General features: G+C 48.1%; 1 protein-coding gene across 3 annotated transcripts; it reads left to right on the plus strand.

Moving 5' to 3' along the window:
* Window positions 1-11,081: 11,081 nt before the first annotated feature.
* Window positions 11,082-38,693, plus strand: CDK1 (cyclin dependent kinase 1). Of its 3 annotated transcripts, none has more exons than XM_088450387.1 (8): window positions 11,082-11,154; window positions 15,956-16,016; window positions 16,887-17,043; window positions 17,180-17,303; window positions 17,431-17,601; window positions 32,954-33,117; window positions 37,836-37,977; window positions 38,335-38,693. In XM_088450387.1, the coding sequence occupies exons 2-8, from the start codon at window positions 15,980-15,982 to the stop codon at window positions 38,446-38,448; spliced, it is 909 nt and encodes a 302-aa protein (XP_088306513.1). In that variant the 5' UTR covers window positions 11,082-11,154; window positions 15,956-15,979; the 3' UTR covers window positions 38,449-38,693. The 3 variants fall into 3 exon arrangements, with proteins under 3 accessions (XP_088306513.1, XP_088306512.1, XP_088306514.1); XM_088450386.1 differs by lacking the exon at window positions 11,082-11,154 and adding an exon at window positions 11,155-11,240; XM_088450388.1 differs by lacking the exon at window positions 11,082-11,154 and adding an exon at window positions 11,685-11,708.
* Window positions 38,694-72,089: the final 33,396 nt, after the last annotated feature.

Consider the following 72,089-nt stretch of genomic DNA (forward strand, 5'->3'; position numbering starts at 1 on the left):
TCGAGACGCCCCAAGCCATAAATAGTGTTTCGTTTCCCGCACAAATTAAGGAGGGATCATAGGAACGCACAATCAATGATGCGGCCGCAAAATAAGGACGCATGTATAAATACGTCACGAGACAAAAACAAAATTCTGGTGTATTTCTTGTTTGAAGCTCAGACATGGCTACAGACCAGGGAAACAATGGACAACAGTCTGGCGGTAAGTATTTCATGCATTTTGACTCAATGATTAATTAGAAACATAATATTGTGCAAGTTGTGAAGTTGAGAATTCTCCAAATTTACACAAATAGTTGAGGAGGATGACATGGAAGAGGCTGCTGGGCCCAGTATTCCGGGCAAAGCTGCCAAAAAGAAAAGGCAGCCACAATTCACAAGAAAGGAGATGGAGGTTTTGATTCAGAAGTGTGTGGACATCCTGCCACAGGCAGACAGGAATATGAGTTCAAGCCAGAAGTGGAGAATGTGGGAAGAGGTAGCCGTCGAGGTCAATAGGGTGGGTGATTATGTCCGTCTAGCCTGGGATGTCAAACGGCGGTAAGTAAACACTTGACCACCCTAAAACCAAAAACAAAATCAAATAAAAAATAATGGTTCCTTTTTCACCCACAGATGGCAAGACTTCAAATATCGCCTGAAACAAAAAATGGCGGACAGGGCTAGGCATGCAAGGGGGACAGGTGGAGGTCCCACCCCTGGGTCATTGGAGTTGACTGATTTAGAAGAGCTGGCACAGGGGTGTGTGCAGGCTGTGGAGGTGTTTGGCATGTCCAACATGGATACGGACATGCCAGACTTTGCGGCTCCTCATGTTGTCCCAGGTAAATATTGTGATGTCACCAACTCTGAAATGTAATTGTGCCAATATGTAGATTCTAATGTGAGTCTTTTCTCATTTTTCCAACAGAGACACAGGCGGATGAGTCTGCTCCAGAGGGGAGCCTTGGCCGCAGAATTTCGGCAGGCTCTGCAGGGGATGAACCAGTACATCCGGCTGAGGACCCTGCAGAAGCCAGTCCAGGGCAATCCCCCTCGCAGGCAGTGTCCCTCCTCACAGAACTCAATTTTAAATCGGATTTCCATACGGAGATTCTGCAGAGGATGGACGCCAGTCTGGTACGGGTGGCTGAGGCCCTGGAGCAAAATGCTGCGGCCAACGTGACCATTGGTCAGGCCCTGGCGGAAAATACCAGGGCCAACATCCGCATCGTCACTGCCCTGGAGCAGCTCGTTCGCCAGCACATGGTGGAGCCGACCTCCCTTCCTGCCGGAACATCAGGATCCTCCACCTCTGGCACAACATCAGCCAATCCTCCAAATGTGCCTAGCCCTGTGCCTAGTCCAGAGGCCACAACATCTGCCTCTGGACAGGCCAGCCCGATGACATCCCGGACCCGGTCTGGCGCCCTCCCTCCCCCAGCCAAACGGCCGAAAAAACGGTGACAGCATTGGCTACTTTTCCCACACTCCTTCTGTGCTTGCCTCATATTCCTTTCTGGCCAAAACTTCCCTCTCCTTTCTTGTGAATTGTTTTTAATTTTTGCATTTCCGTTTACAAAAAATTTATTGTTTGCACAATTAATAAATATTGTGGAATGAACACTGCCAAAAATGTTTTGGTTAAATATGTGCATTTATTTTTTGGGGGATACCAATAAATTTACAAAAAATGTACGACTTTGTATTCTGACATTATTGTAAAAATGGGTTACATTTAATCCGGGCCCACAAGCCAACAACGTTCAACCTAAAAAATTACACATTGGAAAAAAAGGGCTCGTTAAGGAACGTTTAAAACATTACCTAAGGAGGAAAAATCACCTTGCAAACACAAAATGAGGCACCAAACCTAAACATGATGACATTATTGTTACAATAGTCCAAAAACAACACATTGCGGCCAAAATACACCCCCACAAATGTACGCTAATTGATTGTGTAATCCAGACATTAGCAGCTATGATTTCCACCTGCGTTCGGTTTTGTGCTATCCAAAAAAACTGCTTTCCAAACACATACCAAGCCGGGTTTCAATCAAACACTAATTGATTTTCTGACAAGCCGAGATTAATCGATGCTACATCGTGGAGTGCCGGGACGGAGGAGAAGGCCATCGCCACTGTGGTCGAGTTATCCAGCCCCTAAGCTGTGCGAGCATTTTGAAGGGAAAGAGGATCATCCAGTGACGTATGAGTTGGTACGAACACATTTGACGTTCGCATTTGTTAATGTATGTACGCCCAAAAAACGCCTCGCCACGCCTGCGTTTTTCCATCTCCTCCCCCGTCAACACCCAAAAACGCCCTGTTCTGTCAATCACATTTGACATGTCACTTCCTGTACGCTATTTGACGAACGAGACAAAATAAGCTCGCAATCTGCCGTACGCACATGCGCAGTGTTACACCGACGCATGCGCGGTTAGTCAACATCGGAACGCAACGAGCGTACTGCTGGTAACGAGCGGCTCTGAATCAGGGCCTTAGTCACAAATTAATACACGTACACACACATACATACATAGTTACACACATACATACAGACACACTTATTCACAGTCACACACCAATACACACATACATAGTTACACAATAATACACACACATTCAGTTTACACACTAATACACACCTACAGTCACAAATTAATACACATACACAGTCCATATATAATCACATACACACACATATACATAAATAGAGTCAGACACACATAGTCACAGACATACATACACACACTTATACAGACATACATACACACACTTATACAGACAGACATACACACACTTATACAGACAGACATACACAGTTACACACATAAACACATACATACAGATACACTTATATACACACAGATACATGCATACAGAGACGCATACATACACACTTATACACACAAATACATACACAGTCACAGAACCTCCCCCCCCTTCCTCTCTATCACCTTACAGCCAATCAGGGTACAGTATACTCACTTTACGGTCTCCTCCATCACCTCCTCTCTCCCTTCATGATGCTGTCCTGGTCTCTGACTGCCGTGTAGCCCCGCCCCCTGCCCCGACTCCGCCTCCCTGTTAGCCTCCTTCGTACTGCACTGCACTGTGACTGCAATTATCAATGGCCGGAGGATCCGCTGCGAGGGGGGGGCCCAGGGTGATGACGTGCACTCAGCACGGGGAACAGGAGGCGGAGCAAGAGGTAGGACATCCGATGGAGCAGAGGACCAGCCCCAGCCGACGGCCTTCCAAGCCTGCTATGTATATGCAGAGCACAGCTGCGGGCGGCCCTGGACCACTAAAATGTTACCGGCCCGGGGGGCACATGGCTCCCTGCCCCCCGGCCCAGTCCGCCTCTGACCATAGGAGTGGCCAAATCAACACTGTGGCACATTCTAAGAAATGAACAAAGCACTGGTCATCTTGCAACACAAAAAGGGCTGGACGTCCATGGAAGACAGCAATGGTGGATGATCGCAGGAGCCTTTACATGATAAGTGATCATGCGGAGTGAAAAAAATTGTGGGTCCCAGGGGCCCCTCACTTTGAGAAATTAAAGGTTCTAACCCACAGCTTATATGTCCATCACATATTAAGGGGGGGGTGAGGGCAGACAGCGGTTGCGACAGTGTTTGGGGGCAAGGAGGGGGCTAGGGGCAGGCAGAACTGGGAGTAGGAAGATTTTAAGAGTAGATAGCTACTAGGGCAGTACTGGGGGGCAAGGAGGGTGTTTGGGGCAGTGCTGGGGGCTAGGGAGGGAGGGCAGCACTGGGGGTAGGGAGGGGGCAAGTGTAGACAGCAGTTTGGTGCACACAATGTGCACTGTGACAGCATGCCCACCTCCCTTACAAAATGTGTCAGCATCGCTCCTTTACACACACAGAATGTGATAGCATCCTCACCCAATACACACATATCCTCTTACACATACACACTGTGAGAGATACACACACACACCCACAATGAGTTATAGCATTCCCTCCCCCTACATACAAAGTGTGACACCATATGCCCTTACACATACACAATGCGACAGATACATGTCCCCTTACACACACACACAATGAGTGACAGTATGCCCTCCCCCTACATACACACAATATTCTGGAAGGGTAGTGTCTAAATCCCCTTCACGGAGAGGACCCTGCCGTCATCAGCCAGTATCCAGCGTCATTCCCTGTCATCCAAGTGGGCATAGAGGGGGAATATAACCATGTGACGAACGTAGCGAGCCCACGAGGGGACATCTTTCTTGATTTATTGGGGACAACTTAATTGTTTAGCTGTCTTTCATAGGCATGAACTGCACTTCCACCCTCACTCACGTCACTTCCAGGTCCCCAGCAAGAAGGAGAAATAAGCTCTACCATTCTGGAAGTAGTATGACAGTATGCCTTCCCCCTACAACGTTTATCGCAGTGATATAAACTCTCTTATGGCCACAATTTACAGAACCAATAGGAGAACTCTTGTCAAGGCAGCCGAGCGATGATGGCAGGTGCATTAAGGGCGGCTGAGCTTGCCACTTTGCCAGATCAGTGTGAAGAAGACAGTAACACTTGCTTGCATGTATTTGTGAAAAAAAAAAAAAAAAAAAAAAAAATATATATATATATATATATATATATATATATTTATATACACACACACAGTGTATATATAATGTATACCTCAGATTTTTGTTTGTTAAAGCCCAAAAATGGGGCATGGCCTCACTACAGCCATATCTATATATACTGTAGATATGTCTATTATGTATACTCACCAAAAAGAATTTGACCCTTGGCTATCATATAGCCATATTTATCTAATTATATGGCTTAAACATGCTAATGGTGTATATCTATAAAATAAATATAGCTATATGATAGCCTAGGGTCAAGATATTTTTGGTGAGGATATATATCAATAAAATCCACAATAATAGCATGTTTAAGCCCAGCCCCAGGCCACCACCTCTTCACTTGATATGTCTGTATTTTACTGTGACAAACACTGTCAGTCTGACACTGACAGTGTTATATGATCTTACCAGCAGGCAGCCCTTGGACATGAGGGATGTGGCTAACCTTCCTGAATCGCTGCATTGTGACATCGATGGTAATCACTGGGAACCATCGATTGGAGCCATCGATTGACTCCCAATCAGTGTCACTGTCATTACATATGTTATTTCTCTATCCTGCCTGCTGCTCGCTACTGGGTTACAGCTCGGGTCACATGGTACAATGACGTAGCGAGTGAACACAGTCAGCTGACTTGAGGCAGCAAGCTAAGTTACCGCTCTGTGTCGCGTCCCGTATGCATAGTCCCAACCCCGTCTCCCTGCCACTCGGGGCCGCTGCGCCTGTACGCACCCCCTGTGCTGCGACTGCGATGTGCGGGGACTGATGGAAGGGGAAAGCGAGTCTCCCCGGCCCGCAGTGTACATGTGCGCCCAATGTCGGCTCCCGCTGGGGGAGTCATAAATCAGCATGGTCGCGGCCGTGGCGCCCTTAACTATGTGGCGCCCTACGCGGCCACGTACCATGCGTAATTATAGAACCGGCCCTGCGCACAGGACTACGCGCAGCCAATGCACCCTGCCAGACACCAGCGCCACCGCCAGACGCCCCTCCCCATAGCATCCTCACAGGTATTACCTGCCGGCCGGCATGCCGAGATACCCTAGTCATGACATATACGAGGTGGTCCTGGTTAAAGCCACCCAAGTTTACCCACGCTCCTCCAATCTCTCCTTCAGCCTCCCATGCCTGTTCCTATCCAAACCAATCCTCAGGCGTGACACAGAGGTATTTTGGAACTTGATAATGAGGGTTGCAACTGTGGACAGATGATTTTTAGCACACTATGGGCCTGATTTAGTGTTGTACGCTAATGCAGTGGATGTGCGAAAAAATGCAAATCTCGCAGACACTGGGAGATACACTGAGAAGCCCACCTGTGGCTATGCAAATCCAAGCATCTGAGTACAAAGATGCAGCATCGGTCATAGATCCTTTATCGGTCTTCTGCATAACCCTATGGCCACGCAGATTGGCCGCATGTACTGAGACGCCGAACACAATTCTTTTTGCTTATGGGATCGCAGATGCAGGATGTGACACAGCACCGACGTGACACACCTGCGTTCTTTGCCAGCACTCCATTACCTCCCACAGATGCTCCCTGACTGTCAATCACACTGCGAGTAAAACGTCACTACGAGTGACTACAGTAATGTACCTTGACACATGCGCAGTGCGACTTAGACGCATGTCCAGATTGCAGATTATCGCGAAAACATCGACACAGTTTACAACTTTCAATCAGGCCCTATGTGCTTTGGCTCTCGGTGGTCCCATTCTGTGAGCTGTTGTTGCTCCTAGGCAAATTCCCCTCACCAGGAGTGTCTTAAGAAAGGAGGGGGCCCGTGTGCACTCTCTGTGCGGGGCCCCCTCCTCTCTCCTCGGTGGCCGGCAGCCGACTGACGCGGCTGGCCAGCTACCGGAGCCTTAGTAGACTCCAGGCACTAGAGTGCCCGGAGTCTACTGCGCATGCGCAGAACGCCGGAAAATGGCCGTGGCGGCCATTTTTCAGGTATTTTGTGCTTGCACAGTAGAGTCTGGGCACACTCTAGTGCCCGGAGTCTACTGTGCATGCGCAGAACACTGGAAAAATGGCCGCGGCGGACATTTTCCGGTGTTCTGAATAGCGCAGACACCCGACGTGGGACCACGGACAGGTAAGTCTAAAATAATATGAGTGCAGTGTGTGCGGGGCCCCCCTGGACCCGGGGGGCCCGTGTGCCCAACACACACTGCACCCATTATAGATACGCCACTGCCCCTCACAATAACAGCACTTACAGGTGACTGGGGCAGCTCTAGCAGGGCAGAAATGTGAAAAACTGAGTTGTTGGAAAGGCGGCATCCTATGACAGTGCCCATTCTACTGCTCATGTGTGACTACGGAGATTGCATGGCTGTATGCCTCATTGTATGTGCCTGATGACAATGAGTGTGGCTACAATGGCCAATCACACTAATTAGAAAGGGTGTAACATACTATTGGCTATGTAGCGTATATGCAAACAGAAGATAATAATTTCTCTTTGTCATCTGTTCTGCATCTGACAGGTGGACACCTTAAAATGGAAGCTGGCATAGAGATCATCAACCTCTATGGAGAAATACTCGGCTATCTGAGCAATGCACATGATGGAGCAAGTACTGGTGAAACAACCATTTATGTGAAAATAACCTATAGGATAGAGGTGTATGGAGGTGATTTGTTGAATATGACAGAATGGTCTCTCAACTAATCATAGGTGAGAGAAATATGATTAAAATGTGAACCGTGCTTGTCTGTAAATTGAACAGTGGGCCTGCATATGACCCGCTCGCGAGCGCTGAGCGCTCGCAAGCGGGTCGATGGTGCCCAAGTGCACATGCGCACGACGGAGGTGGCTCTGTCGTGCGCATGCGCGAGACCCGAATAACGACGGCCAAGCCGTCGTTAAGGGTCTCGCACCAAAGGGGGCGTGCTGTCGATGGTGATTGACAGCACGCCCCCTTTGGTGGGCGTGCCGGGGACGTGGCTGCCCAGACAGAGGCGTTCCCATGGGAATGCCTACCGTCTGGGTCCAGCACCACTGACATCACTAGTGATGTCAGTGGGAGTGCTTTTGGCTCTGATAGAGCCAAAAGCACTCCTGGGCTTGCGGCAGCGAGACCCTACCGCAGGGTCTCGTCGCAAGCCCGATGGTTGCGATGGTCTTGACCATCGCGACCATCATTTTGGCCGCTCGCTATAGCTGTGGGTGGTCACCCACAGCTATGCGAGCAGCCAGGAGGCCGCTCCAAAAAGGAGCAGGGACGGCCCTGATTCAGAGCGGGCGCTCTGTCAGAGCGTCCGGCTCTGAATCAGGGCCAGTGTGAGCACTATAGGACTTTTCTCATTTTGCTTGGGTGTCCAGTTTGGTATATTGTTACGTTTTAGATGGGTGAAAGTAAAGAATGTTCTGTCCCCCCCCATCCCTATTCGGTTATCCACGCTGCTATGATGGCCATGTGCCCTGCATTGTGTCTCTCCATAGACTGATTTCGGTGTGAGCATCCGTCTCTCCTCCTTATAACAAAGGGGAGAGGGCCATGCTCACAAGAGCTTACAATCTATAGATGATGCAATCTATAGTGTATAGGACAGAGGTTCCCAATTGCGGTGCTGAAGGCAGCCTAAGGGCTATTTCACGGATTTATCCATCCGGCAAAAAAACTAAATTTTTTTACCCGTTGTTTCATTTAATTGGAAGTTACAAATGCATTAGGGCTTTCACACTGCACGAACACGGCATGGTCGCCGTGTTACAGCCGTGATAACTGCTGACTAGGACGGGGGCCGTGACGTGTCGTCTCCAGAACTTAGGGCCTGATTCAGAGCTGAACGCTCTGACCAGAGCGCTCGCTCTGAATCAGTGCCCTACTACCTGAAAATGGAGCGGCCTCCTCGCCGCTCGCATAGCTGTGGGTGACCACCCACAGCATATGCGAGCGGCCAAAAAGATGGTCGCGATGGTCTTTGACCATCGCGACCATCGGGCTTGCGACGAGACCCTGCGGTAGGGTCTCACTGCCGCAAGCCCAGGAGTGATTTTGGCTCTATCAGAGCCAAAATCACTCCCACTGACATCACTAGTGATGTCAGTGGGGCCGGCTTCAGACGGTAGGCGTTCCCATGGGAACGCCTCCGTCTGGCAGCCACGCCCCCGGCACGCCCACCAAAGGGGGCGTGCTGTCAATCAACATGGTGCGAGACCCGGAGCGACGGAGACCCCGTCGCTGTCCAGGTCTCGCGCATGCGCACGACGGAGCTCCCTCCGTCATGCGCATGCGAGGTGGGGCAACATCGACCCGCTTGCGTGCGTCCTTTGCTCGCGAGCGGGTCTGGATGACCCCCTTAGTGCCTCACATAATGTTATGCATGCTTTCACACACACAGATTTCAGACGTCCGGTGGCCTTGTAGTCAATGCTTGTTTCATCCGAATAAAATCCATTGCATTTGAAAAGAAGTCATCCGTCAGTCTGTTTTTTTCCGGACGGACTAAACGTTCTGTGTGAAACTAGCCTTAAGGCGGCCAACACGGCACAATATAGGTGCTATATTGTGCCGTGTATGGGCACGATATTGTACCTGATATCGTGCTGCATGCTCCCTCGGGATTGTAAATCGAATCCCCAGATCTTTCTGCGATGTACGATCCCATTCAGATGGTGGAGGGAGGAGCCGGCATATCGTGCGGTCAGCGGGTACCACGCGACGGATCGGCAGTCGCCCTACATGGTGCATCGTTACACTTCAGATTTTAGAAATATCCATGGTTGAGCACAGGTGGTTAAATCAAATTGACTGAGGTACTAATTAAGTCACCTGTGATTAAGGATGGATATCCTTAAAACCTGGACTTTTAAAGGGCCTTGAAGACCGAGTTTGGGAACCTCTGCTATAGGCCATTTTTTCGGAACCACAATACCTAAGGGGGAGATTTTGATGAAGTACGAGGAGCCTTGTGTGATGTGCAAATATTGCTTATTTATTTTGCGCAACGCTCCAACCAGAGTTTGTGCTTAACTGAATATCCCCCAATCACTAAGGGAATTCACAGAGAATTGGGAGCCACCTCTTTATTGCAATATAGAGAGGTTTAGAAAATAATTCCAACACTGCGCTGAGTACTAAAGAAAAAATTGGTGGATAGTGATGATAAAGTATAACAATTTAATCACGTATTGGATGCCTGCATCATCTCTGCCCTGGAAGCAAGAAACACCTTTATTTGAAAGCATTGGGACCCTAAGCTTGACCCCTTAGGAGATTCCGGATGATCCCAGGACCGGTTACCTAGGGATCACAGTGCTTATTCACTGGGTATGTGACGGCTTGCTCCACTTTGCATTTTATTGAACACTCCCTATTTTCATCCCAGGGTGGTGTTATATTTGTATGCGGTCTCATCTGCACTTTATTATATTTGTGTGCAATTTGCACTTTATCTTTATCTATTCCCATAGGGATTTATGTGATTTTACTGTGTATTATGTGATTAAATTGTTATACTTTATCATCACTATTCACCAATTTTTTCTTTAGTACTCAGAGCAGTGTTGGAATTATTTTCTAAACCTCTCTATATAACATTTCATTAGTAGTCGGTGGGTGATACCGATGAGATTTATTCCATCTGCAGCAGAGTTGTGCGCCCAGAGTGTCATACATTTATTGTTGCACCTCTTTATTGCAGTTTGAAGGCCCATGTCCAATGAATGCAAAATAAATCCACAAATAATGCACGTGATGCAGGTATTTGACTTTTCTTCATTAGCAAGTGAACATATCTGGACAGAATGAGTCCTGTGTGAATAAGAGCAGGGGAGTTTTGCATTGGCTTAAGGTGCCCACACACATACCGACTTGCTCCCAATCAGCCGATGTACACGATTTCCCCTGTACTCTCCCTGGCAGTCGTGGTCACGATTTGGAGTTAAAAATGTCCAATCTGACTTAACATCTATCTTGCAGCCAGTGCATTGTATCCCAGATTGGCTAATCTGCCCTACAGCACGGCAGATCTGAAGATGCAAGGTACGTCGAGCTGGGACGAGCATCGTGATCAAGTCTACTCTTGCCACAATTTGGCCATTTTTTACGTGATCTGTCGTCACGATTCGTCGAAATCGGACAAATTGGATGAAAAGTCGGTATGTGTGTGGGCACCTTCAGAGGCAGCGCATATTTTGGACCGACCCTGCCTGGACAAAAAGCTGTGTATACAAACCACATAGTCAATATATTAATATTTTTCTTTGAATCGATTACCTTTATTTAAATAAAGACTTGTGGTTCACCCCAATAGTGCAAGTCTATTATATACAATAAAAGTGGTAGTGCACAAAATGATGGGAAAAATAGAAAATCATAATCATCTTACAAAACGTGCCCTACCGCGTCAAGATGAAAATTTTACTTAGAGAGAATCCATAGATCAATATTGATGCTCGTCACTTCCCGTAGGTTTTTTTTCTCGCCGCCCTTCTCAGTAACTTTCGCGCCGTCATCACAGCCCGACGCTGGTTGGCTGCTTTGAATGTCCACCTGCCGTGTGATTGGCCCGGCTGGGTAAGCTTTGCGCGGCCGGTTTGAAATCTCTTCATTAAGTTCATTCTCCAGCAGCGTCTCCATCAGACGAACGCAGCGGCCTCCGGGTAATGTTACGGCGCAGGCTGGGGTACAGCATGTACGGGAGGGAGGAGGGACTGCTTCTGTTATGGCTGGGTCCCACAGACGTGGTCCGGGACAGTGTGGGTTAGAGGGCTGCGGGTGATCGGTGGGGCGCACATGGTACACGGTCCCTCCCTGTATCGGGGCTTATGGGTATAGAACGCTCCGGTCATCCTGTCTGTACATTGTCCTGATTTCCGAGCCCGCACAGTGACTGATGTGCTGTCCCCTAATCAATTCATAGGCTGAGCATGCTGTGACTTGTAGTTCCTCGCTCACCAGCCTAAGTCCTTGCTTCCTCTAGCGCTCATGTATGAAGTTGTGTGTTTTCCCTATAGTTGAATGTAGGGATTACTGCCATACGGATCTTCTAGGGCCACTTTATTTATGTACGATGCACTGACAATATTTCTGGATACAGCTCTTAATGCCCCATCCAGCTGTCACACCTGGTATTTACTGCCCTAATTCTTATGCAATCTCCAATGTATGGTATTGACTGCCCTAATTCTAATGCACCCCCTATGTATGGTACTGTCTTTCCTAATGCACCCCCCTGTGTATGGTACTGTCTGTCCTAATGCACCCCCCTGTGTATGGTACTGTCTGTCCTAATGCACCCCTCTGTGTATGGTACTGTCTGTCCTAATGCACCCCCCTGTGTATGGTACTGTCTGTCCTAATGCACCCCCCTGTGTATGGTACTGTCTGTCCTAATGCACCCCCCTGTGTATGGTACTGTCTGTCCTAATGCACCCCCCTGTGTATGGTACTGTCTGTCCTAATGCACCCCCCTGTGTATGGTACTGTCTGTCCTAATGCACCCCCCTGTGTATGGTACTGTCTGTCCTAAGTTCTGTCTTGGTTCTTATGTCTGTGGCTGATTTTGCTATTAGATGAGTTTGGGAGAGAAGGGGGATTGTGTCAGTTGACTATAGATTTATTTGTAGCTCTGCTATAGCAATGTCACTACGAAGCGTTGTGCTTAAAGCAGTGGTTCCCAAATTGGGGCACCCTGGTGTGCCTCAGGTTGGTGGTCAGTACCAAATAAAATTATTTTTGGGCAGTGTGACAGGGAAAACCAGTGCTAATGACTGCCAATCATAAAATGTGGGCAGTAAGAAGCGCAGCCCTGTCAACCACCACTGAATTGAACCTAAGGGTGACATAAGCACAATTTGCTCTATTTAATGGTTGAATTTCTCAATCAAACTTTTGGCCCAGGGGTGCTTTGATTTGAAAATGTTTGGGAACTGCTTGCTTACAGGGTTTACCTTTTGTTATCTTAGTGAGCTGTCTGGGTACTGTGGGTATTACAGTAGGGTATCAGTAGTCACATATCAGGATGTGACGTACGTGCTGCTCCCTACTTGCTCGGGAGGCAAACACTTATTCCTGGCGAGAGTGCCATCTGAAATTGATCTGTTACTTCAGTGATGGTTTCATTTTTTTTTTTTTCTTCATGCTCAATGCATTGTGACTTTGGACAAATTCTGGAGGAGTAGTGATTTAATAAATTTTTAGTTTCAATTGATCACAAATTAAATAGCGCCAGGAGGGAGCTCCGGAGCTATTCAATTCTGCGCGCTGTTAGGTCGGTAATGCCTGTCCTCCTGCCTTAAACAGTGTTTAGTCACGATCGGGCGTTCTGACTAAACTTTCTGGCGCGATGCTGCTTTCCTGGTGCTAAGGCAGCATTTGGGGTAGACAGAAATTGTGACAGTGCTGGGGGAGGGGGAAGGATAGATAACAGCTGACACAGTACTGAGGTGCAGGTAGGTTGCTAGGGACACAGTGCTGAGGGTAAAGAGGGGGCAAGTGTTGATAGCAGCTGAGGCAGTACAACAGGCAAGGAGTTGGTTAGGGGCAGGCAGTGCTGGGGGGAAAGGGAGGGGGTGAGGATAGAGAGCAACTTGGGCAGTACTTGGGGGCAAGGAGGAAGTTAGGGCTGGGTAGGGAGGGTGAAAGTGGTTACGGGCTGGCAGTGCTGAAGGTAAAGTGGGGTCTAGGGTAGATGGCAGCTGGGGAATTATCGGTGGCTAGGGGCAGGCAGTGCTGTTCGGAGGGGATAAGGGTAGACAGTAGCTGGGGCAGGCAGTGAGGGGTTCGGAAGGGATAAGGGTAGATAGCAGCTGAAAGCTTTAGTAGTAGCAGCAAAAAAATTGCAACCACACTGAAATGTTATGTTTATATATCGCTCCCCTAGCACCCATCCCCCACCCTGCCTCCGCCATTAGTGGGTTGTTGGAGGGCATCTGTCACTGCAGATGTTCCTTCTGCCCTCATCCGTCTCCCATGCTCCTGGCTGCAGCAGTCAGTAACTCTCAGATTGCAGGATTTCAACTAACGCTGGGGTCATCAGCTGTGACATGCCCCCTTCCAGGCTGCAGCTCTACAAAGTCTGACCTCTGATGGAACTAAGGGGACGGTCCTGCCAAATGGGAGCTGGCTAAGAGGTTTCTCTGTCAATTCCACACATAGTGGTCTTCGGCCGCATTAAGTTACAGCAGGCGTTGACAAATTTACACACACAGGAGTACCCCATAAATATAGTGGCCCACACTGCAGTGCATTTTAGAGAATGTAACACGAGTGCCGTCAATTTCTAACTATTATAGTGGGAGGACATTGTAATGAAATAATCTAAATAGTCCCTCACCAGCAGTGTACAGCTCCCTGGAGGACACTCTACCTCCCCAGTCAGCAGTACTGCAACTCCCCAGCGACACTCTCCTACTCCCTGCTGGTAGTGCTGCAGATCCCATGTGGTCATTCGCCTTCACTGTGCCAGTAATGATGCAGCGCCACACGGTCCTTCTATTCCCTGCTGGTAGATCTGCAGCTCCCTAGTGGTCTCTACTCCGCGCCAGTAATGCAGCTCCCCACAGGACGGTAACTCTGCTCCCCACTGCCGGCTATACTGCAGCTCTCAACGGTGCAGTTATTTTCTTCCCCACTGCAGTCAGTGCTGTTGCTGCCACGGTGTGGTCACTCTCCTCCCCACTGCTGACAGTGCTGCAGGGAATGGAGAATCCACACAGTAATTGATTGTGGCAGCGAGAATTCCTCCTTGCGGTCCGTGACAGATGTGCAGCATCCCGCCCACTCCTGTAACTACCAATCGTTACAGCATTCAACTCCAAATGGATTAGAGGGGTCCAGCCCGGGAAGCATATTCCCCTCTGTTGCCAAGTCAGCCCCTGTCTGTCACTTTGGCGGCAAGGGATTAGCTGTAGCGGAGCACCCACTCATCTTTAAAAAGCGAGTCCCCGGTCCTCAAACGTGGGTAAAATACGCGCTATAGCGCGTATTTGCGATCACTAAAAATGTCAAAGTTTAAAAACAGATGTTTCTTCCTATAATAAACAGACCCCTTAAATCTAACTCTGCCAGTACAGTGTATGCATAACAATATTCTGCAGTGCTTTGGCCATTCACATCAGTCCCTGCCCTAGTGGAGCTTACAATCTATATTCCCTATCACATGCTCCCACACATACACACTAGGGTTAATTTGTGTTTGGAGCCAATTAAAGTACCAGTATATTTTTAGAGTGAGAGGAAACCCACGCAAGCACAGGGAGAATATACTAACTCCGCACAGTTAGGGCCGTAGTGGGAATCAAACCCATGACCTCAGTGCTGTGAGGCAGTAACGCTAACCATTACACCGTCTGTGTTGCCCATCATATGTGTGGAAGTAGTGATTTGTTACAACTGACCCCAATGCTACTTACGTTTTTTTTTTAACATTCCTTTCAGTTTCCTAAATGATTTTCATGGGAAAAATATTTTAATGAGTCATTTCTCATTCCTCGTTTTCCCTAATTTGTAAATTATTTTGGGTAGTTGACAGAATGTGACTGGATGGGTTATTGGATTTCAAAATAGGTATGTAGTTTATACTGCAGTTGTCAGGATGCTGGTGCCAGAATGCCAGCATCCCGACTGAGTATTTGGTTAGGGGGAGGGTTAGGCTGAGGAGGGTGGAAGGGTTAGGTTAAGGCTGCAGTGAGGAAGGGTTATGTTTTGGGGTAGGTTTAGGATACTTGCATGCGTCTGTATCCTAACCCTGTCGGGATGCTTGCCTCCTGTACCCAAATTATCTGCATAGTATTGAGTATAATATGTTATAAAAAGCTTTACAGTTGTCTAAAACATTTTGCAATGGTTAATCTTGTGGCTATAAGGAACCAATAAGCCTTTGAGGATGCTGTCCTGTGTCTGATATGGAGAAGGCAAGAAGTGCAGATCATAGCTCTGATTGAACTCTGCTTTACATAGTAATAGGTATAAAGAACTAATGACTGACTAATGGTAGACTTACTAATCTCATGTTTGTTTATTGTTCATTACTATTGCCATTTTATATCCATTGATCAAAGCTGTCGATCAATGGCAACTTAGATAATCTGACATTTAGCGAATCTACCTCCTAGATTTGTTAATCATTATTATTGATCTACACCCATGGATAAAATGCAGACTTCATGAGTAAGTTTGTCAAATGTAATAGCAGTCACCATCTTTTGAGAAGGTGGGACGGCCCATCAAAACTAAATTCCAATAACTAAGGTGCTGACTTAAGTGTTTTGATACCTGGCTTGTGCGCCTTTTCCAGATAGCACGTGCAACACTCATCCCATCCCCACTTTCATATATATATATATTTTTTTCTATTTTTCTCTACTTCCACCAGGTAGTTACATAGCAATCTACAGCCATGGATGAATATGCAAAAATAGAAAAAATTGGAGAGGGTAAGTGTAACTAAAACAGACTCTGACTGCTGGGCAGCCTTACTTTGTAGAAATGCACAACGTATTTGTTTGTTTATATACAAGGGCAAAAGGTGTTCTCCCCTTTTTAATGGGTGCGCAGGCCCAGCTGGCAGTGTGCGCTGGCCAGCGGAGGTGCTCACTGCCCAGGGCTGCCTCTGCCAGAGGAAGGACCCCAGGTTGCCCCATTCACCTTGGCACCGGCCTGCACTGAAGCCTGGCTACTGCCTAAGAGCCCGGACTTGGGCACATTCTTCACTGCCCGGTGGCTGCTGGACAAGATGAGTGGGAGGGCACGTGCATCGCCAGTACTGAAGTCAGCGCCTGGCTGGTGCATGAGGTGCCAGGGAATGCTGCAGAGACTGGCTCAGTCATTGTCTGTTCCAGCTAGGAGAAAAGCAGCAGCACAGATGCCCTCAGTAACAATGTGGGCCCCAGCCAGCTGCTTGCAGCATATTGCTCCTGCATAGCAAGAAACTCCCATTACAGTACGTACTTTCCACCCCTTATCTTTTCATTAATATGCAAGATAAAATCTGTGTCTCCTTTTTTTTTTTTTTTTTTTATACTGCTCTGTAAAATCTGGAGTGGGGCAGCCTAACTACCCATGGGCCTCTGCAAACTTTAGCAGATGCTGCTGCCTTTATCTAGGTACCCTTCCAGCAATTGAAGTGCAGCGAGTACTTTGTGGCACTTCAGTAATTGGGACCTGTGTGTTTTACCTTTTAATGGTTCATAGTTAATATTAATTTTGGAGGTTGCTTAGTCTATTTAATGCTTATGTAAAGAAGTACTTGTACCTGGCCTTGGAAACTATTTTTCCTTAACTGTGATGCATATTACTTTTGGTAGGCACTTACGGGGTTGTGTATAAGGGGAGGCACAAAGCAACTGGTCAGGTAGTTGCCATGAAGAAAATTCGATTGGAAAACGAAGAAGAGGGTGTCCCGAGTACAGCGATCAGAGAGATCTCCCTGCTTAAAGAGCTTCAGCATCCTAACATTGTGTGGTAAGTGAGGCTGACTTTTACTGATACCAATGTCTGCATGCTGTAGATTGGAAGTGTTGGTGCTTGTAACGCTTGTTCTTTTTATGTAGTATACCTGCAGATTAATGGCTTCTTATACTATTCCTTTTCCTCTCAGTCTTTTAGATGTTCTAATGCAAGATTCAAGGCTGTATCTTATTTTTGAGTTTCTTTCCATGGACTTGAAGAAGTACTTGGATTCCATACCTAGTGGTCAATATTTAGACGCAATGCTTATAAAGGTATTTGACACTTTGATTTGGAGCACAAATATGGATGCTTCTCAAGACTACACCGTTAAATCGCTACAGTGCTAGCTATAAATTGCTGCGTTTCAGACTTGTATAATGTGCTCTTACTGTCTTGCAGAGTTACGTTTATCAGATTCTCCAAGGCATTGTATTTTGCCATGCAAGAAGAGTTTTGCACCGAGATCTGAAGCCACAAAATCTGTTAATAGACAGCAAAGGAGTGATAAAGCTTGCTGACTTCGGGCTGGCCCGAGCGTTTGGAATACCTGTTCGAGTTTACACACATGAGGTATGAACTTCATTATGATATATTTAAGACTTGCACAAATACAGTAGTGCTTTTGTTTAAGTCCAATATGTTCTGCCTCTTGCTGGATGGGCAATTTAAATAATCTGGAACCGATTCAGACCGTTATGTTGTATATTGGAACTGCCAGTATCACTTTCTAACCAGAAATGACTGTAACTGCAGCAGGCTGTGCAATGCTGTTGCTGGTATACTGTGCTTGCAGCTGTTGGTGGAACTCTGACCAAATATGCTAACTTAAGCTGGGTACACATAGGGCGATATATTGCCCAATATATCGTGGGTTCTTTGGAGGGTGTGTACCGCCCCCCCCCCCCCTTCCCCCGCGCCCTCCCGATATGTCTGTGCAGCGCGGCCGATATATCTGCAGATATATTGGTGCATCTGGCTGTGTATGAGTGGTCTGCCGACTTCCTGTACGCTTGCTGCAGATAACAGTCTGTGATTGACAACTCAACTGGGCAGGCAAATGTCCGCCCACTTGTGACTACAGCGCAGACACATAGGTAGAATGACTGGTAAGTGTGTATGCCTAAAAGTTGTTAGGTCAGCTAAGTGTGTACCTGGCTTTACACTGCTCATTTTGTAAAGTGCAGTCAGATTGTTCATTATGGTATTGTGTGCATTCTAATGTACAAACTGAGCAGTGGTGTAAATCGCTGGGGAGGCGCTGGCTAGTATTGGAGCCAGACATAAAGACTCTTAAAAGAAGCCGAGGGTACATGTGGGCATTATACAAAAGTGCAGCAGTATACAGTGCTGGAAATTTGGTGTGTTTTGATCAGGGATGTGTATGTATGTGTGTGTGTGTGTGTGTGTATATATGTGTGTGTGTATGTATATATATATATATATATCATTTCTATCCTTCATATGAAGATGGCAGCCATCTTCATATCTTTACGTATGACATTTTTCACTTTTTTTAAAATTGCCTACTTAATCACTATTTTACATTCTGACTAAATGACTAACAAAGGCAGAAATGAATAACAAGCAATGGGCTCGATTCACTTGCCCGTGATATAAATAGCGCCGGGAGATAGCTCCCGGAGCTTTTATATTCTGCGTGGTGTTTAGTCGAAGAATGCCCGTTCTCGTGACTAAACACCCTGTTTAAGGCGTGAGAACGGGCTTTCCCTGACCTAACTCCCCGGCGCGATGCTGTTTTCCAGGCGCGAAGGGCAGAAAACAGCCTCGCGCATGGACTTTTGTTGTATTTCTGCTCGCATCCCCGGAGGGGTGCTAGAAGAAATCCTTAGTCGGGGTCAGCTGCGCGGTGTATTGAATAGCTCCGGGAGTGGAATCGAGCCCATTGTCTGCCTTTTGTTAATCACTATTTCTACTTCAGGGTCCATAGGTTATCCACAGGATACCTTGGGGTATAGGTGTGACGTCAGTCGCTGGGCACCATAGAGTTAAGCTTTTAGCCTCCCAGGATGCACTAGGGTCCCCCTCCTATACCCCGCCCCCGAGCCAAGGCACCTCAGTTTAGTTTGGTGCCCGGCCGGAGTCGGGTGCACCTGTTGGAGTGGGGGCTAAGAAGATCCCCTGAAGCTTTTCTGCATGCAGCTGTGGCTGCACATCTGGTTGTACAGCATGGACAGTCAGTCCTGACGTCCATGCTGTCTTCCCTACACCCCCGCCGGTACCAGAACGCCGGTACCGATCCGGGGATGCTGGTGAGCATCTGGGGTCACAGCTAGCGGTGACCCCAGATGTTCCGGACCATGGCCGGATTCAAGGGGGACAGCAAGGTAAGCAGCGGGGTCCCGCGGTGGGTCCCCGCTGTTACATGGTCCAGAGTCCCCAGGCAGGGGGCTCCCTGGGGACTGGCTGCAGCGTGGAGCCAGGTAAGAACCTGCGCTTCCACTACCCCCCTGGGACAGCGCTGCGGTGTCCCAGAGGTTAAATGTATGCCAGGGGAGCGCGCCTTCCGTGTCTCACAGCCGGCGCCTCCCCCGCTGCACACAGCCCTCTCTGCACACTGCCGACTGGCCCTGCGCCCAGCGCTCCTCCCCCAGGCCAGCCTCCTCTGTGCTCCTCGGCGGCCATCTTCCTGAACGCATGGTGAACGCTGCTGGATGCCTGGAAGGAAGCCTCTTGGTATGGGTCCCCCCGCATACCTCTCCTCCGCTTGTGGTCAGGTCTGTGTATGCAGCGCTGTGTCCTACCAGACCCTGTCTGTGTAGTTGAGTGATCAGCGCTGGTTAGTGCAGGAATTGATTTTCTTTGCATTGTATGTGACTGTGCTAGCACTGCTGCCTGTATCTTCTATTCTGACTGTCAGCTTTATTACTGTCCCTGTTCTTTCTGCTAAGCCCTTGTGGTGCGGTGCTGCAGGGTGGTCTCTCACCTCTTTAAAATACAATTGGTGAGAGGGGTCATGTCTGAAAGTGATTTTCCTCTCCGGCTACAGTGTGCTACATGTAAAGTACCTTTATGCGGAGGGGGAGGGTAGCGCCCTCTGCCGGCAGTGTTTGTCGATGGCACGGCCTATTACGGTTACAGCATCGGTACAGGAGCCGCCCTGGGCTTGTTTCGCTCAGGAGCTTACAACCTTAGTAGGCCAGTTAGCGCCGCAGCCCGCGTTTACACAGATGGGTTTGTCCCAGCAGTCACGGCCGGCTATGGCCATTTGCTGGGTTGCCAGAGCGATGGAGTGCTGGGCAGATTCATTGGAGGCGTCCTTTGATTCCGACTGTCCGGCCGAACAAACGGAGTTGATTGGTAATCTCCGTGATTCGGCCACTTATATCAACGAGGCGGCCTTAGACATTAGTACACTGGTGTCTCTAATTTCTTCAGCAGCGGTGGCTGCTCGTCGCACCTTGTGGTTGCGATCCTGGAAGGCGGACGCTGACTCCAAAAAGGGTTTGGAGGCGTTGCCCTTTAATGGAGAAGTTCTCTTCGGTCCAGATCTGGACAAGATTGTGGCCACGCTGGCGGCAGCCAAATCGGCATGTCGGCCGCGGCTCCTTCTGGTTCAGGACCATCGTCCTTTCGGTCTTATAGGGCAGGCCCAAACCAGTCTTTTCCCCGACAGGCTGGTCCCAAAAAATCGTCCAAGCCCCGGAAGCAGGCATGGAGTACCAGACTTCCGGCCCCCAAGCCAGATGACAAGCCTGCGGCCTGATGGTACGGGCCTCCCGTTGGGGGATCCCAAAGTGGGAGGCCACCTGCTGCAGTTCGCCCGGTGTTGGTCGGTCACCACGACAGACACTTGGGTTCTCGAGGTGGTCTCCCAAGGGTAAGTCCTCTCGTTCCGGCACAGACCCCCGGCTCGATTCTTCACCACAGGTCTACCATCAGACCGGAACAAGGCCATGGAGCTGCGGAAGGTCTTGCACACTATGCTCCAGGCTGGAGTTATAGTGCCTGTTCCATTCTCCCAGAGGGGCCAGGGTTTCTATTCAAATCTTTTTTTGGTGCAGAAACCCAATGGGTCGTATCGTCCGATTCTCAACCTCAAAGCTCTCAAGTCTTTGCGGGTGCCGAAGTTTCGGATGGAGACCCTACGGTCCATCATTCTGGCGCTGGAACCTGGGGACTACATGGTGTCATTAAACATACAGGACGCTTACCTGCATGTCCCTATTCTTTTGCGCCATCAACAGTTCCTCAGGTTTGCAATCCGCAGCGACCATTTTCAGTTTTGGGCGTTAACTTTTGGCCTGGCGACAGCACTGCGTGTGTTCACCAAGGTGATGGCGGCTTCTCTGCGGCTGCAGGGAGTCCGCATGTTGCCGTACTTGGACGACCTGTTATTAGTGGCAGGATCTCCAGAGCTCCTTCTACGCCACTTGGACCTGACCATTGCGCTGCTGCAACGGCACGGCTGGTTAATCAACTGGCAGAAGTCCACTCTAATCCCGTCTCGGTGGATACTGCACCTCGGAGCCTTATTGGACTCGGGACAGCAAAGGATCTTCGTGACGGGGGAAAAGATCTCTGCTTTACAGTCGAGGGTGCGCAGTTGTCTCCACAGCCGCCGGGTGTCTCTACACTCGACGATGAGGTTACTGGGCTCCATGGTGTCGGTGTTCGACATGGTGGAATATGCCCAGTTTCACTCCAGACCTCTGCAGCACCTGATCCTGTCCAAGTGGAACGGGCTGCCTCAGTCTCTGAAGTCCCAGACTATAGTGCTCACCGCGGAGGTTCGCCTGTCCCTTGCCTGGTGGTTGCAGATGACCCATCTCCGCAAGGGACGTCCGTTCTGGGTACCAAATTGGGTCCTGTTGACAACGGACGCCAGTCTTCGGGGCTGGGGAGCAGTTTCGGGTCCACACTTGTTCCAGGGCAGGTGGACGCCGACAGAAGCGGAGCTTCCAATAAATATCTTGGAACTCCGTGCGGTCTTCAATGCTCTCCAGCAGGCACAGCGGTTTCTCCAGGGTCGCCCGGTGCAGGTCCAGTCGGACAACGCTACCACCGTGGCCTACATAAACAGGCAAGGAGGAACTCGCAGTCGGGCGGCTCGTAGAGGTCTCTCGGATCCTGGTTTGGGCGGAGCGCAATCTTCCGGCCATATCAGCGGTCTTCATCCCGGGAGTGCTAAATTGGGAGGCTGACTTTCTAAGTCGCCAGGACGTTCATCCGGGGGAATGGTCCCTGCACCCGGACGTTTTTCAACTGCTGGTGGACAGGTGGGGTCTTCCAGAGATCGACCTCATGGCGTCCCGGCACAACAACAAGTTGCCGGTGTACGGGTCTCGCACAAGAGACGAAGAGGCGTCTCTGGTGGATGCGCTGTCCGTCCGGTGGACGTTCCGGTTCGCATACCTGTTTCCTCCGGTTTCCCTTCTTCCACAGGTAATCCGGAAATTCAAACAGGAAGGAGGGACGCTCCTGTTGATAGCTCCCGCGTGGCCCAGACTGCACTGGTTCTCAGACCTTCAGGGTCTGTCCGTGGACAGTCCTCTGCGGTTGCCGCTACGACCGGACCTTCTATCGCAGGGTCCTTGGCTTCACCCGGATCTGGCTCGGCTGTCTTTGACGGCGTGGCTGTTGAGACAGCCATGTTAAGGTCCAGGGGGTTTTCCAGCTCTGTAGTGCGTACCATGTTACGAGCTTGGAAACCATTGTCCGCGAGGATATACCATCGCGTGTGGCATACATTCTTCCAATGGTGTCGACCGAGAGCTTATGCACCGGGAGTTTCGTCTGTCTAGGATACTTGCCTTCCTGCAAGCGGGACTAGATCATGGGCTTCGCCTTGCCTCTTTGAAGGTACAGGTTTCGGCCCTGTCTGTCTGGTTTCACCGTAGGATTGCTACAATCCCGGATGTGCGCACCTTTATGCAGGGTGTGCTCCGCATTCAGCCGCCCTTTGTTCCACCTGTGGCGCCTTGGGATTTGGCTGTGGTCCTGAGGGCTCTCCAGGGACCGTCGTTTGAACCACTGGGCTCAGTGGATCTTAAATGGCTAACAGCTAAGACTGTTTTCCTTCTGGTCATAGCTTCGGCCAGACGTGTTTCTGATTTAGGGGCTCTCTTGTAGACCCCCTTTCTTGATTTTTCATGGGAACAGGGCAGTGCTCCGCACTCGGCCTGAATTTCTTCCCAAAGTTGTTTCCCAGTTTCATGTTAACAAGGAAATAGTTGTTCCAGCCTTTAACTCACCTGGTCTTTTAGTGGGTGAGGCCACTTTGGATGTTGTGCGGGCCTTAAGGACTTATGTTGACCGCACTTCTTCGTTTAGGAAGTCGGACGCCTTGTTTGTCCTCTATGGCTTCCGTAAAAAGGGTTGGCCTACTTCAAAGCAAACTTTGGCAGCCTGGATCCGTATGGCTATTTCTGAAGCTTATCTTCATGAAGGCCTGCCGGTTCCTCCTTCTGTGAAGGCTCATTCCACTAGGTCTGTGGGTCCTTCGTGGGCAGCTCGACGTGGTGCCTCTGCAGTCCAGATCTGCAAGGCTGCTATGTGGTCCTCTGTCCATACCTTCGTGAGGTATTACAGGTTTGACACCTTCGCCTCTCAGGATGCTTCCTTCGGGCGACGGATTCTCCTTTCAGCACAGGAGCGTCCCCACCCTTAAAGGATACTGCTTTGGGACATCCCCAAGGTATCCTGTGGATACCCTATGGACCCTGAAGTAGAAAATATGAGATATGGTAAGAACTTACCCTTGTTATCTCTATTTCTACGAAGTCCATAGGGTTCCACAGGACTCCCGCCCTGTCGCACCTGTGCTGCATATGGGCTTTGTTCTGGTCACCGGTTTTTCCGTCTCCCTCTGGTGAGAATGTCATTCTTGTGTGTATCCAGATCTTCTTTCTCTCTCTTCCTTCTCCTCCTCCGGCCTATGGCTTGGTAACTAACTGAGGTGCCTTGGCTCGGGGGCGGGGTATAGGAGGGGGACCCTAGTGCATCCTGGGATGCTGAAAGCTTAACTCTATGGTGCCCGATGACTGATGTCACACCTATACCCCAAGGTATCCTGTGGAACCCTATGGACTTCGTAGCAATAGAGATAACAAAGGTAAGTTCTTACCATATCTCATATTTTTACTTTTACTCTTAATTAATATTTACCTACAGAGGAATTGCATGTAATATTTGGGTTTTCAGCTTGGTGTAACTTTTTTTTTTTTTTTTTCCACATGGAATATCAAACTCCTATTTTTGTAAAATTATTACTTTTGTTTGTTTTCTTTTTTAGCTATCCCTCATGTGGCTCAATTCAACTGAATGCCAATTAAATAGTGCCAGGAGGGAGCTCCAGCGCTATTCAATTCTGCGCGCTGTCAAGGAGTTCTTCTTTCCTTCTAGGGGTGCGAACAGAAATCCAAAATGGTACAGGCGCAATGCTGTTTTCTGCCCTGATCGCGGCAGAAACAGCATCGCACCAGGAAGTTTAATCAGAGAATGCCCATTCTCACGACTAAACGTCCTGTTTAAGGGGTGGAAGAGGGGGTATTCTCCGATCTAACAGTGCGCAGAATTAAATGTTCCGGGAGCTCCCTCCCAGCTCTATTTTAATTTGCGTTCAGTTGAATCGAGCCCATAAAGCATGCCTTAGCCAGAATATTCCAGTGTGGCATACCTATTTTGAGTGGTGTCGCACATGGGATTACGACCCTCGGGGTGTTTCGTATATCCAGTATCTTGTCATTCCTTCAATCTGGTTTGGACCTTGGCTAATGACTGGCCTCATTGAAAGTGCACGTCTCTGCACTGTCTGTGTGGTTCCAGCGAATGATAGCGCTGCTTCCGGATATATACTTTTTTTTTTTTTTTTTCTTTTTTTTTTTTTCGAAGGTGTCCTCCGGATTGAACCTCCCTTTGTCCCGCTAGTGACGCTTTGGGATTAGGTGATAGTTCTGCGGGCCCTCCATTTGAACTACTAAATTCAGTGGTTGACTAAGGTGTGCGTGTGTTTTTTTTTTTTTTTTTTTTTTTTTTTTTCTTTCTCTCCTGGCAATAGCTTCAGCCAGGAGGGTATCAGAGTTGGGGACTCTCTCCTGTCATCCTTCCTTCCTGATATTTCTCCAGGACAGACCTGTGCTTCGTACTCTCCCTGGGTTCCTGCCTAAAGTGGTTTCTAAAGTCCACATTAACCAGGAAATTATTGTCCCGGCCTGCCAGTCATCCAGGTCTTTCTGCTGGTGAGGCCTCTTTGGATGTGGTCCATGCTCTCAGGATATATGTGGATCGGACCAGTTACCTTCAGAAATCTTGATTCCTTATTTGTACTCTTTGGATTCCATAAGGGATGGCCAGCCAACCAACAAACCTTGGCTAAATGGCTTTGTATGACTTTCTCAGAAGCTTACACACAGGAAGGCCTACCTGTTCCAGTTTGTTAAAGCTCATTCTACTGTCTGTGGGCGACTCGCCGTGGCACCTTGGCTGTTGAGCTCTGCAAGGGGGCCACGTGGTCTTCCATCCAGACCTTTCTTCGGTTCTATGCATTTGACACCTTCGCCTCTTTGGATACTTCCTTTGGGCGCCGCATTTTCTGCTTTGGGACATCCCCAAGGTCTCCCTGTGGAGCCTATGGACCCTGAAGAAGAAAACGAGATGTTCTTACCATATCTATCTTCAAAGTCCACAGGGCAGCCGCACTGACTCACCTGCCTTCATATGAGTTGTTACTGGTCATTGGTTTTCAGTCTCCCTTTCTGTGAGTGATTCTCGAGTGTTCCAGTTTCCCCTCCCTGCATGCTGGTACTTGGAGAACCATAAGTACCAGCATGCAGGGCACTACAGGCCAGCTGGTACCTGTAGTTCAACTGCAAAAGAAATGTTAAAATAAACACTAGACACACACCGTGAAAGTTTTAACGCATATATCCACACTCACAATCGCACATACTCTCCTAGAATCCCTGTAGCAATCCACGACTTTTTTTTTTTAAATTTAATTTCCATACACTCCTATTCCTTTTGTAGTTCACATCCTCATCGGTGCATGTAGGCATCCAGCGTCTTAAATTAAAAAAAAAGGAAGCCTCCCGGACCACGAACTTGGCACCGTCGTCTAAGGACAGTACTACCTGAATTACTGCTCAGATGTGGCATTTCTCTATACAAATCCTGGTGCTGAACTTTAATTGGCTGAGAACGGTGAGCCTCCGCCTCTCGGCAAATGATCGGTTTCCACCATTGACTGCAAACAATATATCGTACACTATTTAACTATTTTGGAAATCGTCGTTAACGATGCACGATATATAACGTTGGGTCGTTTGTCAGATATGCCAGTGTGTATGCACTATCTGTATATGCGGGAGTGCCGGGGAGTTCAAGGTAAATCATTGACGACACTACATCGTTTGCGAGTCGTCTAGTGTGTAGGCACTTTTTAGTCTATCAAACTTGCGCTGATGAGATGCTGGAGAGTTAACATTAAAAATAACTTTATTAGATGAGACTACGTGCAATATATTGCATATAACTAAACAAAGCTGGGTATGCTCCTTTTCTACTTCAGGGTCCATAGGGTATCCACAGGATACCTTGGGGTATAGGTGTGACGTCAGTCGCTGGGCACCATAGAGTTAAGCTTTTCAGCCTCCCAGGATGCACTAGGGTCCCCCTCCTATACCCCGCCCCCGAGCCAAGTCACCCCAGTTTAGTTTGGTGCCCGGCCGGCGTCGGGTGCACCTGTCGGAGTGGGGGCTAGAAGAGCCTCTGAAGCTTTCTTCAGTGCAGCTGTGGCTGCACATCTGGATGTACAGCATGGACAGTCAGTCCTGACGTCCATGCTGTCTTCCGTACACCCCCGCCGGTACCAGAACGCCGGTACTGATCCGGGGATGCTGGTGAGCATCTGGGGTCACAGCTAGCGGTGACCCCAGATGTTCCGGACCCAAGGGGGACAAAGGTAAGCAGCGGGGTCCCGCGGTGGGTCCCCGCTGGTCACATGGTCCTAAGTCCCCAGGCAGGGGGCTCCCTGGGGACTGGCTGCAGCGTGGAGCCAGGCGACCAACCTGCGCTTTCCACTACCCCCTGGGACAGCGGACCGCAGCAGAGCGGTAGCGCTGTGGCGTCCCAGGGGTTAAATGCATGCCAGGGGAGCGCGCCTTCCCTGTCTCACAGCCGGCGCCTCCCCCGCTGCACACAGCCCTCTCTGCATGCTGCCGACTGGTCCTGTGGCAGCGCTCCTCCCCCAGGCCAGCCTCCTCTCTGCTCCTCGGCGGCCATCTTCTCCAGAACGCATGGTGAACGCTGCTGGAAGCGCTGGACGGAAGCATCGTGGTCTGGGTCCCCCCGCATACCTCTCCTCCGCTGTGACTCAGGTCTGTGTATGCAGCGCTGTGTCTTACCAGGCCCTGTGTCTGTGTAGTTGAGTGATCAGCGCTGTTAGTGCAGGAATTGTTATTTCTCTGCATTGTATGTGACTGTGCTAGCGCTGCCTGTAACTTTTCTTCTCTAAACTGTCAGCTTTATTACTGTCCCTGTTCTTTCTGCTAAAGCCCTTGCGGTGCGGTGCTGCAGGGTGGTCTCTCGCCTATTTAATACTTAATTGGTGAGAGAGGTCACATACGTGGTGCCATCATGTCTGAAAGTGATTTTCCCCTCCGGCTACAGTGTACCACATGCAAAGTACCGTTAGCGGAGGGGGAGGGTAGCGCGGAGGGCCTTTGCCGGCAGTGTTTGTCCATGGCGCGGCCTATTACGGTTACAGCACCGGTACAGGAGCCGCCCTGGGCTTGTTTTGCTCAGGCGTTAACAGCTTTAGTGGGCCAGTTAGCTCCGCAGCCCGCGTTTACTCCGATGGGTTTGTCCCAGCAGTCTGTGGTGTCGTCACCCATGCAGGGGTTCCCACGACAATTGGTGGTACCCCACAGTCTCCCTATTTCCCCGCTCCCGGGTTCTCAGGAGCCAGCGTGGGTTAACTCCCTGACGAGTTCTGTACAGCACTTGTCGGATGTGTTGCAAGGGGAGTCTGTGATGCGGCCTCATAAAAGGCCGGTGGCGTCTCTGTCCGCTCCTTATGAGGATGACTAAGGGACGTCTGATGATGGGGAGATTCTGGATCCTTACGATCAGGAACCTCTCCATACTAAGGACGCTGATGCTAAGTCCAAAGTATATATTCCTGGACTTATTCGGGCGGTCCGCACAGCCTTGGTGATTGAGGACGAAGTTCCCCCAGCGGCTAAATCTAAGTATGCCTTTTTCAAAGATGTGAAGGGCGATGCCACAGTCTTTCCTCTTTCGGGTCAGTTGGTGGACCATTTAGAGGAGGCGTGGAAACAACCTGGCAAAAGATACCAGCCGCAGAGACGCCTGGCGGTGGCTTATCCGTTCGCGGATAATTATTTTGCGAAGTGGGAATCCCCTCCACAGGTGGATTCTCACGTGACCCGTCTTGTCCGTAGTGCCACATTGCCGATGCCATCCATGTCCTCCCTTAAGGATGCTACGGACCGCAAGGTAGAAATCTGCCTGAAGTCCGCTTATTCCCTTGCAGGGGGGGCAGCACGGCCGGCTATGGCCATTTGCTGGGTTGCCAGAGCGATGGAGCGCTGGGCGGATTCATTAGAGGCTTCTTTTGAATCCGACTGTCCGGCCGAACAGGCGGAGTTGATTGGCAATCTCCGTGATTCGGCCACCTACATCAACGAGGTGGCCTTAGACATTAGTACTCTGGTGTCTAGAATTTCTTCAGCAGCGGTAGCTGCTCGTCGCACCTTGTGGCTGCGATCCTGGAAGGCGGACGCAGATTCCAAGAAAGGTCTGGAAGCGTTGCCGTTTACCGGAGAAGTTCTCTTCGGTCCGGATTTGGATAAGATTGTGGCCACGCTGGCGGCAGCCAAATCTGCTTGTCGGCCGCTGCTCCTTCTGGTTCTGGACCATCGTCCTTTCGGTCATCTAGGGCCCAGGGCAGGCCCAAACCACAGTCGTTTCCTCGACAGGCTGGCCCTAAGAAATCGGTCAAGCCCCGGAAGCAGGCATGGAGTACCAGACGTCCGGCCCCCAAACCAGATGACAAGCCTGCGGCCTGACGGTCCGGGCCTCCCTTTGGGGGATCCCAGGGTGGGAGGCCGCCTGCTACAGTTCGCCCAGTGTTGGTCAACCACTACGACAGACACTTGGGTTCTGGAGGTGGTTTCCCACGGATACGCCCTCTCCTTCCGGCACAGACCCCCGGCTCGATTCTTCACCACGGGTCTACCATCAGACCGGAACAAGGCTACGGAGCTGCGGAAGGTATTGCACACTATGCTCCAGGCTGGAGTTATAGTGCCTGTTCCATTCTCCCAGAGGAGCCAGGGTTTCTATTCAAATCTATTTTTGGTACAGAAACCCAATGGGTCATATCGTTCGATTCTCAACCTCAAGGCACTCAAGTCTTTGCAGGTCCCGAAGTTTCGGATGGAGACCCTACGGTCCCTCATTTTAGCGCTGGAACCTGGGGACTACATGGTGTCATTGGACATACAGGACGCTTACCTGCATGTCCCTATTCTTTTGCGCCATCAACAGTTCCTCAGGTTTGCAATCCGCAGCGACCACTTCCAGTTTCGGGCGTTACCTTTTGGCCTGGCAACAGCACCACGTGTTTTCACCAAGGTGATGGAGGTCATGGCGGCTTCTCTGCGGCTGCAGGGAGTCCGCATGTTGCCGTATTTGGACGACCTGTTGTTGGTGGCAGGATCTCCAGAGCTCCTGTTACGCCACTTGGACCTGACCATTGCACTGCTGCAACGGCACGGCTGGCTAATCAACTGGCAGAAGTCCACTCTAATCCCGTCTTGGAGGATTCTGCATCTTGGAGCCTTTTTGGACTCGGGACAGCAAAGGATCTTCGTGACGGAGGACAAGATCTCTGCTTTACAGTCAAGGGTGCGCAGTTGTCTGCACAGCCGCCGGGTGTCCTTACACTCGGCGATGAGGTTACTGGGCTCCATGGTGTCGGTGTTCGACATGGTGGAATACGCCCAGTTTCACTCCAGACCTCTGCAGCACCTGATCCTGTCCAAGTGGAACGGGCTGCCTCAGTCTCTGAAGTCCCAGACGATAGTGCTCACCGCGGAGGTTCGCCTGTCCCTTGCGTGGTGGTTACAGACGACCCACCTCAACAAGGGACGTTCGTTCTGGGTTCCAAATTGGGTCCTGTTGACAACGGACGCCAGTCTTCGGGGCTGGGGAGCAGTTTCGGGTCCACACTTGTTCCAGGGCAGGTGGACGCCGACAGAAGCGGAGCTTCCAATAAATATCTTGGAACTCCGTGCGGTCTTCAATGCTCTCCAGCAGGCACAGCGGTTTCTCCAGGGTCGCCCGGTGCAGGTCCAGTCGGACAACGCTACCACCGTGGCCTACATAAACAGGCAAGGAGGAACTCGCAGTCGGGCGGCTCGTAGAGGTCTCTCGGATCCTGGTTTGGGCGGAGCGCAATCTTCCGGCCATATCAGCGGTCTTCATCCCGGGAGTGCTAAATTGGGAGGCTGACTTTCTAAGTCGCCAGGACGTTCATCCGGGGGAATGGTCCCTGCACCCGGACGTTTTTCAACTACTGGTGGACAGGTGGGGTCTTCCAGAAATCGACCTCATGGCGTCCCGGCACAACAACAAGTTGCCGGTGTACAGGTCTCGCACAAGAGACAAAGGGGCGTCTCTGGTGGATGCTCTGTCCGTCCGGTGGACGTTCCGGTTCGCATACCTGTTCCCTCCGGTCTCCCTTCTTCCACGGGTAATCCGGAAATTCAAACAGGAAGGAGGGTCGCTCCTGTTGATAGCTCCCGCGTGGCCCAGACGGCACTGGTTCTCAGACCTTCAGGGTCTGTCCGTGGACAGTCCTCTGCGGTTGCCGCTACGACCGGACCTTCTGTCTCAGGGTCCTTGTCTTCACCCGGACCTGACTCGGCTGTCTTTGACGGCGTGGCTGTTGAGACGGCCATGCTGAGGTCCCGGGGGTTTTCCAGCTCTGTGGTGCGTACCATGTTACGAGCTCGGAAACAGTCTTCCGCGAGGATATACCATCGCGTGTGGCATACGTTCTTCCAGTGGTGTCGACCGAGAGGTTATGCATCGCGGGAGTTTCGTCTCGGATTCTCGCCTTCCTGCAAGCGGGACTAGATCATGGGCTTCGCCTTGCTTCTTTGAAGGTACAGGTTTCGGCCCTATCTGTCTGGTTTCACCGTAGGATTGCTACAATCCCGGATGTGCGCACCTTTATGCAGGGTGTTCTCCGCATTCAGCCGCCCTTTGTTCCACCTGTGGCGCCTTGGGATTTGGCTCTGGTCCTGAGGGCTCTCCAAGGACCGCCGTTTGAACCACTGGGCTCAGTGGATCTTAAATGGCTAACAGCTAAGACTGTTTTCCTTCTGGCTATTGCTTCGGCCAGACGTGTTTCTGAGTTAGGGGCTCTTGTAGACCCCCTTTCTTGGTTTTTCATGGGAACAGGGCAGTGCTCCGCACTCGGCCCGAGTTTCTTCCCAAAGTTGTTTCCCAGTTTCATGTTAACGAGGAAATAGTTGTTCCGGCCTTTAACTCACCAGGTCTTTCCGTGGGTGAGGCCTCTTTGGATGTTGTGCGGGCCTTAAGGACTTATGTTGACCGCACTTCTTCGTTTAGGAAGTCGGATGCTTTGTTTGTCCTCTATGGCTTCCGTAAAAAGGGTTGGCCTGCTTCAAAGCAAACTTTGGCAGCCTGGATCCGTATGGCTATTTCTGAAGCTTATCTTCATGAAGGCCTACCGGTCCCTCCTTCTCTGAAGGCTCATTCCACTAGGTCTGTAAGTCCTTCGTGGGCAGCTCGACGTGGTGCCTCGGCAGTTCAGATCTGCAAGGCTGCTACGTGGTCCTCTGTCCATACCTTCGTGAGGTATTACAGGTTTGACACCTTCGCCTCTCAGGATGCTTCCTTCGGGCGGCGGATTCTCCTTTCTGCACAGGAGCGTCCCCACCCTTAAAGGATACTGCTTTGGGACATCCCCAAGGTATCCTGTGGATACCCTATGGACCCTGAAGTAGAAAATATGAGATATGGTAAGAACTTACCCTTGTTATCTCTATTTCTACGAAGTCCATAGGGTTCCACAGGATACCTTTGGGGTATAGGTGTGACGTCAGTCGCTGGGCACCATAGAGTTAAGCTTTTCAGCCTCCCAGGATGCACTAGGGTCCCCCTCCTATACCCCGCCCCCGAGCCAAGGCACCTCAGTTAGTTATCAAGCCATAGGCCGGAGGAGGAGAATGAAGAGAGAGAAAAAAGATCTGGACACATACTTTTTCTCTCTCTTCCTTCTCCTCCTCCGGCCTATGGCTTGATAACTAACTGAGGTGCCTTGGCTCGGGGGCGGGGTATAGGAGGGGGACCCTAGTGCATCCTGGGAGGCTGAAAAGCTTAACTCTATGGTGCCCAGCGACTGACGTCACACCTATACCCCAAGGTATCCTGTGGAACCCTATGGACTTCGTAGAAATATAGATAACAAGGGTAAGTTCTTACCATATCTCATATTTTTACAAACGTCGGGCCGGCCGCCTCATTCATGCAATATCAGAATATGATCATCATGCTTTCTCTGAAGAAAACTGGTCACATCACAAAATCTGGCTTTGTGTAGCTTAATTATCATCCGATTCGATGGCATCAGACAAAGTGTGTACGCATTTCTGACCATTCTGTCCAATGCTTCTGCCCATACTCCAGCATGTGTGTGCGCATCACTCGGCACTTATAAATAAGTGTACTCAAAAATTAAATGGCATAGATAGTGACTGTACAGGTGTACCAAGCGTTACCTTCTGCACATAAAATGTAAATGTCTAATGTTGGGGCGATTGAATATTTGAGTTACAAACAATCAGGTTACATAAACCTATTTTAAATAGAATCATTCTTTAAACACTAGCATTATTTCTCCTTGCCATAGGTGGTAACCTTGTGGTACAGGGCGCCGGAAGTTCTCCTGGGCTCTGTAAGATATTCCACACCAGTTGATGTATGGAGTATAGGTACGATATTTGCAGAGATTGCCACAAAGAAGCCTATTTTCCATGGAGATTCTGAAATTGACCAGCTCTTCAGAATATTCAGGTATGGGGTGTGTTTTTTTTTTTATTTTATTTTTTTTAAATCTATTGTTGAAGTGGGCTTATGAGTTGTGACCTGCATCTGTTATGTGGGTGCTGCATGTACTGGGAAATATAAAGATATGGATGAAGCAGTACAGTAGTGTGAACTCATTCATATTAAACCTTATACTGCTGACTTGTTGCATAGGGCTCTAGAGATGGAGAGAACACTTCATGTTTGCACATGCTGAGAAGTGCTGTTTCTTCAGCTAAAATCACTGTTGGTGTTAGTAGCGTGTGATGGTGACATTAGAACATTGGTCAACATAGTTAAGTCAGTGCAGTATGGCACTATAGTAAGCTCTGACCCCAATATGGGTAGTAACTGCAGCGTTTTTCAAAGCAGCCTCCTCTTCGTTCATTTAATCCTCTTGATTTAATTACACAAGACTCACCAGTTTTTGTATTTTTAAGATTATTCCCTTTATAAATCCAGCATTTGAAACCGCAGAAGGGCAATGTTGCTTTATCCTGTTAGATGCAGTTTACCCTAGAGATCAGGGATAACCTCTGTCAAAGCTACTTTGGTGAACTGAAGCAAACTAATGTATTGATGCCAGGGATTAAGTTCCCTTAGGGTAGTATTTCCCAAACTCCTTCCTCATGGAGCTATGACAGTACATGGTTTCCATTTTTTTCCTAGTTGGGGCACCAGTTTATTCATTACTGGCTGACACATATATTTTAAAAGATTCACAGGTGGAGCTAATTATTTCACTTGTAATTTTGTGAGGAGACCCTGAAAACATGCACTGTTAGTGCTCCCAGAGAAATGAGGACAATGTAAAAGATTTGTAGAAACATGTCCAGCAGTATTTGATAGCAAACTCTAAAGCTGCATACACACTACACGATGTGTATGCGGTGATATTGTCGTCGGTGGGCCTGGTGCAGGCATCGGCAGGCGTATACACACTTGCCAATGCCGACCGCTGGGGGAAGGGGGGGTGGGAGCGGGGCCATGCTGCATTAAGCAACATGGCATTCCTCACGATCTCCCCAGATTGGGCTACTTGTGCAGCCGATTGGGAATATCATAAACGACCAGTGGGAGCGTGCATCGCTGGTTGTTCGCATATACACGATAATTGTATCACTATCGTTCCAATTATCAACAAGCGTGTACGTGGCTTATGGTTGATTGGAAGAAATGTAAATGGCTGTCTATGTGAGTGTTTCCATATGTGAAGCAATGAGCAGTTAATCAGAAGTTTATTACATGATTATGATCCAGTTCTGTTATGGTAAAATAACTCCACCCAATGTTTAGGTAATGCACCTCTAATATAATGCAATAAAGCCAGATATTTCAGTAAATGTTGCCCAAATAAAATTGTACCAAATATTGAAAGGTGAACTGGGCATTAAAGGCTTATCTCGGATTAGTAGTTTGTATCATGAAGATATTAATCGGGTTAAATGACGTGTTGTCTGTTGGTCATGAAGTGCAAATCATTACATCGGGCCAATATTTCATTTAAAAGTCAGGGGTGTTAGGCCAACTCTTCAGTTTGCTCCAACATGTCTATAATGTGTCTGTGGTACCCCGGGTATTGTAGTGGTTACAGATAAGTTAGGTGTAGATGGTACCTTTTAAGCTGATGTGGCAGCTCCAGCTGAACTTTTTTCTCCTTTGGCAATGACTCCGAGCTTTATTCACAGCAGGCTGTAGCAAGGGTTTAGCCCCATACACACAGTAACATGACATAACGTGACAGCCTTGGTAAATAAAATAATCAATTTGGTTTATTAAAGGAGGGTAGGACGCAGATCCATGGCAGGTCACTACTGTATGAAAATAACGATCACCATACACATGACAGGAGAATGCAGCCCAAAAAGGAATAGACACACATTTGTAGTTGGCAATATAGTAGTGAGAAAGCTATGGTCCATAACACTTCAATAGTTAAATATGCTTCTTTGCTGCTGCAGCACCTCTTTTGAACTAGGAGAAGGGAAATTTCTCAGTTTCAGTATACAGGTTGAGTCTCCCATATGCTAAAAATATTCTGTATTTCTGAATATTTGGATAACTGAGATAATGAAACCTTTGCTTTTTGATGGTTCAATGTACACAAGCTTTGTTTAAGGCACAAAATTATTAAAAATAAAGTATAAAATGACCTATAAGCTGTGTATATGAAACATAAATGAATTTCATGTATGTACACAAACTTTTAGCCACACAATTATTCAAAATATTGTATAAAGCTACCTGCAGGCTGTGAGTATAAGGTGTATATGAAACATAAATGCATTCTGTGTTTAGATTTGTGCCGTATTCCTAAAACCTTTCAATATGGTATGCAATTATTCCAAAATACGGAATATTCCGATATTCAATATAACCCTGGTCCCAAGCATTTTGGATATGGGAGACAACCTGTACTGTACTTCAAATTTGCTATAACCATTGCAAAACATGGATATACAGTAATAGCAACACTACTCAGCAGCTTTAGAAAATACCTCAGTTTGCACACAGTGCTGTCATTGATTTTAAACATCAGAGTTCTCAGTGATCATCCGGCAACAATGTATTTGTTATCCACAACTGGTAATGGCAATAAGGTTAACATCCAATGCTATTCTTTCTCGATTTGCAGAGAACATTAATTTTGGCTTTCCAATGATTAGGCACAACAAACACAGTTCCACTTGCAAGCAATAACTCTGCAAATAACTCTTAACCCTAAAGTGCTCTAACTCTTTATTCACACAATGGCTGCCACTCTTTGTACTGATAAACTCTGGCACTTTCTCTAGTGGCTCAAACAAGAATCGCGCTGCTTCAAACTCTGTCTTGTACAAAAGTTAGGATTACACAGTACTTAAAGGGCATATTTATCACAATCCATATCTCATACTCCAGACTCTGCTCTCCCATTCGGCAAGTAGGCTGACCTAGAGTAGGTGTAAAGGGGGATGGGAGTCTGCATAACTCTATCTCCAGATAGTGTACTTATTGCAGGGCTGCCTCCCTGTATTTTATTTTAGTAAATTTTGAACAGATCACCACATTTCCCTACTTGTAATGGGAAATTTGATCTTACTAATAAGTTCTCAGTAGTGCTGCAGCTCAGTAGTGATGTTGCTATTTTATTTAAAGCCTCCACTGATTTCAATTGAGACTCCCAGTGCTTACGCACTCTCTGGCTCTTGCACTCAGTTGGCGCTTCTGCAGTGGTCAATTTACGCACAATCAGTGGATATTCAGTGGCTTCTGTCACCTCAGCCCTACAGCAATAACTTTGTCCAATCTCTTGCCTCACAGCAAGCCTGTGGCAGCATCTTCTGGTCTCCACTGTGCATCCAAAAGACTTTTGTCCTGTTGCTGACTTACAGTATCTTGCACATAACTGCTCTATCTGGTGGCAGCCACCCATATTGCGACGTCCATTGGCTCCTGTCAGAGCCACGGGCATCGCACCTATATCCCAATTTTTCACAGATCTCCTGGAACGATGTCATGGGGTACATAATTGTTTGGATAATAAAACCAGACAGAACTACTGTGACTAAGGTTCAGTGCATGTGGACTGGCTTTTCACCTGGGATTAATATAATGATGGACACACAAACCTCTTAATGATTGCCACTGGACAGTTAGCAGTATTCATTGCAAAGCAAACCATTCTGCTATTCCCACAAAGCAAATGAGTAGAGTGTAGTGTTGAAGTCAAGAATTTGCATTAAGTGTTGCTGGCACCACAACTCCGTACAAGTAACATGGGAGTATTAAAAACCCCCCAAAAAACAACTCAGGGTAACTTGTTTAGGTTGATGAAGGATACAGGAGTATACAAGTGACAGAACAGCTTAATGTTCCAGCCAGGCTTTTTCAACAGGGTGCAGTGTCCTGCCCGATTTTTTTTTTAATTTTATTTTTTTAAATAAATTGCTCCTTTGCCTTATGGCGGTGCCTCGTTGAAACAGATTGCCCTCAGCCATCCCCACACGTGGGCCAAAGTGTCCGTGTGGGAAAAGTTGCCGTTTAGAGATTATAGCTGGTGACTAGATGCCATGCATATGGCATCTATTCAGTGAGGGAAGAGCTTGGGTGCAGCTCAACATCTCCATAAGTGCTGGGCATGGTCCCCAGAGTGACAAACAAGGGTTGTGACATTAAGTCGTGGCCCCCGCTATTCATCCTAGAGTGAACACTACCACTAATACTATGCTCACTTTCTTTGTAAAAGCCTATCAGTTACTTTAACACTTTCTCACATCAAGCTTTCGCGAGCATGTCCTACTTCCTTCATGTCCTACACCTCCTCCCCTTTTGGCCCATGTTCTCTATCTAGGCAGCTCTTGTGTAGTTCTAGCTCCTGGGCACAGGCTCTGATTCTCAGTATTCTGCCCCCCTCACATTTCGTCTGCCACCTCGTACCTTACTGCTGTGTGTTCTGCTATTCTTGGATCTGTGGTGTAACTTAATGTACTGTTTTGCTGTGTTTAGTGGCATCTTAAATTGAGTGTGAGCGCTCCACCCACCCCATTATACACGCTCACTGTTCACCTTCAGATTATAGCTCTGTACTATTAATGCAGTCTTAATGTAGATGAGGTGGGAAGAGGCTCCATAAAGTGCCCCAGAGTGATCTGTGGGCACTAACGCTGCTTACAGTAAGCCAGAAGTGGATGAAATCCATAACTCATTCAAGTAACTTTCAACAGAGCTTTGGGAACACCCAACAATGAGGTGTGGCCAGATGTGGAGTCACTGCAAGACTACAAGAATACATTTCCTAAATGGAAAGGCGGCAACCTGTCTGCTAGCGTGAAGAACATTGATAAAGAAGGGATTGACTTGCTCTCCGTAAGTATTGCAGAATTGGTTCTTTGTACTATATTCTTCATATTGTATGAGGGTGGCAGCTTAGCTGGCTCCTGATGTGACTTGTCTCCATTATGACTATTTAACAATGTTGAAATGTATGGTGTATATATTCAGAGGTTCCTCTCCATGTGCTCAATTCTGCATAATTTACTGACTTATGCAGGGTTTTTTTTTTTTTTTAATTGTGGCTCTTTAGCTCAACCTATCCTATGTGGCCCTCGGCCACCAGTTGTCTCTGCCTACCTTAGATGCTTTTGAAGGTAGTCTGTCTGCATATTTGCCCACATCTGACAAGGTGTATATGTCACTGAATATCTTATGCATTGTCTTTGACAGAAAATGCTCATCTATGACCCTGCAAAACGAATTTCTGCCAGGAAAGCCCTGCTACACCCATACTTTGACGATTTGGATAAATCCAGTCTTCCTGCCAATCAAATTAAAAGTTAATTTAAAGTTCTGACACATTTTGTGCTCTGTAGACTCTGATGGAATTCTATGAATCGCCACTTGTGTTTTTGTTTTAATGTTTGTCTGTCGTGATTGTGTTTGTTTGTTCTGTAACTGTAAACTTTGCAGTTAATGTACTTACATGTAAACTTCATACTTTAACACTTGTAAATATTGACCTACTTGCTGTGTATAAATAAAATGCATTAAATCTCTGCAAAGACGTAAATAAAGATCTATATTCACCAATGTGGTCTCTGTAAATTTAAGGGGCTTGACACTCTTTCTTGTTCAACCTGCCTAATATCTCTGGTGAGAACTATAAAATTAATCCTGTTAAGGGGGTTTTATCCTCTTGGATAGCATCTCCTATTTGATATGTAGGGCCAGGTGTGCTTGAATGATGACCTGATCCTTACACTGGGGGCACTAGTGTTCTCAGTGAGGAGGTAATGCACTTCATTAGTAGTCATTTAAACTAGCTATGTGACTAAAAAAAATTAGTAGATCCCTATACCCCCTAAAATATGGCCTGCTAAAGTATGAGACATGAAGTGTTGGTTTCTAGGACATTTCAATATGCCTAATATATGCTGTACTATCAGCCAAGTTGGCATAGGGTATATCTGTTAGGAAACCAACATGCAATTAATTCCAGAATACTAATTGAACATAGAATGAACGTATCTACAGGAGAGGCCTTCGTACCTAGTGACACACTTTGCCGTTTGGTATTTGAGAGGTTGGTTAAATGCCCAATATGTGTTACCATGGGTGGTCAGAGGCCATTCATACAATGCTTTAAAGGATGGGTTGAGAGCTTTGGTAGAGTTTAAAGTTATGGTTGGGGAGGAGCTTGTTGTAATGTCTCAACAGTCACAGTAGCTTTTTGCTGGGACAATCTGCATGCGAGTTGAATGATTTGTGAATGCTTGCTCGGTGTCTGTCTGAAACTGCATTTATCTGTCCACTAACTGCTGTTTACTTGGCTGAGTTGAGAACAATTTGGAATCTGAGAACAGGCTGGAGATGACAAATGTGAGCGATGGACAGTCCTGTGATGCATGAATAATCAGCCAGGTGCAGAAGTGATACTGGTAGTTACTGCTATGGAAAGTGGTAAGAAGTGAGAAAACAAGGCTAATTCTTTTTAACTTGCCAATTAAGATGACCTGGTGCCCATTGTTTTCATAGAGGTGATTTGCTTGAGGCATGGAGGATGGGGGGGGTATAGTGATGGTTGAGAAATGATAGTATATTTCTACTTCAGGGTCCATAGGGGTCCACAGGGTGACCTTGGGGGTATAGCTGGATCCTCGGGCACCACGGAGTTAAAGCTTTTAGCTGCTCCCAGGATGCACTTGGGTCCAACCTCCCCTATACCCCGCCCCCGAGCCACAGGCACCTCAGTTTTAGATGGTGCCCGGCCGGAGTCGGGTCACCCTGCGGGGTGGGCTGCAGCAGCCCCCTAAAGCTTTTAATTTTTTATTGAACTTAAATAAATTTAACTATTTTTTACTATAAGTTTTTTCTCTAGAGCAGCAGCGCTGGGCTGTCTGTACAGACGCCCACGCTGCCGCTCCTTCTCCCTGCTGGCGCCGCGACGCCAGCACTGAACTGGGGATCGCGGCGGGGGAAGCCAGAGTCTGTACTAGCCGGACTCTGGTTTCCCCCAGGACTGCTGCTGGAAGACGCCGGGGAGATCAGGTAAGCCGCGCACCGCTGATTAGCGGCGGTGCGCGGGTTCCTTTCAAATGCAGTCCCATGCCCCCGGTCTAGGGGACAGACCGGGGGCGCTAGCGGTGGCGGCGGGCCCCCCTCCAGCGGAGGCATACCCCGCCAGACCACTAGACCACCAGGGTTAATATCGCGGCAAGCGGGATGCCGGCAACCCGGGGGTTAATATGCTAGCCAGGGGAGGAAGCCTTCCCTGTCTAGCGGCTCCTCCCCTCAGCTCAGCGCGCCTTTCAGCTCGGAGTCTGGCGTCGCTGAGCTGCAGATACTCGGCCACTCCTCCTCTGAGGTCTCCAGCGGCCATTTTCTCTGTGGCAGCGTGGATACTCTCAGGGAGCACGCGGACCGGTCCCCCTGTGTACCTCTCCCCTGCAGAAGGACAGTGTACACAGCGCTATAGCCCTCCCAGACACTGAATCTGGGAGGTTGATTGTAGTGGAAAGGTGCAGTGAGTATATCTTCCTGCATGGTATGTGACTTTTGCTAGTGCTGCCTGTCTGTGTCTTTTTTCTACTTACTGTCAGCCTGTACCTATCCCTTTCCTTCTCCTACAAGCCCTACAGGTGTGCGGGGGAAGGGTGTTTCTACTGACCTCACCTATATAGATCACGTATTTGTGAGGTCCGTCACATACAGTTGTGTGCTACACGGTGCCATATTGTGGGCTGTTGTTCAGCACACTGGTGAGTGCGCACGTTTTCTTCCTAAGTCATGTCTGAGGAGGAGATTGAGCACTCCGGGGCTCCAGCATTGTTCTCCTGCAGGCGCTGTTCTGCAGGAGTGGATAGGGAGGATTTGTCACAGGACGGCCTGTGCGGACGGTGCCAGGCGGTCCCTGGTACGTCTAAACCTCCCATTTCGCAGGAGCCACCATGGGCGATTTTTTTCCCAGGTGCTGGTGTCCATCGCGGACCGTCTGTCGGTCCCGACTGCCGCCCCTACTAGGGCGTTGCCCCAGCCTGCCATCCCCCATTCCCCGGGTGTCCCACAATTATTGCAGACTCCCCCGGGGTCTCAGCCTGTTGGTCCCTATGCGGGGTTGCCAATGTATATTCAGTCCACCCCTGTGGCACAGCCGGCTGTGGTGCCGTTTCAGGCTCCTGTGACAGCTCCTCCACCCTGGGTGGATGCGCTTTCCCACACTGTCCAAGATTTGGCGGCAGCATCTTCGGCTTTTCAGTCGATGTTGCGCAGTGACGTGCCCTCCAGGGCGTCTAAACGCTCAGTCATGGCACAGGCTGCGCATCTTTCGGATTCTGAGGGGTTCTCGGATGATGGTGAGGTACAGGATGACTCAGCCTCAGATGCCTCAGTCCAGGAGGTAGACACTAAGTCTTCCATCAATGTGCGGGCTCTGGTTAAGGCGGTGCGGGCTATTCTTCTGATTGAGGATGAGGCACCCGCTCCCAAGTCAAGGTATCCTAGTTTTAAAAAGCTAAGGTTACTTCTACAGCGTTCCCCTTGTCTGATCAGTTGACTGATCACATGGCGGTGGCTGGCAGACGCCCAGTAAGCGTTTCCTGCCACAGAAACGCTTGGCGTCCAATTATCCATTCCCGGAAGCGCATTGTAAGAAATGGGAAACTCCGCCTGCAGTCGATTCCCATGTAACACGCCTCATCAGGAGTGCTACTTTGCCATTGCCGTCTATATCCTCGCTGAAGGATCCTACGGACAGGAAGGTGGAGACTTGTCTAAAGTCTATTTATTCTCTCTCAGGGGCTGTAGCCTGGCCGTCCATGGCCATCTCCTGGGTGGCCAAGGCCATTGAGGGGTGGGCCAACGCCTTGGAGGACACGTTTACGGATGAATCTCCGGACGTCCAGGGGGCGTTGTTAGGACAGATGAGAGATGCCGCCTCCTACATTGGAGAAGCATCTTTGGATGCTAGCCTGTTGACCTCTAGGGTTTCGGCGGCAGCAGTGTCTGCTCGTAGATCCTTGTGGTTGCGGTCTTGGAGAGCAGACGCGGATTCAAAGAAAGGCTTGGAGGCCTTACCTTTTAATGGGGAATTACTATTTGGTCCGGACCTGGACAAAATAGTAGATACCCTGGCAAAATCCAAGTCAGCCTTCCTCCCTTCAGCTACTACACCTGCTAAGGTCCGGAGCTCGGCGTTTCGTTCCTTTCGGGTTCAGGGCAAGGCAAAGGGTCAGTCCTTCCCGAGGCAGTCCGCACCCAAGACCGCCTCAAAGCCAAAGAAGCAAGCCTGGAGTGCTAGGCGCCCTTCTTCCAAGCCAGAAGATAAGCCTTCTGCGTGATGGGACGGGCCTCCCTCTGGGGGACCCCAGAGTGGGAGGCCGACTTCTTCAATTCGCCCAGTGCTGGCACAATACCACCACGGATGCCTGGGTGCGAGAAGTGGTCTCCCAGGGGTACGCCCTGTCTTTTCGGCACAGGCCGCCTTGCCAGTTTTTTTGCACAAGTCCTTCTCAGGACAAAACCAAGGCCTTGCAGGTTCAGGAAGCCATAGAGGCCTTGCTGACGGCGGGGGTCATTATACCCGTACCACAGTCTCAACGTGGGATGGGGTATTACTCTACGCTGTTTCTGGTGCAGAAACCCAATGGCTCTCATCGCCCCATCCTCAATTTGAAGTCCCTGAACAGGTTTCTCAGGGTTCCCAAATTCAGGATGGAAACTTTGCGTTCCATCATACTGGCGATGGAACCGGGGGATTATATGGTCTCCCTGGATATCCAGGACGCCTACCTCCATGTGCCTATAGCAACATTGCACCAACGGTTTCTGCGGTTTGCTATTCTCCACAACCACTACCAATTCAGGGCTCTACCCTTTGGTCTCTCCACGGCACCAAGGGTATTTACCAAGGTGATGGCGGTCATGGCGGCTCACCTTCGGAGCCAGGGGATACGGTTGCTACCATATCTAGACGACCTCCTCTTGCTGGCAAGCTCCCCGGAGGTACTGATCCAGCATCTCCACCTGACGGTCGCTTGTCTACAGGCGCACGGCTGGTTGATCAACTGGAAGAAATCCTCCCTCATCCCATCACAACGGATGGTTAATTTGGGGGCCCTGCTGGACTCTCGTCAGCAACGGATTTTTCTGACTCCAGAGAAGGTCTCCTCCTTACAGCTGCGGATTCACAGTTGTCTGAGCAGTGGCAGAGTGTCGGTGCACTCAGCGATGAGAGTTTTGGGGTCCATGGTGTCGGCATTCGACATGGTGGAGTTTGCCCAGTTCCATTCCAGGCCCCTGCAGGGGCTGATTCTTTCAGAATGGAACGGATTGCCACACAGGATCCGCTCTCAGATGCTGGTGTTGTCCTCGGAGGTGCGTCTGTCCCTAGCCTGGTGGCTGCAGACAGCGCATCTCCTGGAGGGGCGCCCCTTTTGGATCCCGGAATGGGTTCTGCTCACGACAGATGGCAGTCTCCGGGGTTGGGGGGCGGTGACAGGCTCCTTGTCACTTCAGGGTCGTTGGTCGGCGGAGGAAGCGATTCTTCCCATCAACATCCTGGAACTGCGGGCAGTATACAGAGCCCTGCAGTCGTCCGGCACCGCTCTTCACGGAAGGGCCGTTCAGGTGCAGTCAGACAACGCCACCACGGTGGCGTACATCAATCACCAGGGAGGGACTCACAGTCGAGCTGCGATGTCGGAGGTGTCCCGCGTCCTGGCTTGGGCGGAGCGCTATCTTCCAGCTCTCTCGGCAGTTTTCATCCCAGGAGTCCTCAATTGGGAGGCAGACTTCCTCAGCCGTTACGATGTGCATCCCGGGGAATGGTCTCTTCATCCAGAGGTATTCCAACTACTCGTGGACAAGTGGGAGCTGCCAGAGCTGGACCTGATGGCGTCCCGTCACAATCACAAGCTGCCTGTGTACGGGTCAAGGACAAGGGACGCAGGCGCAAGTCTGATAGACGCGCTGTCGGTGAAATGGCTGTTTCAACTGGCTTACTTGTTCCCTCCGATATCTCTGCTGCCTCGGGTCCTGCGCAAGTTCAAACAGGACGGAGGCACACTGATCCTGGTGGCCCCAGCGTGGCCCAGAAGGCCGTGGTACTCCGATCTGCGGAGCCTGTCCATCGACGCTCCGTACCTCCTACCTCAACGGCGGGACCTGTTGTCTCAGGGGCCCTGTCTTCACCCGGATCTGGGTCGACTATCTTTGACGGCGTGGCTCTTGAGACAGCCGTCCTGAGGTCTCGGGGCTTTTCTAGCTCCGTTATTACCACCATGCTGAGGGCGCGCAAGCCTGCTTCCGCGAGGATCTATCACAGAGTGTGGCACACTTACTTTCAGTGGTGCGAGGCCAGAAACTATGATCCCCAGGTGTTCCGAGTTTCGCGTATTCTGGCTTTCCTTCAGTCCGGTTTGGACTTAGGATTACGTCTTTCTTCACTGAAGGTACACGTGTCTGGTCTGTCGGTGTGGTTCCAGCGCAGGATCGCTGCTATGCCGGACGTACACATTTTTTTCCAGGGTGTTTTGAGAATCCAGCCTCCCTTTGTGCCACCTGTGGCCCCGTGGGATTTGGCGGTGGTTCTTAGGGCCTTACAGGGTCCTCCTTTTGAGCCCTTGGAGTCAGTGGAGCTCAAGTGGCTAACTTTTAAAACTGTTTTCCTCTTGGCAATTGCTTCTGCCAGGAGGGTTTCAGATTTGGGGGCGCTTTCTTGTCGTCCCCCTTTTCTGATTTTTCATCAGGACAGAGCAGTGCTTCGCACTCGTCCTGATTTCCTGCCTAAGGTGGTTTCCAGGTTCCACATTAATCAGGAAATTGTTGTACCAGCCTTTCAGTCACCTGATCTTTCGGCTGGGGAGATTTCCTTAGACGTTGTAAGGGCACTCCAGGTTTATGTGGACCGGACTAGTTCTGTGAGGAAGTCGGATTCTTTGTTTATCCTCTTTGGTTTTCACAAGAGGGGTTGGCCTGCCAACAAACAGACTCTAGCCCGTTGGCTTCGTTCTGTTATTATTGAGGCTTATATGCAGGAGGGTTTAGCTGTTCCAGCCTCTGTTAAGGCTCATTCCACTCGGTCCGTGGGCCCTTCTTGGGCTGCTAGCCGTGGCGCCTCTGCTGTTCAGCTCTGTAAGGCGGCCACCTGGTCTTCCATTCAGACCTTTTTGAGGTTCTATGCGTTTGACACCTTTGCCTCTCAGGATGCATCCTTTGGGCGCCGGGTTCTCCTATCAGCACAGGAGCGTCCCCGCCCTTAGTTGGACTGCTTTGGGACATCCCCAAGGTCACCCTGTGGACCCCTATGGACCCTGAAGTAGAAAACAAGAGATATGGTAAGAACTTACCTTTATCTCTGTTTCTACGAAGTCCATAGGGTCCACAGGGCACCCGCCCTGACGCACCTGGCTTCATATGGGCTCTGTGACTGGTCACCGGTTTTCCGTCTCCCATTTCTGTGAGTATGGTTCTTGTGTGTTCCAGTCTTCCTTCTCTCTGTTTCGTCTCCTCCTCCGGCCTGGGCTGCTTACCAACTGAGGTGCCTGTGGCTCGGGGGCGGGGTATAGGGGAGGTTGGACCCAAGTGCATCCTGGGAGCAGCTAAAAGCTTTAACTCCGTGGTGCCCGAGGATCCAGGATCCAGCTATACCCCCAAGGTCACCCTGTGGACCCTATGGACTTCGTAGAAACAGAGATAACAAAGGTAAGTTCTTACCATATCTCTTGTTTTTTGTATGTAGTTAATGAAGTGCATTTTATCCTGGTGAAGGGTGTGGTGGTGTTTTTTTTTTTTTTTTTTTCTTCTTTTTAACAAAATATTGGCTCTGACCATTGAGCAGCTCTGTAATTAACTCATAACGAGAATCTTATGTAAAGCCTGGTGAAAATGATGAAATTATAAAACTGATTATTCCTAAATAACCAAACTATTTACCTAGTACTCATTCAGTGTTTACACACCACTCAAAGCCAATCCAGCAAAACTTGTACAGAAAGTTGGTGTTCGTGATGAAAACTGCTCATTTCTCACATACAGTAGATGGCAAAAGTGCTAAGTAACCTATACACCACATCAACATGCCTGTCCCAAAATAAAAAACACTTTTCAATCTACTTTACCCACGGAAGTGGCTGAGAACGTTTCCTTCATGACTTCCATTATATTGTAAAAAAGAAATTCCTTCTACACTTCAGTAGGGGTCACATCTATGACTGACAGAAAAAAAATAAAAAAAAATCTCCTAATGTAATTTGCCTTTGCCAGAGTTGTCTGTAGCCTCAAACATATACAATTAAGAGTCCAACATTAGTGACTGGCTAATCTGTAGTACATATTACTTAAGGGTTCATAGGGATCCATGGGGATATTATCCCAGGTAATTAAGCAGTTTGTGGATCGTATGACTGCTCCCACTATGGCTCCTTGGCTGAGGTGTCCACAGCATGCTATGTTTGCACCTCCTATGCATTTTTCAGCATGTTGATGGCCATTCTAGTCAGAGTATGGCACCATCTAATGCTGATGGCAGACCGGTAGTTACTAAGGGACTTAAGTGCAAGTTGCTGGTTTCAGTCTTAACATATTGATTCAGATGCATCATCAGAGGATTCAGATAATGCACATAGTTCCTCTCCAGGGTCTAGCTCGGGGGAGGAGGACCATACATCTACAGTGGATGTTCCTCCTTTAATGAAGGCGGTTAAATCCTAGAAATTCAGGATGCTAAAAAAGCTCACAGTAAGTAGGCTCCAGTGTTAATTCACCACCGGAAGGTAGTCCAAATTGAGTTCCCTGTATCTGAACAGCTCACTGAGCTTATGGATGAGGCATGGGGTAACACTGACAAATGTTTTTATGTGAATTAACGAATAACATTGTTGTATCCTTTCCTGACTTCTGTATGTACTAAGCAGGAGGTACCTCCCTACAGTGGATGCTCATGTGACGCATTTGATCAGAAATGCATCCTCCCTGAAGGATTCCACGGATAAAAAGGTTGAAGCATGTCTTTAGACTATCTTCTCATCTGGTGGTGGTACTCCTCCAGCTATGAATGGACCCTGGGTAATCAAAGCTGTTGAAGAATGGATGGGAGCATTGGAAAATTCTCAGAGAAATGCTACCAGAGAGCAAATGATGTATCTTCCATATATGGGAATCCGCTTCCTATCTGGGAGGAGCTGATGTAGATGCTGGAATTAAATTTTCTAAAGCATCAGCAGCTTCAATAGTGGCATGCAGGGCCCTTTGGTTAAGAACCTGGAAAGCTGATCTAGGATCAAACAAGGCCCTGGAAGTCTTAACTTTCTATGGAAAAGTACTTTTTGGAGCAGAGTTGGATAAAATGGCTACTCGGGCAGCTTCAAAATCAGCAGGTCTGCAATCTACGGCGACTAAAGTCTAGGCAGGTTTCTTTTTGGTCCAGTTCTCAGGGTCGAGTAAGGGAACAGCCTTCCTCTAAGACATCTAGTTTGCGCAAAATATCAAGCCTACAAACTAAGGTCTGGCCCGGCAAGACATCTAGCTTCTAAACTGGACCACAAACCCTATGCCTGATGTGGCAGGCCGCCTCTTGGGGGAGCCCAGGGTGGGAAGCAGACTTCATTTTGCGGATTGTTTGCGTCAAACAGATGCCTGGGTCCGAGAAATGGTCTCTCAGGCGTATGCCCTCACTTTCAGGAGGCATCCTCTCCAGAAGTTTTTTTGCACAGATCCTTCAGCAGATGCGGTAAAGGCTTTGGACCTTCAGGAAGCCATTCAGTCCCTGCTGCAGTTGGGGGTAATAGTCAATGTGTCTCAACAGGGAAGGGGTTATTCCAATCTCTGCTTCAGAAACCGATTGGGGCTCATCGTCCTATACTGAATCTAAAAACACTCAACAGGTTTATCCATGTACCAAAGTTTCGCATGGTAACTCTCCGATCAATTATATTGGCAATTGAACCAGGGGATTACATGGTTTCCCTGGACATTCAGGATACATATCTGCATGCACTGATTATACCATCCCACCAGCAGTTTTTACAGTTAGCTGTCATTCAGCAACATTACCAATTTCATGCTCTACCCTTTGGCCTATCTACGACTCCCCGTGTATTTACCAAATAATGGTCATGACGGCCTGTGTCAGGTAGTCAGAATTCTGCCATATCTGGACAACCTGATAATGGCAGACTCCGGTTGTTTTACAAAACCATCTTCATTTGACCATAGCCTGCTTACAAAAGCACGGCTGGATCATCAATTGGAAGAAATCATCACTTTCTCCAACACAGCATATGGTACATCTGGGAGCACTTCTGGATTCTCTGGCAGACGTTTTCTGCCAGAGGACAAGATTGTGGTCCTATCATTGCAAATATGCAAGCGAAGGGTATCCATTATGTTAGTGATGCATATATCCACCTTCGACATGGTGGGGGTATGCCCAGTTCCATTCCAGGCCTCTGCAAAGATTTATTCTCTCCAAGTGGAATGGAACAGATTATCTAACAAGGTCTCAGAGGATCCTTCTTACTCTAGAAGTTCATCACTCCCTGTGGTGGCTGAGAGGATCATCTAAACAAAGGGCGCCCATTCTGGATTCCAAATTGGGTGCTGCTCACCACAGACTAGTCTTTGTGGATAGGGAGAAGTGACAAATCATCTCACCTTTCAGGGAAGATGAAAAGTCAGGAAAGTCATCTGACAATAAACATTCTGGAACTGCCATCAGTGTACAAAGCACTTGTCATGGCAAAGGACCTGCTCCAGGGCAAGCCGATGCAGTCAGACAATGCACAGCAGTGGCCTACCTTAATCATCAGGGAGGCACAAGAAGTTACGCAGCCATGAAAGACGTGACAAGGGTACTGATTTGGGCAGAACATCATCTGGCCATTTTGGCAATATGCATACCGGGAGTACTCAATAGGGAGGCAGACTTCCTAAGTCACCAGGATAAGTTTCTCCATCGGGGAGGGTTTCAGCTCCTGGTAAATAAATGGGGTCTACCAGAGAGATCTCATGATATCACCTCACAACAGCAAGTACCCAGGTACGGGTCCAGGTCGAGACCCATCAGCAGCCTTCGTGGATGCACTGCAGTAAGATGGGACTACAACCTGGCTTATTTCTTTCTTTCCTCCGATCTCCCCCCTCCCAAGAGTTCTCAGGAAATTCAAGCAGGAAGGTGGAACAGTAATACTGGTGGCTCCGGCTTGGCCCAAACTTCATTGGTTCTCCGACATACAGAATCTGTCCGTAGACAGTCTGTATCCTCTGTCTATGGCAGAATCTGTAATGTAGGGCCCCTGTCGGCATCCGGACTTACCTCGTCTGGCTTTGATGGCTTAGCTCTTAAAACCTTTTGTTCTTAGGATGAAAGATTCATCAGGCTGGTTTAGACTGTGGTCTCCGTCTGGCTACTTTGAGAGTGGATGCACTGCCTCAACTTCAGCCTCCTTTTTGTCCCACCGGTGGCACCGTGGGATCTCTTTTGGTTCTTAATGGGCTACAAGATCCCCCATTTTAACCTTTTGGAAGACACTTTCTTCTTGCTATCTCTTCTGCCTGCAGAGTCTGGTTTGGCAGTGCTTTCTTATCACGCTCCATTTTTGATTTTTCACCAGGATAAAGCTGTTCTTCGTACAAGGGAGGGTTACCTTCCTAAGGCAGTGTCTCTTTTTCATGTAAATGAAGAAGTTGCAGTTCCAGCTTTTCAGGCTCCAGATCTTTCTGTAGATGAAGCTTTCCTGGATGTAGTTCGTGATCTTCGTTAGAGCGCACAAACTCTTAGAAAATCAGATTCTCTTTGGGGTCTATTTACTAAGCAGCGTTAGGAGACAGAGTGAAAAGTGATAAGGTGCCAGCCAATCAGCTCCCAACTGTCATTTTTCAAACACAGCCTGTGAGATGACAGTTGGGAGCTGATAGGGTGCCAGCCAATCATTTATCACTTTTCACTCTGTCTCCTAACACTGCTTAGTAACTGGACCCCTTTGCATTGTATGGTTTTCACAAAGGAGAATGGCCAGCTACTAAACAGACTCTGGCGAGATTGCCTCGGATGACTATCTCTCAGGTGTACACACAGGCTGATCCTCCCAAGCACGGTGACAGCACATTGTACTGTCTGTAGGGCCATTGTGGGAGTTTAGTCGTGGTGCCTCTGCTGAACAATTGTGCAAGGCAGCCACATGGTCTTCTGACCACACTTTTCTTAGGTTCTATGCCTTTTAATACATTTGAGACTCGGGATGCTTCCTTTGGGCAACGAATTCTCCTCCTTTCTGCTCAGGAGCGTCCCCCACCCTAGGGGTACTGCTTTAGGACATCCCCATGGTATCCTTGTGGATTGCTATGGACCCTGAAGAAGAAAATTTAGAGTTATGATACTTACCTATATATAACTTTTTCTTCGAGGTCCATAGGGTCTCAGCACCCACCCTGACACCTTTGGCTGCATTGGGTATATTTTCTTTCGGTCACAGATTCCCTCATATTGTGTAAGAGTTTCTGGTGTACGATTGCTTTTCCTTCTCCTGCCTTGATGCTTGTTAACTAAACTGAAGTCCTATGGTTAGGGGCGGAGTATATATGGAGGAGGACCCCGAGACAACATGGGAGCTGAAGCTTTAACTGGTGCCTGGTCTCCAACCATAATATTCCTGTGGATATAGGTAAGTTTACCATAACTCTAGTTATCTGTAGCAGGAGAGTATTCTGATCAATGGTTAACCAGACTAGAAGTATAGAAATGGTTATATAGCTAATATAAAGTAGGTACAGTTAAGTTTACCAGGTGAACCTTGAGTATGTAATCTCTTAGAGTGGCACTAATGAGAACATAACCACATCATTAGAGGGATGAGCTAGCAGCGGAGTATACTTATGAAATGTGTGTGTGTGTACTTGAAGCATCTACAAAGGGACAGTTAAATCTGGGGGAACATTAAATGGTTATCTGTAGCAGAGATCGCCCTGAGTGACAAAATATGTAGGTCCCAGTGACCCTCCACTTTACAAAAATGGGGTCCTACCTGACCATTTCTGGTTCCCATCCTTTATATTTTAGAGCTCCCCATATGCCTCTCAGACTTCCCCACATGCCACCACCCATGCCCTTAAAATGCCCAACTGATACCCCCAACAGCATCAGGTATCCCCACATGTCCCTTAAATGCATGTTTAATGCCTCCATGACCTTACAGGTGATATGACTTGTCTGTTTACAAAACCCATAGTGAATAAGTCTTACATACCATCGCTTTAAACTGGGACACATGGATTACACAGGTTCTGTGGCCCATTAAAACCAGGTGAAATCAAGGCTTGAAGTTAGCCAGCCACAGAACCTGTATAATTCCTGAGTGTCCAGTTTTAAAGGGATAGTATGCATAACGCTTTAGGTAATAAGAGGCATATTAAAGGATATGTCGTATATCCTAGAAGGCAACTGTTTTCTGAGGTGGCATATAAATATTAATAACTACCGGGATGTATGTACAGGAGACCACAGCAGATATTAAAGTTATCTGCTGCACTGACCTAGTCTTAGGGCAGACAGGGGGTGCCTTTCAGAAATGGATACTCCACACACCTGAAAAAGGGGTGTAGTCATTTAGAAAATGGAACGTGTCCTTGAGATGCATCCCCTTTTTATCACTGTAGGGGGTGTGCCCAGCACTCAAGGAGATGCTGGGCTGCCCTAAAGCTCTCCCTGCAGTGTGAATACATGCCACGTTGGTTACTGCGGGCGACAAGTGGGGATGGCTGTTTTAGCTTTTCACTGTATAGTAGGCTTTAGTCACATTACGTCACACAGTAGTGCCCTTCACACATTTATACCAAGCATTAATGCCCTTCACACATTTGTCACATTAATGCCTGGCCTTTGCACATTATGCCACACAGTAATGAATGGTCTTTACACATTATGCCATAACGTAATAACCATTACAAATTATGCCTCACAGCAGTGCCTGGCCTTTACACATTATGCCACGCATTAATACCCCTTAAACATTATGCATCCCCCTTCCCCAGCAGCCTTTTACCTAACTGTCCCTCCAGCAGACCCAGTCCTGGCGACAGGGGGGTTGCTAAGGGTACTCCTGTCCCAAGCCTTAAGGTTTAGTGGAGCCCCTCCAAGTGTGGATGGTAACACCTGGTATGTGATGTTGCTGTTGGGTAATGCGAGTATCTACCTTACTATGCGAGTCCCAAGTCCTTAAAACTGGGTAAAGTACATGCTATAGCTTGTATTTGTGATCACTGTCTGTAGTAAGAAACACTAGCATTTCTTTCCTGAACAATATTCAGCACAAGGTTTTGTGCTACTAAAAAATACCATATGTCGTCTGAGCAAGCCATAGTAATATTGCATTGTCCTCCAAACCCACCTATGACCTAGGCGGGCGAAGTAGGCAAAATCTATTCCCCACCATCTTTGCATATATCGGTCCATATTTCTACTTCAGGGTCCATAGGGGGTCCACAGGGTAGACCTTGGGGTATAGGTTGGGAACCAAATCCGGGCACCACGCAGTTAAAGCTTTTAGCTCCCAGGATGCACTTGGGTCCACTCTCCCTATAACCCCACCCCCAAGCCAGAGGCACCTCAGTTTAAGTTGGTGCCCGGCCGGAATCGGGTCACCGTTTAGTGCAGTGGGGAGCTGATTAGCAGCCCCTAAGCTTTATTTTTTCTAAAGGACAGAGTTTTTTATTTTTCCTTTAGATTCTTCAGAGCGGCAGCGTCAGACTGTCCATAGGACGTCTAAGCTGCCGCTCCGTCACCCCGCTGGCGCTGAGACGCCAGTACAGATCTGGGGATCTCAGCGGGACCCCAGAGTCTGTACTAGCCGGACTCTGCGGGCGCCCAGGACTGCTGCCGGATCCACGGGGAGCAGGTAAGGCGCGGGTCACCGCTTGCGGTGATCCGCGCATTTGAAATGCAGTCCTATGCCTCCGGTCTCTGGGGACAGACCGGAGGCGCCGGCAGTGGCGGCGGGCCCCCCATACCCCGTGTGTCCACTAGACCACCAGGGACTTAGTGTTCGGTGCAGGGAGCCGGCGTCCCGGGGGTTAATAGCCGGCCAGGGGAGACAGCCTTCCCTGTTACAGCGGCTCCTCCCCTCAGTTCAGCGCGCCTTTCAGTATCTATAGTCTGGCGTCGCTGAGCTGCTTCCTCCGCGGGCCACGCTTCTTCTGAGGTCTCCAGCGGCCATTTTCTCTGTGGTGCAGCAGAAATCTCTGGAGATGGCAGTTGGTCCAGTCCCCCTGCGTACCTCACCATCAGGTCAGTGTACACAGCGCTGTAGCCTTCCCAGACACTGAATCTGGGTAAGTTGCATGCAGTGTAATAGTGCAGTATATTATATGACATGTTTATGTATATATGTATATATGTGTATATCTGCATTGTATGTGACTTATGCTAGTGCTGACTGTACTTTATTCTCTCACCTGTCAGTGTATATCTATCCCTTTCCTTATCTGCCCTAATACAGCTGTACTTGTCGTGGTTCTGAGACCTCACATTTATATACTTGTTAATATTTGTGAGGTTTGTCACATACTGTTGCGTGCTGCACGTTGCCATATTTTGAGTGGAACTGTGTGTTGCATACGCTGAAAATGGGTCCCTGCAGCTAATTTTTAGTTTCAGTCAGGACCAGTATAGCGCTGCTTGATCACAAGGCTTGGTCAGATATGTCTGACCAGGATATAGAGCGTTATACTGCACCAATTTTTACTATCCTGCAAGCCATGTGCTGCAGGTGTTAGTGCGGAGGATTTAACTCTTAAAGGGTTCTGTATGTGGCGTCATCGGGTGCCGGCCCCTTTCACGACCCCCTTGGGCGGTTTGTTTTCTCGGGATCCTCTTAATTGCGGATCGCCGGGCGGGCCCCATTGTTGTACCTCACTTGGGGTTACTTCACCATACTGCCCTTTTTCATCTCAGGGTTTCTCGCAGTTTCTTGCACTCTTCGCCTGTGACACAGACTAGCGCTCCCTACAGGGTTTTTTTGAGTATATGAATTCCCCCTGGTGCCACAATAGTCTGGCCTGCCCTGCCCCTTGCAGGGATTACCACAACAGCCATTTTTCTATGAAACGCAAATTGGCGTGGTTGACGCCCTGTGCTTACTTCCCACTTGGCTCTACTGTGAACTGGATACTGTTTTGGGCTCTTTCCCTCTTACACGGGGGGAAGCCTATCTCAAGTATTATTATCCCTGTTTTAGGGCTGGTAGCAGGTCCATTCTGCACCTGTATCATACACCCTCAGTATTACGTGCCTTTTGGGTCCCTGTTGCTGACTAGCGGGTGGATCGCATGGCGGGACTCTGGCTGTTGCCAGATATGAGGTATTACAACAGTGTTTGGTCTCCTGTCCCAAATTCCCTGAGGGTCATCATGAGCCCCTCCTGGGGTGGATGGGCGTGTTACTCGTCGGATTACAGACGTTACTACGCATCCCATTCCTGCGTGGTCGGATTCTTCTGATCCGTAGGTGGTAACTCTGCCTGAAATCAGTATACTCGCTTTCAGGGGTTGTTACCCATCCTACCATGGCGATAGCATGGTTGGTTAATACTATTGCATACTGAGCTGATGCATTTGTAATGTTTTTTCCCCTCCAACACGTCTGGGGTTCAAATGTATTTGGTTGCTCACGTAATATATGCAGTTGTCATAGGTGGACATGCCTATATTGGATACCAACTCCTAATTTTCAGAGTTCCGGCTGCGACAGTATCCTCCGTAATACCCTATGGCTGCGCTCTGGGAATGCAGAGGTGCAGATACCATCTATAGGGTATATCTTTTTGTGTCCTAACCTTGACAGTGGCAGTACAAATTTCCCGCCGTCAGCTATGCTCACTACGGGGCCTCAGACTATTAAGTCTTTTTGTCCTCTGGGTCAGCCTAAAGGTCTGTTTCTTCATAGACTGTCGGCCTTTACAAGGGCCGACATATCCAGTTCCGAGCAGACCTGGACTGCCAGCCGATCCTGCTTCTGAACCTACGGATATATCGTCAGCCTGACGAGAAAGGCCTACCACTGGGAGATGGCGATTTCTCAGTTTGCCCGGTACTAGTGTCTAGTTGCCGCGGCTACGTGGGTAGGAGGGTACGCACTCTCTTTGCTCAGGCGGCCTATTTCCATGTGATGGTACGCAGGCCCTTATTCGGAACAGGGCCTTACAAATCCAGAAAGCTATACAGTTGTTGCGGTAAGCGGAGCTAATTGGGCCATCCCCACTTTCTCAGTGAGGGACTGGTTGTTCTGCTTTCTTTCTGGTGCGGTGGCTGAATGGTCCTCTTTGGCCTATTCTCTGTCTCAATTCCCCGAACCAGTTCCTAAAGCTACCTGGGCTCAGGAAGCAATCCCTATGCTCCATCATACTATGTTTGGAACCTGGGGACTTTATGGTATCACTGGATATACAGGACGCGTGCCTACGGGTACTTACAGAGACCTTACCTCAGCATGGACTGAGGTTTGCTGTATCACAGCACTTACGATTTTTCGGGCTCTGCCTGTTGGGACTGCTCTCAGCCCCACAGGGGTTTACCAGCGTTTTGGATTTTCTGACAGTTCTTCTGTTCAGTATATCCCAATGCTCCTGTACCTGGATGGCCTCCTGCTCTTAGCAGGATCACCGGGGTACTTTACAGCCGGGTCTGACTGACTGACAGGGGGGTTGACTGCAGACGTTTAATCAATGGGGAAAAAGTCCTCCCTGCATCCCTCTCTGGGTATTCTTCACCTAGGAGCCCTGCTGGATTCTCAGAATCTGAGAATTCTTCTGGCATAAGACGGCATCTCCACTCTTCCATTAGGAGTACATGGATGTCTGCGCAGTCGACATATGTCTTTACACTCTGGGATGCATGGTCCACTATTCAGTGTCTGCCTTTGGAAGGGTGGAATGGGCTTAGTTCCATTCCAGGCCTTTCCATAATTGGCTTATCTCCAGATGGAACAAGTTTTTTCTGTCTGATCACTGTTCAAACGATGATGCTCTCCCCGGAGGCAAGTCGGTCCCTTTTCGGGTGACTATGGCCATCTCGTCCAGGGTATTCTTTGCTAAGGACAGTGTCTGGTTCGCATCCATTTCAGTGCAGTTGGATGTCTGTCGATTCCACCCTGTCAATTAACTGGTTGGAACTTTAGCCTGTCTTGGGCCTTCACTCTGGCATAACCCTTGTTTCCCGGTGAACCTGAAAAAGTTCAGTCCAACAGGGTCAGAACAGTGGCTTCCTTTTTAGCAATACTGTTCGTTGGGTGGCAATGTCAGGTATGTCATACATTCGGACATTGTCTGAGGGTCTCCTCCCGACCATCTCGACAGTGTTCATTTCAGGTGCTCTCCATTGGTAAGCGGGAGTCCTCAGCCGTCACGACGTGCATCCAGGGGACTAGTCTCTTCCCCAAGAGAGGTTTCATCTCCTGGTGAGCAGGGGGGGGGGGGGTCCTCCTGAGGTGACCCTCATGGCCTTCTGACTCTATCACACTATGGTGTTACAGTCCAACTCTGGGGATTCTGAAGCAACCTTCAGTGACTCTTTGTCGGTGAAGTAGTTCTTCCAATTTGCGTACCTGTGTTCTCCGGTCTCCATTCTTCCTCGAGGGAAGTGTTTCAATCGAGACGGAGATGCTTTCCTGCTGGTGGCTCCTGATTGCCCCAGATGTCAGGGGTACTTGGTTTTTCGGAGTCTCTCCATCGATACTCCATTCCTGATGCTTCACTGCCCTGTTGTCTCAGGGTCCTGGGGTTTGTCTTGGACCTGGGTCGTTTGTCTTTGACTGCGTCCCTACAGTGGTCTTACAGCTTCCCTGGCTTTGTCATCGTTGGAATGATTAGAGCACATGGATCAGTTTTTGCTGGGACCTACCACAAACTGTGGCAGCCATAATTCTTATGGTATTATACCTGTCGATATGATCCTCTGGTGTCCAGGATTTCCAGATATTCTGGCATTCCTTCTGGCTGGCTTGGGTTTCACCCTCGGCCTGGCCTTCCTGACAGTGCGGATCTCTACACTGTCAGTATGATTAAGATATGGAATTGCTCCGCTCTGGTATCCAGTTCATCCTTTGGAGTGTTTTCTGGATTATGCCTCCATTTGTCCTCCCTAGGGACTCCTTGGGAGTTAGTAGTGGTTCTTCGTTGACTCCGGGGAAAGTTAATGGAACCGCTGGTTGTGATTGCCATTACATGGTCTATTGCTTTGGCTTTCTCTCTTTCTCTCAGGGAGTTTATATCACCCAGGTGAGTGTCGGAATTGGGAGCGTTCTCATGTGGCTCCCTTTTCTGGAGGGCATCTTGTCAGGGTGTGAGTTGCTCTTACCCTGTGTTTCTTCTTAGTGATTTTTAGGTTCCATATTATTCTGGAAATTATGGTGAGGCCATTCAGTCCCCGGTCTTATCGGCTGGTGTGGCCTCATTGACTGTGGTCCGGCCTCTGTGGATTTATGTGATCCGTTCAAGTTCCTGACGGAAATCGGACTCCTTATTGGTGGTCTGAGATTTCTGGTTTTAACAGGAAAGGATGGCCGGCCTATGGCCAAATGTTGGCTGGACGGCCTCGTATGTCTTCTTCAGGGGCCTACCCATGGGTAGGCCTTTCTGTTGTTGATGCTTGTTTTTTCTCGGGCCATGTAACCCTCGTGGGTGGCTCGCTGTGGCGCCTTGGCTGTTTTGCCTTGCTAGATGGCCACGTGGTCTTCTGCCCACACCTTTTTAAGGTTCTAGGCATTGGTTTCCTTTGCCTCTCCAGATGCTTCCTTTTTGGCGGCGGATTTTCCTCTCAGCACAGGAGCATCCCCTCCCTTGGTTGAACTGCTTTGGGACATCCCCAAGGTCAACCCTGTGGACCCCCTATGGACCCTGAAGTAGAAAACAAGAGATATGGTAAGAACTTACCTTTGTTATCTCTGTTTCTACGAAGTCCATAGGGTCCACAGGGCGCCCGCCCTGACGCTCCTGGCTTCAAATGGGCTGTGTGGCTGGTCACCGGTTTTCCGTCTCCCATTTCTGTGAGTATGGTTATCGAGTGTTCCAGTTTTCTCTCTCTTTTTTTCTCCTCCTCCGGCCTTTGGCTACTTACAAACTGAGGTGCCTCTGGCTTGGGGGTGGGGTTATAGGGAGAGTGGACCCAAGTGCATCCTGGGAGCTAAAAGCTTTAACTGCGTGGTGCCCGGATTTGGTTCCCAACCTATACCCCAAGGTCAACCCTGTGGACCCTATGGATTTCGTAGAAACAGAGATAACAAAGGTAAGTTCTTACCATATCTCTTGTTTTAGTAATGCGATCGGTTAGTAGTTTTGGGTGAGGAAGGATCTTTTCCTGTTTAAGGAATGTAATATGAGCATCCATCATACTCTTCCTTTTTTTTTTTTAAAATAGTCTTCAAATCCTTCTGAAATGTGGAATGTTGCTGTATTCCTCCAGGACAGAGGCCGTATTCCTGGAAAGGAATGCTACAGTATGCCTCAGTGAGCCTTGGCTGCCATCTATTCAATGGTGAGAGCATGGCTGACCACATGATCTAATTTTGGGGAGCTAGATCGCTTAAGAATGTAGCACTAGCTGTCAGATGGCTGTGGGTATTATAATCTGCTGGCCCTATTCTCAACAACATAGAATACTATATTTGTCGCAGAGAAAAATATATATTTTTTTGTATTAGGCTCATTGAGAAAGAATAGAGATCTTCCCTAGCTTCACAGAGCTAGAGGAACTCAATGATTTCTTCATGAGCCTAATCCAAAATGGCTAATAATTTTAGCTGTGATTTTTGAGCGTGCTGTTTATTATCCAGGTCCCCCTGTTGGTTTTATTTATTAATCTTAACCTAGCAGCAAGCTGAATGGCTGTACTCTGGAGACAACCGTTCAGTGTACAGCAGTGGGTAAAAACCAAGGTATTCTTAGATTTGCAGTGTGCTCCCCAGGCTTTTTTTTTTTTTTTTGCAGGCGCCCCACCTGGCACTTCCACCCCGCCCCAGTGCGCCATTTCCCCTATCGCCCGGTCACCATCACTGAGTCCTTGTTGCCACGGATGCTGGACGTGACGCTGAGCCGCGTCAACGTCACATGTTGTTCCCATCGAAGGCTCCCAGTCCATCTGGCTTCTGTGTCTGCCGGCAATAAGGACATGTTAGGGTTCGGGGCAGCGTGACGCAGTGCATTGGGGTGAGGGGTAGTGCCGGGCAGTAGGTTGAACAGGGATGCGGCGCATTGGGGCAGGGGAGAGTGCCGGGTGGTGCATCTCGGGCCCGTCACAGTACAGGTTTGTTTCAGGCTGGAGAGCAGAGATACCTCCCCCTGTATAAATGCAAGGGCGCGCTGTTTGGGCGGGATCATTCGACAACACATTAGAGAGAGTAGACCTGCATCCTCTCTGTAGGATCTGAAAAAAATCTGTGGGGACACTGAATCTGGGAACTGTATAAAGATAAATTCTGTGGTGCCAGCACTAAATAACGTGATGCTGATTTCACTAGAGGGACCAGATCCTACAGACTTTGATTATGAAAAAGCTGCAAACGACTGGGCCTCTAAGAAGAAGAGAATTAATATATAAAATGTTATTTCAAGTTTAAATCATTATAAGGTCAGGGTTTAAAACATTTTATTGTGGCGAAGGCCCCCACCTGACTTCTTGATGCCACCCAGCTGGGAAAAAAATTCTGGGGAGAACACTGGGTTTGTTAGTCTATAGTCTTGGACAGGGTTCTCGACCTTTTTGTTTTTGGTGAGTACCATATAGCAATAGTGGGAATTGGTCAAGTACCAGTTTGCTGAAGGTATGCATTTATAAACATTTGACATTAATTCCACATAGCCCCCTCCTCACGCTGGAAGTCTACACCCTCCACCTCCCTAGCTGGCCTTTACAGCTATTGGAAATGGAAATTGACATCAATCACACACTTTGCCAGACTCCTGTAGAATCTGCTGTCACTTCAGCATCAAGCCCTTCTGTCTGTCTCTAGCCTCATGGCCCAATCCCCCTTACCTTCTTTCTGACCTCCTACATGCTTGCTCCAGTTTCTTTCTCTTCCCTTCAACGTTGCGGTGATGTCGAGCACCCCGCCCCCCCAAAAAATCATCAGGATGCTCTCCTGCTGCCGGACCTGGTGTGAACTGTGCTCCACACTGTGGCTGGCGCTCAGGGTACATGCCCATGGTGGACAACTCCAGATGTCCCCGCATTAGATTGCGGTTGACATCTTGGCTGGTGCTTGAGCTCTGGCCCAAGCTTGAGTACCACCTAACCTTCTTATTTGTACCACAGTTGTTCTTGGATAATCTGTCTAGAAAGATTCTAAAAGTAAAGTAATTCCTCAGTTTCCAAAGACTGGTGAGCGATTGTTGAACTTTCACTCTACCAGCATTGGGGTGTAATCTGACCAAGACATGGGGGTAGTTTTGTGTGGTCATTTGTTGCAAAGTCCATATATACATAACAAATGTATACTAAAGTATGACCTGTGAGAAGAAAGTATAATCTCGCAACGTTGGGTGCCTTGCCTGCTAAAATCAAGTATACCTTATTCCGCCATGATCTGCTGAACTCATGTGAGAAAGCTTAGACTGGGAGTCTAAGGCTAGTGGAAGGGAGACATGGTAGTCTATTTACGATTTAAAGTGATAGCAAGAATCAGATATTCCCTTTCTAGTACAAAATGGCCATCCTGGTCAATTAAACAGTGATTCTTGCCTTTTTGAGGGGTCCTTTGGCCATATAACAATGGAGTAATTTTTAATGCAATCTGTGTTTATTAAGACAAAATAAATCACTATAACATATTGCCTTCAACATGAATAAACAGGTCATATGTAAAAAAAAATGCTATAGTATTAGTGCAAGATCTGGTTATGAAGAATGAGATGGAACCAAGGAGCACACTGAATATTGACAACCAGTACTAATTATGCTGATAGAACATAAGAGAATGATAAATACAGCAGCACATTTTAGATAAAGTGAAATAAAATAAAAAGGCATGAAAAGTTGGAGTAGGAGGAGATGAATAAAGTACATAATGAGTAGGGGAGAAAGTGGAAAGGGAATGAGTCTCTATCTCGGGTAAGAGGGAAGGAAAGATAATGTCTGATATTAGGAACACCAAAAGGAATTTATTCAGGGTCCATAGGGCTCCACAGGGAGACAATAGGGTGTAGGTGGGACTTGGAGGATGGGACACAGACAGCAAAGCTGTTCAATCCCAGGATGCTTCGGTATTTCACCCTATACCCCACCGACGGCCTGAGCAACTCCGTTTCATTGGTGTCCTGCTGGAGCTGGATCACCGTTTTAACAGCTTATTTTTATGATTTAATTTTAGTTTAATTTATTCTACTAATGAGCAGCAGCACGAGACAGTTCTCTGGACGTCTGCACTGTAGCTCCGTCACCCCACCGTGGCGCAGTGACACCAGCCCTTGGCTAGGTACTCTTGGTTTTGGCTCTGAGGGGGACCTAGCTATCGAGGATCATCGGACCCCAGACTGCAGCCGGGGCTCAAGGGGCAGGTAAGGTGGATCCCCGAGTGTATGCGCAGTCTAACCTCCGGTCTTAGGAGACAGACCAGAGCCGCTGATGTGGACACCGGTTCGTCCGGGGCTCCACTAGACCACCAGGGCATTACAAGCACCTGGCGCAGGGAATATGTAAGGCCAGGGGACCCAGTGGTTAAAATCGGCATAGGGGAGAAGGCTCTTTCCCTGCGGCACCTCCCCCAGCTAAGGGTGCCATTCCACTGCGGTCTTGCTGTTCCCTGAGCTGCTCCTCCCTCATCCTCCGCCCCCTCTGAGACTCACGGCAGCCATTTTCTGCATTCAGGTCTCCGGGAATGCTGGGTCCAGTCTCCCTGTATAACTTTCCCAAGGGCCAGGTTATACAGCACTATAGCCTACCAGCCACTAAGGTATGTGTAATTGATTTTAGTGCCCACTGCAGTTATATTGTGTATTCTGCATTGTATGTGACTTATGCTAGCGCTGCTTTCTGTTTTCTTTTTCATATGACTGTCAGCTTATACCTTTCCCTTTATTCTACTATAACCCTGGCATACTAAAGGTATAAGGGTTCATTGTACCTCACATCTCCATATATTTATGAGGGCTATCACATACTATATATCGCTGTTGCACATTATACTGTGCCATATTACGCATACAGCTGGGTTGCTCGCTGAACTGTGCCAGATTTGGTGTTACATTATTCTTGCAGCTATGTCTTACAGAGGCAAGACTGACAAGCAGCCTGTTCCTCCCACTCTGGTGTCTTGTAAATCCTGCTCAGCAGCTTAACTCCAGAGGACCTCATTCAGGACGGTCTTTGTGCACTGTGTTATACTGCCCCGGGTCCATCAGCCCCGGAGTCCTCTCCTCAGGACCAAACCTGAGCTACTTTTTTTTACAGGTGCTGGCAGAAATTGCGGACCATCTAATGGTACCTGTGGTAGCTCCCTCTATGAGATGACCACAGCAGATACTCCCTGCAAATCCTTTGCCCCCCCCCCATTGATAGACATACTTTCTACCTCAGTGCAGAATCTGGCAGATACCTCTACAGTTTTTCACAAATTATGCAAAAAAAGAGACCCTTACCTAGTAAACCTAAGCGTGCTGTGTTATCTTCCCAGTCCATCCAGCTATCAGAATCTGATTTATCATCTGGGGAGGCAGAAGATGCAGACCTCTCACTCTGACTCCCCTTCGGGAGACGAGGAACCCCCCTTGAATATACCTGCACTTGTAAGAGCTGTAAGATGTATTCTTCAACTAGAAGAGACAGAACCTGCTCCTAAGACAAAACAGCCATTCTTTACATGACAAAAGGTAATTTTACCAGAATTTCCTCACTCTGATCAGCTATCTGATCATATGAGTGAGGCATGGAATATGCCCAATAAAAGATTTCAGCTGCCAAAGGCCCGTATTCAGTTAGCTGTGAAAAGCTGAGCTGTGATGTTTTTTGCCGCCTTCGCGTGTTTTTAGGCAAAACTTTTCTGTGCGCACTCCTGCTTATCTCCGTATTCAAACAGGCGAAATCGGCGAAAAGTCCCTAAGATATAGGGGAAATCAGACTGTACCCCAGAAAAAGATGCACTAACATTAGAAGTGTCCTAATAGCCCTAATAAAAGTGTTTTGTGTTCTTAAAGTGTCGGAATTGGCTGTTCTATGCTTATATGCATAAGTGCTGAAAAATTATAGAAAGCAATTTTTTGGGGGGAAAATAAAGTACCAAGGTCAAATTTGGGGCACATGAAAATGGGTACTAGCATATTTTGATGGCTCTAAAGTGAAGATTTTAAAAATCTCAAAAATACGCATGCTGCAATCCCAAGAACACCTGTCCCATCCATACAGCCCCCCCCCTCAAAGTACCAGGCACCCCAATTTTTACCCATTTCCAACACTCTTTTCATCTTTGCATTTTTGGGGTATTCAGTTTTTTTTTAAGTTTTTTTTTTTTACTGATTAGTCATTAGGGGGGTGTCCAAAGGATTCTGGACCAAATCCCCACATTTGCACCCCAAAATATAGATTTTTCACTTCCAATTCGCCTGCCCATACATAGAGAAAACTTCTTCTGTTTTTTTTCCGCCTAGGCGAAAACTCCTGCAATTGAATACGGAGATAAGTTGAAAACACGCGAAAAGTCCAAATCCGCGAAAACTTTTCTCCAAACGGCACTTTTCGCGGCTAATTGAATACGGCCCTAAGCGTTTAAGTTCCTTTTACAGTATTCCCGCTACTGATTGCAGTAAATGGGAAGTTCCTATGGGCAACATCACTTTTAAAACTCACTTCTAAAAACTCTCACTTTAGTAAATTTCCTCACAAATGTAAAGGTCACAAATGTGATGATGATATGTGAATAAATAATTAAAAGAATAATGTTAAAAACATCCTAAAAACCTACTTTTAACCTTGTGTGACTGAAATAGAAATAATGAGAGTCACATATCATCAATGTTTGTGAGGACCTTTGGCCAAAGATTTAGAGGTGTTCCCTATCCACTATTGGAATTCAACCTGGACTCTTAAAATACGAGGACTGTTGCTGAAACAAGATTGGACTCAAAAATGTATTACCTCATTTTGTATATAGGTTATGATAGCCAACAACGCTCCCTCATCTTGTATTTGGGATGATTTGTCTGCCCTCCCTCAGTTCAAGAATCACCTACTAGAAATCTTTAAGTCACATAGGGGCCTATTTACTAAGCAGTGTTAGGAGACAGAGTGATAAGGTGCCAGCCAATCAGCTCCCAACTGTCAGTTTTCAAACACAGCCTGTGAGATAGCAGTTGGGAGCTGATTGGCTGGCACCTTATCACTTTTCACTCTGTCTCCTAACACTGCTTAGTAAATAGACCCCATAGAATTCTGAAGTGACATATGACTTGGTGACAGCCTTAAATGATCTTAGTGTCTGTACAGAAGGCAGTCCAGTAACGACGACTAGAAAATCAGTAACCGTTCCAAAACAGATGGAAAGCCTCTAAACATAATTAAGTGGTGGCGGAGAGGCGGAAATAAAGGATTAAGAAGACCTTTTACATATGGAAGTGTATTTAAAAGTAATGTTAACCACTTTATTACCCCACACCTGTTATGTTCTGGGTTGTTTGTGGACCCGGGGTGGTAGCAGGAGTGATCACAGAAGCAGATTTGAAAATAGAACTAGGATTTTTAATAAGTGTTTGAGTAGACATATAATGTGGCAGTAAATAAAAGTCCAGGAATATATAAATGTGCACAAGAGTTCTGTGGTGGGAGTAAAAGGGTTAATGTCCAAGTAGAAACAATTAGAGCTGTCCAGGTGTGCAGGTAGAGAAACTGAAAATAATCAAACCAGGAATGCAGGTAGTGAACTGAAAATAATCAAGCCAGGTATGCAGGTAGTGAACGGAAGCACAGGATGTCAGCAGGCTCAGGCACTCAGGTAAGGGCAAGGGTGATGGAGGAAGCGGGGTAGTCCAGTGGGAGCTAGGAGCTGACAGGCAGACTGGCAGACAGCGAATTCACAGGAACAGGATAAGCACAGAGAACTCCCTCTCAGCTAGGCTGAGATACACGTTGCACTGGCAAAGAAGGAAGGCACTGACCCTTCCTAAATACCCCATGCCGTGCTGTTACTGGCCGGAGGAAACATATGACTCACCAGGATTGGCCAGCTGCATCACATGGCCAGAAGGCAAGATGGCGGCGCCCATGCCAAACGGAATGGAGACGCCGCCAGGCCTTACCAGCGCAGAGTGACAACAGGCCCGCACAACAACGCGCGCAGCCAAAGCCCCCCGCCAGACACCAGCTCCGCCACCAGACAGCCCGCGCCACAATGACCTCACAGGTAACACTAGCCTAGCGCCATGCTGAAATACCCTGGCCGTGACAACACCTACCACTATCCTGGTCTGGAAAGAGCCCTAGTGCCATTAACATCGATTGCTTCCCAGGAGGGATGGAGGGGCAATCTCCATAGAGTAGTGTTTCCCAACCTCATTCCTCATGGAGCACTAACGTGGGTGGTTTTACATTTTTCCTAGTTGGTACACAGGTGCATTCATTACTGGCTGACACATTTTACAAGATCCACAGGTGGAGCTAATTATTTCACTAAGCTGTATCCTGATGATGTAATACTGGCAGTGACCACTGATTTGAGCTCTGTGAGAACATGTGAACGGTTCCTCTTGATGGATGAAGGAGACGCTTCTTTTGTCAGCATGCATGTTATCTAGTCCACAGGCAGGTGCAGTAGAAGAGCTGGATCACATTATGCAACAGCTCTCTGTCACTGATTGGTTGGGAGCAAGTCGTCCAGTGATTAGGTGGTCTATTTACTAAGCCTTGGAAGAAGATAAAGTGAACGGAGATCAGGTACCAGCCAACCAGCTGCCATTTTTCAAACACAGCCTGTGACATGGCAGTTAGGAGCTGATTGGCTGGTACCTTATCTCCATCCAAGGCTTAGTAAATAGACCTCTAGAGGTCACAGTGCATCGGACTTTCAACCAAGCAGTGACTGAGAGAACTGCTACAGGACTCCAGCTCTTCTACTGTGGATGGCCGACGAGAACTTCAATACCCCTCTGCCCCCTGGCCCAGTCCCCAGTGTCCTGGATCCCATAATATCCGGGATTTAATGTTTATAAAGCCGTGTACGTATTTTCTAAACAAAAAACTGTCCCGGAATCCTGTGTTTGGATTCGCTATTTGAAGATCACTCACTAATTATAGTAAAGAGGAATTAATCAGTTCATAGTCACTACAGGAAACATGAGGATTGTAATATAATGCTGCACACTTTTTTCAATTGATATATTCAATTAATGACCCCAAATGCAATCTGGAGCAGAAAGGCTGTCACTGCAAATTACTCGCTGAAATACGAGTTACGTTTAGAATTTCTGCAAATTTCACCTTATGGTACCTACATATTTTTTAATATGCACGTTCACGGCACACCAAAGTAATATTCTTCAAATATAGACGGCATATCATCACATCTTTCACATGTATAGCCATAGGCCAACAATGGCAATGGTGCTCCATGTTTGCCAATTCTAAGAAGATTTCCAGACACTTGCTGGAGTTGCTGGTTTGTCCACTGTACAACCACCTTTAACATGACTCCTAAATTGGCACATTTGTTGACTTATATAGTATAAACAAAATCACTGTGCACAATAATATACATGTCTGAAATGCTGTCCCACAGTCCATGCCTGACTTATGTACATGTCATAGACATAATATAGAGAGCATCTGATCTGCATTGTCAGCTTTGTTTCATCTCTTGTTGTACTGTGAAGTTGCACCGTACGGCACAGTATCACCCAGCCTATAAAATATCTTTCAGTAAAAGCTGGAAATAACACAATTGGATATAACATTGATTTGGAAGTGTTCTTGTGAGATTTTTAGAGGCGTACGAAAAACAACTGGATTGCTATTAGAAATTACTGTGGCCAAGCCCTAATCTCCATGTATTATGTATCATCAGTTTATCACTTTAAGATTTATGAGTGTCTCTTTGATGGAGTTTTAATGTGATTTAAGTTATTTTGCTTTGTTCCCCATCAGTCCTATTTTAGCTTAAGCATTGCTAATATCATATATCAGTATTAAGTAATGTCTTTGCCCCGGAATTATATAGGAAAAGGATTGGTGTCCTCCTATGCCCGAAATGAATCAATTATGGATTATTTAATTAAAAAGATAGTCATAATCCCCAAATTAAATAAAGTAACCAACCTCAGCATTTGTTTGCCCATGAGAGTGGGCAGTATGTTAATCTACCTGGATAGTGCGATAATCAATCTGCTGGGCAGAGATTTGCGCCTCTGCTGAACATCAAGGAAGAGTCGCCATTAGAGGGGTTTCCCGTTGCCCAGAGCTCCACACTGGCACTCCCCCACATACATATACCCAGGTGCATCCTGAAGAGCATGTAACCCTACATATGGTGGAATATAAGCATTTCTTTGAAGCAAAGTATGCCTGATTTACTTCCAACGCTGCTACAGGCCCTTGGACTCGGGCAGTTTAAGAGAGGAGGGGGTCACGTGTGTAGGCTCTGTGCAGGCCCCCTAATCTCTGTAGACTCTGCAATTGTAGGCTGCGCATGCGCAGGTCTCTGGAAATATGGTGCCCACACCCACACCATGTTTCCGGTGACTTCATCACTGCGCATGTGCAAATCTCCGGGAAAATGGCTGCTGCACCATTTTCCCAGTGATTTCTGTTGCTGCACAGACGCAGGACTCTGGAGAGGTGAGTATAATTCTATGGGTGCAGGGTGTGTGGTATGGGCCTCAGGGACACTGCACACCCTGCAGCCATTATAGATGTGCCAATGGTTGGTCTGTATAATGGTTAAGACTCATTTTTGTCAGAATCTGCTTATGGTTGTAGGTAAGTCGTTAATATTAATGTGAACATACCACTTACAATAATCGGGGTTGAAGAGCAGATTTCCGATAGTTTGGCACAAGAATGTTTTAGGGCGTAGGCAGCACCCGGGGCTGACGATTGTTTGGATCAGATCAGGGCTGCATGCAGAACAGTCAATTTCCATAGCAGCAAATCAAGTGGTATCCTACAACGGGGTCGGTTCAAATCCCGACGCCGGAAGTACGGCACCAGTGAAGATCCTGACAGCAGCTAAGGTAAGTATAAACTAACCTACCCCCCCTAACCATAACCCTCCCTTAGGGGTGCCTAACCCTAACCTCTCCCCCAAGTGCCTAACCCCCTTCTAAGTGCCTAAACCTAACACCCCCTTCCCCGCAGCCTAAACCTAAGTCTCCCGGGGGGTGCCTAACCGCTCCCTAACCCCCCCTTCCCCTAGCCTAACCCTCAAGGGGTGGTGCCTAACCCTAAGTCCCCCCTGGGAGCCCCTAACCTAAGCATCCCCCCTTGCGGCTGTCCGCGCCCGGCGCCTGGCTTACCTTCGATCGGGATGCCGGGCTCATGGCATAGGTAAAATGACAGGCGTAATTTTCCCGACGCCTGTCATTAGACCCTTGCCGGGATTAGACAATCGTGATACCGACGGTCGGCACTTAGACCGTCGGCATCGAACTGCATACCCCTACAACTGCAGATATAATAGTTTCTGAACTACAGGTCATTTTACAGTTGGACTAATCGTTGGTGCATCGCTGAGGTGGGTACCTAGATTTACTTTATTTATCATTTATTATTCAGTGGCAGCCGAATGCTCAGTTAATGAGCTTGTATCAATATTTTCTCCCTAACAGTAATTATAACTGTATATCTGTGTAACTCATTGTTCTCTCTATAGTGCTCTCTGTATAAGAGATTGCTTTTGTTTATGCAGGTGCACTGTGGACTTGCTTCTCAGATAGCAGGCTTATTGTGCGAGGCACAATGCTAATTGACATCGTATTACAAGGAATAACAGGTCTGGAGAGTGTAAAACGCTCTTACAAAAGAGTCATAATGCAGTAATGAATGCCGTCTTGTCTCATATTTCAGACCCCATAACGTGTAGAAGAATTCCTCATTTAGATTGGATAATGATAAATACATTTGGCTCTCAGCCGCATGTTATGTAGCAGTGATGCAATCCATAGAGAAGGCCCTCAGTCCCTGTCCTAATAATGCAGTTATTTTTCCCCAGCAATTTCTCCTGAAGTGTATTTCGAAATATTGTCTGTCTTTAAATTTTATTATCAATTTCTGTATTTTTTGTATTTCTATTACAGTAGTCATAGCACAATCAGGCCATTGTATCAAAATACATCTGGAAATAGAAATACAGGTTGAGTCTCCCATATCTAAATCTTCCGAAATACAGAATTATTTTGTCATGACTGAATTAATGAAACCTTTGATTTTTGATGGTTCAATGTAAACAAGCTTTGTCTAAGGCACAAATTATTAAAAATAATGTATAAAATTACCTTCAGGCTGTGTGTATAAGGTGTATATGAATTTAATTTCTGTACACAAACTTTGCTTGAGCCACAAAATTATTGAAAATATTGTATAAAATGACCTGCAGGCTGTGTGTATAAGGTGTATATAACACATAAATGCTTTCTGGCTCTGATTCAGAGCCGGACGCTCTGACAGAGCGCTTGCTCTGAATCAGGGCTGGCCTTCTTGTTTTTTAGAGCGGCCTCCTGGCTGCTCGCATAGCTGTGGATGACCACCCACAGCTATAGCGAGCGGCCACGAAGATGGTCGCGATGGTCATGACCAACGCGACCATCGGGCTTGCGACGAGACCCTTGTGGTAGGGTCTCGTTGCCGCAAGCCCCAGAGAGATTTCGGCTCTCACAGAACCGAAATCTCTCCCACTGACATCACTTGTGATGTCAGTGGGGCCACCCCAAACGGAGGCATTCACATGGGAACGCCTCCGTTTGGGCAGCCACTCCCCCGGCCCGCCCACCAAAGGGGGCGTGCTGTCACTCAACATCGACAGCACGCCCCCTTTGGTACGAGACCCGGAGCGACGGTTTGCCCGTCGCTATCCGGGTCTCACAATTGTGCACGATGGAGCCGGCTCCGTCGTGCACATGCGCACTGGGCCACCATCGACCCGCTTGCGAGCGCATAGCGCTCGCGAGCGGGTCTAAATCAGGCCCACTGTGTGTATATTTGGGTCCTATTCCCAAGATATTTCATTATGGTATGCAATTATTCCAATATACGGAATATTCCGTTATCCAAAATGCCCCTGGTCCCAAGCATTTTGGATATGGGAGACTCAACCTGTAATGCATTCACTTAGCTCTTATATACACTTACTCTGTATATATCTACTTGCTTTGAAGAGCTACATTTTTAAAGTTTATTTCTAAGCTGCTTCCTGAACTAAAGTACATGTGTAACACTCCCACAAACACATAGCCACCTTCCTGTTAGCTTGTTCCTCAGTCCCGGTGTCCCTCTTATTTAAGTCATTAGAGCTCATTCTGAGTTGGGAGCAAAGAAAAGAAGAGCAAGTAATAGCCCTTTTACACCACAGCTAAATCCCGGGTTATTGCAGGGTTTACCCGGGTTGCTGAAAATAACAATAGCAACTGCAGAATCCAAAAGCTAGAATGGAGTTCACTCAAAACAGTTTACCAATAAAAATGATATCATTTAATAAAAAGCAGTAATGATAAAAAGTACATATCCAACCAATAATAGCGGCTATAATGAGCAGAGCCGCAACAGTTTACAGACAAGATATTATGCAATAAATAATATAAGAACAATCATTTAAAAAGTCCTGGAATCTGAACCACTGAAGCAAACGGGCAGTGATATAATATTCCTTGTTAGAAGATGGTTCCAGACTGGAGGCAAATTAATAAAAGTACATGTGCTTAATCAGCCACATTTCAGTTGAGTGCATATTGTATGTTCATTTTGTAGCAGTATAGGTTTACCTGCAACCCGGGTGAAATTGTACTGTATTGGGCTGAGAGAGTCCGGTATTAGCGGTGATAGCAGACCGCAATCACGGCTGGCTGGCTGGCTGGCTTTGGTGTTCTACCCGACCAGCGGGGAGCACACTGAGATGATGTAAGGAGTCGCTCTAGAATTTCCATGTAGCTGAACAATCCCGGAACAGTCTCATAAGGTTTTCAGCCGGCTGATGTATTAAGGGCTGGCGAGGGCTGTACATGAAGCCGTCCGGGAGCCCGGGTTTCAAGGCAATCAACTCCTTCCCGATCTCCCTGGGTGAGGTATACCGCTTGCAGCGAGGTTACACAGGATGTGGTAGAGCTGGAAGTGCACCTACGCGTTTCAACATCCTCCTGATGCCTTTTTCAAGGTGAATAAGGGTTGCTGTTAGGTGTAAAAGAGGCAAGGGCTGGAGTCCCGGAATGAGTGACACGGCAATCCAACCCGGGTAGCTTGCAGAGTTTAACATGGGAACGACCTGGGTCCCATTTACAGCATGGAGACTTCCGGTTTTCTCGGCGCTTGGAGATGATGTCATCTCCAAGCGCTGGAAGAACAGCTCCACTGCACCCGTGTTCAGTGTGAACAACTCCGACCCGGGAATATCCTGTGTTGACGCCACAGTGGGAATGGGGTGTGTCACGGGTCTGACCCGGATTTTTAACCATGTTCCAAATACCAGGTCAGACCCGGGACTTGAGTGTAAAGGGGCCTATCCATTAGCAGATCTTTTGAAAAGATGAAAGACAAAATATTTATCTTTTGAAAATTCCTGGGGCTGCTGTGACAGATATCTGTCGTGTACATGACAGATTTCTTCAAATGACGAACGATATTGCATGACATCATTCTGGGAGTGGATTTTTTTTAATGTTTCTATTCATTTTCATAAAAAAAATCATTTGTCGTTTACCGCGACAGATATTTCTAAAATCTGTCAGCGATAAACGATAATTGACCACCATGTTGGAGAGACAAAAGACCCAATTTGTCGGCCCACGGAGTGCGCATTTTGGTCGTTCAGAGCCTATCCA

The sequence above is a fragment of the Taudactylus pleione genome, unplaced genomic scaffold, assembly GCF_031769625.1.
Source record: "Taudactylus pleione unplaced genomic scaffold, aTauple2 ptg000518l, whole genome shotgun sequence".
Lineage (NCBI taxonomy): Eukaryota > Metazoa > Chordata > Amphibia > Anura > Myobatrachidae > Taudactylus > Taudactylus pleione.

Excerpts from the sequence above, each read along its gene's own strand:
- CDK1 (XM_088450387.1), top strand. The coding sequence starts at position 15,980 with ATGGATGAATATGCAAAAATAGAAAAAATTGGAGAGG. Across the intron at positions 17,044-17,179 it reads CAGCATCCTAACATTGTGTG|TCTTTTAGATGTTCTAATGC; the intron begins GTAAGTGAGGCT and ends TTTTCCTCTCAG. Across the intron at positions 17,304-17,430 it reads TAGACGCAATGCTTATAAAG|AGTTACGTTTATCAGATTCT; the intron begins GTATTTGACACT and ends ACTGTCTTGCAG.